The 72,089-nt window shown below is 33.1% G+C and overlaps 1 protein-coding gene across 1 annotated transcript; it reads right to left on the reverse strand.

Annotated features, from left to right (window-relative positions):
* Positions 1–12,414: 12,414 nt before the first annotated feature.
* Positions 12,415–54,373, reverse strand: GV1. Its single transcript, XM_076114667.1, has 5 exons — positions 54,208–54,373; positions 18,983–19,052; positions 15,996–16,177; positions 14,282–14,639; positions 12,415–14,017 (listed from the first exon to the last, which is right to left on the reverse strand). Exons 2-5 carry the CDS (start codon positions 19,004–19,006, stop codon positions 13,949–13,951), a joined length of 633 nt encoding a protein of 210 aa, XP_075970782.1. The 5' UTR covers positions 19,007–19,052; positions 54,208–54,373; the 3' UTR covers positions 12,415–13,948.
* Between the last annotated feature and the right edge of the window lie 17,716 nt (positions 54,374–72,089).

Below are 72,089 nucleotides of genomic sequence, written 5' to 3' on the forward strand. Positions count from 1 at the left end.
TAAAAAGATTGTTACAAAATGTTGAAAAAGTCACAATCCTTGGCCCCAGAAGATGGATTAAATATTAAATAATGTTTTGTAATCAGTCAGTATTGATCAACTAAATTTATTCTCTGATTAAATCATTTTTGTGATCATTCAATCACAAATGAGTATTGTTCTTTCGTTAACAATGTTCGCTTAAAATTTCCCGTGATGCTTGAATTTTTGTATATCCACTTTTTGAAAACGATCTGTCAGAAAACTAGTACTACTTCCATTGCACTATACTCATTCCACTAGAAATCACTAGAAACCAGGTTTTATTTCATAGATTTTTCAACCCTTCTGAAAGAATGCACACAGGGTATATTTAAACTATTGGTTGCAATAATATTATCACAATTAGTTACAGTAATATATTCTGTTATCAATATGGTTTATCTGATATTACTGCATGTAACATTACAAATAAATATCCATACACTGCAAGTGATATATAATTATTATGTACTAGTTTTATAATTGCAATCAGCTTGATTATTGTCGTTAAATTAAATTATAAATTGTCAATAGTAGCCAATTATACTTGCCATTATAATTATATTGCGACAAATCTAGTCTATAATATTTTATGAGTTTCTAATTATAATATATTGTGTTCTTGTCCTAGTGATGTAAAGTGCAATGGCTGGTCATGACTTGTGACGTTTTTATAATACTATCTAGGTTAAACGAATAGTTTAATTGTTCTTGAGAATGTATGTCTTCAGCTGGTTTGAATTCTATAAAGTAGAATCAAGCATTTTTAAGTAGAATTAAACGCAGGTTTATTATTTTACAACCATATCTACGTAAATAAAATTAATTTATTACTCTGTTTCCTTAGCCTGGTTGAGATCTCTACTGGAGCCTACCACTCTCCTCCTCCAAATTACTCTATCGGCGTAAGCAATAATATTATAGCTATAATATTTTCTCTTTCAAATATGAAAAGAAAAACAGCTTTAATAAATCAGTTACTTTTTTATGTCAGAAAATTGTCAATGAATTATAACGTAAATTTTGCCACTTGTCATTTATTACACGAACTTAATCACAACAAAGCAACAATTTGTAACAATTAAATATAGTTACTTGCACATTCAACAAAACAAACAACGCCGAGCATCGTATTGTTAGTCCGTCTCGAAGCGTGCCATCAATAGTTGCCAAACAATGTTGCAAGGCGTATCACTACACGAACGCATTAAGAAATTTCTTGTACCCCCGAGGTATACTCGTATATACATTACATAGGGATGTTAGAACACCTACAATTATGTACTAACAATTTGTTTCACTGGATATCTCTATTGTGACCATAATGATAATGTTTTGTTTCGCACTCAAATAATTATCTTAATAAAATATGCTTACAAAATGACTTATCTTTGCTCCGTGGCATTTAGAGTGGGTTAATATTATTTAAGTTGCCAAAGAGCAAATAGAATACGTAAACTATTTGGTGACTTCATATCATGAAATTTGATAGCATCGCTTATTCTAGGACTGCACCCAAAACGCTCCCTCCCTAAAGGGCATTAACATAGTTTTAGAGTATTTTTAAGACTACTATTATAACAGCATGCGTGGTTTTTCATTGAATTAAGAACAAAGAAATATATATTTTTATACCTACTTACACTTCAATCAGACTGTCTCTTATTCAAATTTTGATATTGTGTTTGTAAAATGATGATACTAGTATATATCAATTAACTTCGTAATATTCTACATAATATATCATCAATACAAAAAAACAAGGCACTCTACATACAGTGATAGCAAAACCCAAATATTTTGACTTTTGAACGTCAACACACCAATTTAAAGTAGCGTCACGCCCATACCAATAATAGCGTATAATCTCAATACTTGATCAAGATAATTGGTACCGATAGCGTCAATTACACTGGCAAGTAGTAACTGTGGCGATAGGTCATGCCCTGTGGAGCAAGTGGCGCTCCTTGTTAATTGAGTACTTATTATCACGCCCTGAAAGTACTGCCTCGTTTGTCAAGACCTTTTGATAATCATGGTACTTTTTTAAACGTGCATTCTTCTTCGGCTTGGTAGTTAAAAAATATTTTACACAAGCATACGTACTTGGCTATCGTATAATTTTTCGGTTGCAAACACGATAGGGCTTTTAGGTTGATCATTTTTATTCCATAATAATTGCAGTAATATCTCATCGTAATTAGCAGGTTACCTTCCGTCTTGCTCATCCGTTCGACTAACTATGCGAAAGTGTATTTTCTCCATAAAATAAATTGCAGTAAATAAACGTTTTAAGTCCCCAACCCGCACTTGACTGGGTGATGGACTCAAAACCTAATATTTCCATCGTTCGGGAGGAGACACTTGCCAAGCAGTGGGACAGTTACAGGTTAAAAATAAACGGTTTCGCAGTAAACCAATTCAAAAACTAATAAATTAAGCAACCGTCACCTTGCGATCATTATCTATTCAAAAATAATGTATGACCATTAAAAGTGAATAAACTCGGACATAAACCATTATCGTAAAAGCTTTGCAGCGGTTATAAATAAAATAGCAGTGTGGTTATACCGGTCCGGTGATGCATCTTGTGCATCGTGCTAGCGGGTGACCAACATTAATTGTCGAGAAGTGGGACAAAGACTGTAGGATAAATGTATGCAGTTGAGTAACGTGATGGACAGTATTATTGATTGATGTTTATTGCAGTTTTATTGTTTTATTAATTTTTAATCGATGGAGAATGATTTGCGTGGTTAGTTATAAGATTAAGAAATGACATGAAAATATCAATGCAAATTGTAGTTATAGCTTGTTCATTAAAGGCAGAGGGAAAGAAAGAACGTAAACTTAAAATGACATAAATAACATAAGTAATAACATAAATAAGTCGATGATAAAGGATGATTGCACGTTCAATTAGGATAAAAGAAAGTAGTACTTAAAAATACATTAAACATTTCACTTTCTTGTGCAACAAAACCCTTTTTTTGGAGTTGGCCCTAATACAATATCTCTACCGCAAGAACTTTCGACAGTGGACAATTACAACAATGTCCATTGTTCCCGAGAGACATGGTGACCCTCAACCTAGAACATTACCGCTGCCCATCAGCATGCCTTTTATGATGTTGTCGCGTTATGCAACAAGTCGCTACATCTAAGCCTTGGACTATATTCTATTAGAATACTTATCAACTGCACAAAAACTAACCGCTAAAGTTCACTTAAATTATAAACTTGTAGCAGCAAGTATTACTCTTATAGCCTCCTTTAAGGTGTTTTACTTTTTATCTCAACATTGTTCTGCAGCTGATTTATGGCTGAATCGTCGGGATAGAAATATGTAAATGACACCAAACCCATTGTGAACACGATACCGTTGATATATTCAATTGTCCACTGAGCGAGTTCAGAAGAGTAGCATACTGTGTCACGTGTAATTTTAATACATGATGTAGCTGTATTGTGATTGTAAGTTGTACGTATGTTAAGTTTAGTAATGTTTAAGTATATTGTTACGTCTATCGAATTAAATGTGTTTGTAATAGTGGATGTAACTGTGAGTGTAATAAATAAAGTAATGTTTTTTTTTAAGAAAATTAAACTAGAACCTGTCTAGAGGACTCTCAGTTCACTGTTCTACCGATAGAACAATCGAAGCAATTATTAAAGGTGTTCAATCTATACAAAAACAAAATTAATTTTCAATTGTATAGTTTTCAAGATCTTTAGCTGTATCCGAATTGGTCTAATAGTCCATGTTTGCAGTCTACAATGTACAAATTTAAATAGTCAAGTTAAATAGTCACGTTGCGTGCCTATTAAATGATGAACGTTTGTTAATTCCACTTAGAGATCTATGGGTATATTGTTTTTATAATCATTGTCTTGTCGTGTGAATGTTTAAAATATCGTTATCTCCATAATTTATTGTTTTGTGTGGTCTCGTAAATCATAGAAGCGTGGTACATTGGATACAATGTTTACTTGTGGATCTAATTATACTGTTCATTATTTATATGTAGGTACTAGGTATGTTATTTTTGGGTTTATGTGATAAGGAAAGAAGTGTTATTATTTTAGATGGCAAGGGTCCGAGTCATATCTATATAATATAATCTTCTGTATATATAAAACTTACAGGTGACTGACTGACATAGTGGTCTATCAACGCACAGCCCAAACCACTGGACGAATCGGACTAAAATTAGACATACAGGTAGATGCTATGACGGAGGCATCCGCTAAGAAAGGATTTTGGTAAATTCTACCCCTAAGGGGATAAAATAGGGGACGAAAGTTTGTATGAAAATTATGTGTGTCTCAAACCACGTGGACGAAGTCGCGGGCAAAAGCTAGTTACCATATAAAATGAATTAAAAGAAGCTTAGGCAGTTACCCTTTTCATAGAAATACTGCGGATAGTAAAGCAATCAGGAATGGCAATACTAATTAGTTCTTACAAATAATGCTAAGACCGTTAATCAACATAAATAATTAATATGATTTTTGCAATAAACATACATCAAATAAATACATAAACTAGTCTAATTTATCGCCAAAAATAAATCAACCAAAATTCCTATTTAAAAATAACCCTCGGGCATAAAATAATGTTAAAGAAGCAGAGTTCATGAATGTCATTTTACTAGGTCAAGGATAGCATTGCATAATGATGAGCCGAGGACCAAAACCTGTTTATTTCACGTATTAACGTAAATTATATTGAAGACGATTCTATTTATCAAAGCGCATATGGAAATTGGTTATTAAGTTATGTGGGTGCTTTATAGCAACGCATTTATTTCACGGTCCGGTTCAGTCTGGAGTTAAAAGACAGGGTCTCTGGAAGAAATAAGTTAATAAAAAAATACAACAACAAAAAATTACACGCATTTGTTTGATAAGTGTGTTCAATCCCACTTTGTTTCATAATTGATATAATATATGTTTTCAATAATAACTGATAAAATAAAAAAATAATGTTTAATTATTCACCTTAATAGACGCTACATTTGCTTGCGACTACAAGTACGTAATACGTTCACTTTTCATTGCTATGTGAAATTGACGTAGTTGCCAAAACGTCAGACAAAGAGAGTGCAAAATTTGGTGCAGGTGAAAGTTCACTCTTACTCTCATTGAGTGACGTCCGCGAAAGTGTTGACGATCGCGTCACAATATTGAGGCAGGTCATGTTCACTCGCACTTTCAACGAAAGTGAATGTTTGAAAGTGAATCTAACGCGAGAATTTCGGCGGCTGGTTATGACGCGTTTGACGTCAGAAGTGAGAATGAATGACGTTTCTGACGTTTGTTGATAGCGAGAGTATTTGTGACGTGGGTTTGTGTTGTGTTCGAGTTTACTGTCGCTTTTATTTGTTTATTGCATGACGCATTGTGACGTTAGCCGATTGCTACTCAATTATCGTCCTATATTATAATGTATGCAGACTAAATTGTTATTAAAACTTGTCATTACTCATATTTGCAGTTTTACACATTTTTAATTTCAAACATCAATCTTAGTAATCATTTGCCACTCACAAATGACAAACGAGCGCAACACACACTGAGTTATAATGACAAATTCTCACGTAACTTACGCGCCTGAGATATGGGATAGCCACTGATTACTGCAAAATGTAGGCCAATTAAGCATTTGACCGCATGACTTTAATGAGACGTAATAATATAAAATAAGCTGAATGTAATGTAGCAGTCATTCTGAGAAGCTAATAAATCGTGAATTCCGTAAAGCTAGGTTTAAGGACAAGACATGGCACTAATGGTTGCGATGTAACGACAGCTGTGTAAACGTGTCGAGTAGACGATTGATGATCGTCTATTCATTTAGGACTGACCCCGAATACAAATAAAGGTGTGTTCTGTATTCGATAGATATATTTTTTGGTTTGGTATTTCTAGTCGAACATATTTCCCATGGTACTGTTTAGGCAAACATATTTAGATACAACGCTATCATACGTTCCATCTCGACATAAACATGGAAGAACGAAATTTTCAGACGCTAAATGAATTTTTCGTAAATTCCATCACATTCATAGCTTGACTAACATTGAAACGCTACGCATTTGTCAGAGCACTGTAGGTTAGATCATTTTGAGCTTTTTAATATAGCAGGTTTATAAGTATGGAGCATCTGATTAACGGCAAACAAGCGCTGAATATATTGAGTAACCTTTTATTTTACAAAGATTTGGCCTGAAGCGATAATAAAACAACTAAAGTTCATACATTACCAGTCGTATGTGCCTTAAAGCCATATCGTCACTCAACGCTACGAATGAAGCAGTTATAATAACCAATACCAGTGCACCAATTAGAACGTTTTACCTCACATTTGGTCAGCAATCATTGTTGCCGTACTTGCAGCAAATTCGCTACGTTTGGAAACAAGAAATGCTTATAGAGCCACACAATTATAGGTCATTTCTAATTGCAAAGTAAAATGTTATAACGACCGTGCAAGCGATTTTCTGGGTTCTTGTAATACTTTAGTTAATTGCTTCTCGTAAAGGTGTACGCTGAAAAATAGCTTGGATAGGATCTACGAGTAACATGATATCTTGCGCAATCTGCAATTTCAATATGCCTCTGTGGCCCCGTCAGTTTTGTATCCAAAGCTGATTATGATGTCTCGGGTTATATTTATGTATTATTAGTATTTTTATCTACATAATATATATTATCAAGAATATTCCTCAACAGTAGCCCGAAGTTCGGTTACGTATATGGTAATAAACTCGCTCCCTATTACATGGGACTTATACCATCTATTACATGGGTGTATGTCATACAGTTCTGCCGACATCTTTGAGTATAACTTACAGACATGATATTGTGTATGAAGGTATGTATTTAAAATCAATATCTATCTGTAGCCGTCAAATAAAAACAATAATATTTACATAATACTACAATTTAGATGGTATTTTTTTGTTCTCATGTCCTCAGTTGAACTTACTTGCACCTACCGCTCCCACCTTGACCTGGTCAACAGTTTATGATCCTCATAAAACGAAATATTGAGTTTAAGTATTATAATCAATTCTTTGCAGGCGGGCTCAGACTCTTGAATTACCTTTAAGGGCGTATTGAAATTGATATCACCAATTATTCGCGAAGGATGTTAACATGAACAGTTATTATCAGAATTACAAATAAACACAGGAAGATAATAAGTTTCATTGTAAATATCAACTGCAATACTCGATTACCGTTTTTGTTGATGTGAAATGTTAACCTTATAAATGAATAAGGAACAAATTGATGCCTTTTATAATATGTGACGGGCTGACGTTGCAAGGTTGATGGCTCGACAGTTCTTTGCAGTTCAGGGGCGCACTCCAACGTATTGAAGTATTTTAAGTTTTACCGGTAGAAAGGGACAGCACTATAGGTACTATATAGCGCTGTCCCCTTCTAACCGAACCGTTTTTGCAAGTCAGAGTACAGCCCCAAAGGTTTTTGATTCTTTTTTGTTATTTTATATTTCAGATACATGTAATTTAACTGTAAACACGTCGCCGTGATTGGAGTGATTACTGTCGTCCGTTTTTGATGGCATTTAGAGTGCAGTAAAAATATTATGACAAAAAGATGAGGATGGTGAAATGCATCAAATTATTCCGATGGCAGAATAATCACCCCAATCAAGAGGACATTTTTGTACAGTTAAATTATACATATCAGATTTTATTTTAGTATAATTAAATACATATACAGTACGGGATAAAACCGTTATTAATTTTAACCTGACATTTAAGGCCCACGGATGATTTAAAAATATATTTTTTGGGTTATTTATAATTTGTTTAGGGTTTTATTAACAGAATTGTTTTATTTCATTACTCGTTTCAATCACCGCTCCTTTTAAGGTCCTTAGAAATCCATTTATATTGTTTTATATAGTCTCTGTAGAACGTAGTGACATACAAGGATTTAATTTTTTTTTAAACTATGTAAATACTTACTTCTGACTAGTAATGTCTAAATATTCTCTCTATAAACAATAACTTATAAGACTTCACCGCTAATATATAGAAATAATTTCTCAACTGACCATTCAAAATGTACAAAGATATATTCAAGGCATTGACGAATCAACGGCCAGTACAGACTTATGGTGTACTTAATGCACTCACGCTCATGTCGAAACACCTAAACGTATTAGCCATGGAGTTAACATTGTAAGAACTATAGACTAACAACTTTGTAGAGCACCCATAGCCAGTTGTGCTTATTGGTCGGTAAACGATCTGTGGATAAAGCAAACCTTCCTTAGATAGGTGATAAAGGACTTTGGTGGTGGCTTGAACAACTTTGACACATAAGAAAAAGTAGAGAGCCTCATATGCAAGCTTTGCGGCTGATGAAGGAGTACAAAAATCATAATTTAGAACATCAGCGACTTGTAACCTTATTCAGATGATGGTGGCCTGTTTGATACAATAGTTCATTTAGGAAATATATATAGAATAACTAATAATAATCTCGATAAATTGTTATAACTCAGGTAAATTGTTATGCTGGGTTGTGTCGGTAAAATAATGGTATTGGTATTGAGCAATATTGAGCATCCGATGAGACTAGAAGCGACTTCAACATAGTTAGAAGAAAAGCTAGGCTGATATTTTTATGATCTACATAAATTGTGCATGCCAAGGCTCTCCATTAAGTTGTCGCGTATAACACCTAAACAGGACAGTTATCAGTGAAAATAATAGGTATTAGAGCAATAACGAGTAATTGGTAAGGTTTACCTAATCATAAAGGTTACTGCGTACTGTTTGTAAACAGCCTTAATAAGTCTGTTAGTACAATGTAGTTATTTGGTAGTTCATTTGAGTTAATAGCCTTATTATACCTGTTATACTTCAATTTTGTTGCACTATAATGATATGCTCTAAGTAGGGTGGCGGGGTATGTTCGCACCTGTGGCGTGCGGATAGGGTACAGACGTCGATATTTACCTTGATGCTCTACAGTAGTGGGTATATCAGCCGGAGAGTCTAACAAAATCCTGGACTTCGACCAGGGTACAGGGCATGTACCTGTACTACAGCTATATGCTTAATGCTATATAGCCATGGAAAAAAGGGTATATTAGTATGTGATAGATAGTCAAAACGTTTTATACTTTGTTAAATGTAGATTTAAGACAATGTTTTAAGAGTCAAGTAACTACATTTTATGCGTGTTACTGTAACATATTATATTAGGGCCTATTTCTCAGTTTAATATTAAGTGTCAGATATCAGATGCTGAATAAAGTGACAGTATGCTAAGAATGTATGAAAATAATATTTAAAACTATATTAGATAAGTTATCTCATATGATATTAAGAAGATTTTTATTTCGCATGCATATTTTAAGTTTACGGAGTATTTACCTAAATGTTACACATCCCATGTTTGTACGTGATATTTGTTAAGCGGTTAACCAAACTGTCAGTTCTAAAGTTTCCCAAGAAACCTTGGATTAAGTTATCGCCTATTGTCTAAACACTGATGGACTCAAATCAATGTAGCGGAAAACACACCAGTTTGCATATTAAGTGGTCAATTATCCAGAACCAGAAACTAACAGCATAATATATTATGACTTTATTTAACTTTGTTCTCCTGTCACTCTCAAATACATTATTATTGTATTAAAAACAATTTGTGAAAAACAATGAGATTGTATAGCCCATCCCGATATTAATTATTAAAAAAAATGAGATGAGAAAATTATTTTTCAATTTTTATGATATAACTGAAATCACATTTTTATGGGTAAAATTTTGTGCTCAACCTATAATAAGTTCACGTAACGCTTACGAACTCTATGATTGTAGAAGTCAGTATTTTTCTTGTCCACAACGTTTAAAATTCACCTATGTAACATCGTTCTATTTTGTTACGATGCACATTATTATAATTTGCTATATTTGCAAAGAAAGTGAGTACAGCGATTATTTCATAACTGAAACGAATATGATGGATAGATCGTGAGTCAGAGAGTGACCTCTGCATTGTCATAGTAAACTATATCTGATGCAACTAGCTTAACGTACATTTAACTAACACATTGGAGCAGTATAGTGCGTGTATGATTGGTTAAAAATATGTTTTTCTTTTTTATGGTCAAAAGTTGAAATACAGCTAAAAACTTATTTTTACCTAAGACAGAACTAAACTAGTGTTTTTAGGGAGAAGCGAATAATAAAAAAAAAATTAAAAACACAATCACAGACTTTTAAGACAAAATTGTAGGATAAAAAATAATCGCGATTACTTTTGGAAAATTTCCCCATCTAAGTCGTTTACTTTGGAATAAGTTTCAACATGCCTGTAATAGACCAATATCAATCAGTTAATTTCACACATCACATGATTTCCTATCGATAACTATAAAAACCGCCTACAAAGTACAGGAAACCTTTATTAAATAACCATTCGATAACATTATCCGACTTTCCTCTATTAAAGTAACAGCAGAGGTGATATGATCATGAAATACATTAGCATAAGTCTTTGCTTACAGATTGTACGTGTGAAAAGGTCACAATATAAATATGCGATGATGATAAGTGCCTTGTGGTTTATAACCAAAATAATGTGTTCTTAGAATCAATAACTGTCTATCTATATGTTGCGTAAATGATGTGTTTCAAAATTGACGTGATAATAATGTCGTGATGTCTTTTTACAAGTCCGAGTAAAAGCTTCTATTGGTTTCCTATATTAATAGATCACATTTAAATTTACCTTGTCAGAGTTTTATATCATAATTAAAAATTGTAAATTAAATTTTACACTGTTGACCGAATATAAGGAAATCAATTGTTTGCAGTAACCGAAAATAAAACAAGAACTGCTTGTACGTGAGTTGTACTAAATTTATTTTAGAGATATCAAATCTCTATCAAACTGAATAATATAATTATTTTAACTAACAAAGAAAACGGTTATTCCGAAAACAATATATTTGATAACAATCAAACAAAACGTACAGCAAAATAAAAGTAAGGCAATAAGGAAAATTCGTCAACAGTGCATTGTTCACGTAACTACCATCAGATAATAACATCGCTCAAACTTTACAAAGTGGTAAATAATCTTTCATCTGACTAATGCACTATCTTATCCTTAATTCGGATCATCAAGTAACCAGGAAGTTTTCTGCAACAATCATCACGAAACACGACTTGGTTTCAATCTTCACGAATTTTGAGTTCCTTACGTGTCATGCAGTCACGAAGACGAATGACTCTTCAATAAGTAAATGTTCTTAGAAAGTTTCGGAACTATAGGTTTTAGCAATTTGATAATGCATTATTTATGAAATATGTCGTGAATAGTCATAATATAATATAATAATATGCAGTAATTTATTAAAAGGTTTTTTGAAAATTATATATTATTATGGCGAAGCCTTCATAAATGCTTAGATACTCAATTTTTTTTGTGGTAATGAAGAAATCATTTTCATGAATGCATCTAAAAGTTAAAGCCACTGCACGCTAATGAGAATCAGAATTTAATAAGATAACAATCAGTCACATCAATACAAGTGACATTTGCAAAACAATGCTCTTCAGTTTGATGGTCACCTAGTTTTTCGTAATCATTATCGTATACAATTGTATGAATGAGAGAAACGATTGCTGTCTACCAGACTTTACTCAAATAATTAAAAATTCTTAGTAATTTCAGAAACATAGACTACAAAGTGATAATGTTAGAAGTAACAATCGTATCTAAAATGTGCAATACTTCGATGCAAAATATTGATAACGGTGTGAAAAAACTGTGTCACTGAATAAATGCGATTGTAGTAATATTTTTATTTACCTATCTTGACGGGACTATGTATTTGTGGAACATTTCGTAATGCATCTTTCAAGAGCTCATTGTGAGTGTGCACTCAAATAGTATCCACAGATAATTATCTGAGTTGATTGACAGCATTGCTATTCTTTACTTTGACGTAAGCTTCAAGTTGAGTAATAATGTCATTTTAATTGCTTATCTTCAACCTTTCTCTCACGAAATTTAGCAACTCTAGGGACGACATAACCAAATCATCATTATTATTTTTGACAATTTGATTTATAGTCTAGTTCTTTTTCAATTTATTAGGATATTTCGCAGCATGTTATACGTTACACGAAATTCTGATTAATTGAATCGCAGGTAGTGATGATGATGTGCGATCTGTTTCGTAGCTGCTTGAGAGTATCCTAACATTTTAAAACGATTTTGTCAATGCCGATACAAAATTATATACATGTGGTTTTCGTCATTTTGATGCTTAGAACAGAACCTTTCAAAGGTAGCTGGAAGTAAATCATTAAGTTAAAAATTAATAAAACCATAAAATAATTTTTATAATTTCTTTATTTTACATATTTACAAGCATAATTACAGCTAATAGATACATATTCAAAAACTAGTAACTTAATTGTTAAAAGGAAATAACAAAACTAATAAAATCATTTTATTAAAAATACATTTAAGTGTATAACAATAATATAGAGAGTCATCAAAAACGGTCAAATTGTATTTGAAAGTTAGAACTAAATTGAACAATTACATGTCTTGAGAGCAATAGAGATTTAATACCAAGAACAAAGGATTTTCGTCACACTCTCTGGATGTAAAACACGATTTTACGACAATTTAATGGTATTTATTTTCCGGTTCTGGTCGTGAAAAGACAAAATTATCTTACAGTGAAGGAAAAGGTGTATAACTCAATATAAGTTACAAAATGGCATTCTTGGACAAATTTTCTCTTAAAAGTATTTTTACCACCTGAAAATGCAAATGGCTGGCAAGTCTTTTTTGAATGTTTTTTGCCGATTTATGCACTGTCAGATTAAATACTTATGTAACATTGGTTACAAACGGTCATTAAATTTGATATCGGATATGTCAATCAAACGTACTGTAATTTGACAGTTTACACAATACAAAAAGCAATGCAGTTACCCTTAGAGAACTGCCTCACTAGAACGCCATGGCGGCGTCACTAGCTACGTATCCAAGCAGGTAATATTCATATGTCATGTTGTCACACCGTCGCCACGTGAGATAGGTGACATACATTTCAACATTAACTGCTTGGATACGGAGCCAGCGACGCCGCCATGGCGTCCTAGTGAGGCAGGGCTCTTAACCTGCTATTTGAAAAGTCAGTGACCAAAATACAATTGAATCGAATAAGCTTTGAACCCAAATTAGAACTAATCATATTAAATTTTTGTTCAAAATTCAATTGACCTCAAATAAAACATAGACTTTTTCAATTTACAGGAACTAAGTATTTTTATGAATTGTTTCTATGGCGTGGCAATGCATGAAGGGCAAAACGATGCTTAGAATTTTAATTCGTTCTGTATCACTTAAAATATTCATAAAAAGAACATTATTACATTATATTCATTGTTATAAACAGCCAGTGTTCAACATTGAATAGCTTATAATAATGACGTAATCATACCTTCTCGTCTATTTTGTACAAAAAAGGATTTATATATAGAACAATAACAATATTATCTCACAAAAGTAAGGTCATCAAATAGAATCAGGAAAAATGGACATACGTATGTTATTTTGTTACCCATTATAATATACATACATACGAATTTGAATACACCGTAAAAAATAACACGGTAGTTCACCCAAGCGTCCTAGATTAGAATTTACATACAATAAATATGGAACCCAGACTTATATTTCGTTATAGCGGTCTGTTACCGAATAGTGGCGACCGGCGGTCACTAAAAGATTTTATTTAAACATATTTCATCTGGCACTTTTGTCTTACACTAGTGGCCTAACTAAAGTCATCACAGTTACTTGGTGTGTTCGTCTGTCAACATGCGAGGCATGTCGCAAAGAACTTGGTAACTTAGTGATGTTGAGGAGGGACGTACACAGGCCATTGGTATGTTGGGTATGATCGTACTCCAGCTGTGGTCTGAAAACAAAAAACATGAATTAATAAAAAAGGACTTAGTTTCAAAAAAACATCTATCAGGCAAAAAAAAATAAAGCTACACGTAATCAAATTAAGTTAATGGCACGCGAACATGACAGTGCACTAAACTAAATCGTTTTTACTAAACAACGTGACCTCAAAGCTTCTGCTTTTTAACACGCTTTTTATTTTGTAAGTACTCAAGACAATCAAACATTACGTCTGTTTGCTTAATAGAAAATTTACATAATTGAATTTACTTACTTCCTGATTGTTTCTAACGTTGCGTCTCGTGGATTCTTTCTCGTACTGCCATTGGAAATCGCTGGAGGCCTCTGTTGCCGATGTGAAATCAGCTTCTAGTTGGTTAAGTTTGGCATCTTCTTGTCTCACGTTTCTCTGTTGGTCACTTGAGTAGGCGGGGAAGAAGTATCGTAGACCGATGCCTGGCAAGGACTGGGAGCCGAGAATATTGTTGCCAGGGTTCAATTGTTTGACAGGATTGGCCGGGATGTAGGCGCTGACGAAACGTTGCGCGTTGTTCAGCGGCGCTGGAGTAGGTATTGATGGTGGGTTGTAGATCACTTTAGTGTATCTCTGGGGTACGAAGAATGGAGGCCGCCTGTGGAAGACAAGTTACAGTGTTAAGTTCATTATATCAGGGATAAAGAATCAGCAAACGGTCCGTAAGTGAAAGAAAGTAACTTCAGATAACATGCACAGTGTCAGTTTTTATCAAATTGTAAAGCTAATTCGTAGAAGTGCTTGTGTAAAAAAAGTGTCAAATCTATTAAAAGTAGAGTCGATATGAAAGATAAATATTGTTTGGTGTTAGAGGTTAGGAAGTACTACAATAGAGAAGGAAAATGAATACGCACATATTTTCTTCAAAATGTATTTTATTTAATGATCCTAAACATATTTTTACAATTGATTCAAAAGGAACCAGAAACAAACTTAGATATTTTAAGGTATAAGTATTATAAACATCTTAAATTAAAAGTTTATAAACCTAATTTATCAATTAAAATAATATTCTAACACAATAATCACAGCACATTTACAATTACAATTTAAATCACAAAACGTGGAAATATACACAGAATACAATTAATTACGTAATTACCAACAACGTTTTTACCGAGGATCGAAAAATTGCTTATTATTAAAATGATTAATCTTTATTTATTTATATTAAATCTAAACACTGATAGTATTTTCGCAAGTCTCTTAATTAGCACGATATCATTCACACGTAATACGGCCACCGAAACTGGAGATAGACATATCCTTCCATGACGTTCCTATTTATTCACAAAACATTGAATTAGTGTCTTCAATAAAGAATTCACAGCATTGGGTCACTTCCATTTGCTCACAAAAATATTTCACAAATCACTTCCACCAGCATAGTCCCTGTATTACAAGGGTTTTTCCTAAAACACTTATCACCAAAACTAAGTAAATCTAAAACTGTTTTTAAAACTTTGGTTCAAGCAAAGTATTTTCACATTGGCGAAATTTCTGTAAACGCGATGGATGTAAAAGCATTAAACTGAACGCGTGAACGATTGTTTTACACTTTTCAGTGAGCTTGCGAAGCTAAATTCACTATGATGAATCTTTTCTCGAAATGTCTCATCGTGCTATCGAGAACTCATAGTTTTAGCTTAAAACCGAGGGTGTTAACAAAGTGTTGCGTCAAATAATGTTAGATTACAGATTTCACAAAATCCATAAAAACCACAAACTTTTAAGATATTGATAAGGATTGATAAGGTTAGTAACTTCACCACCACATTTGCGACATGATTGCAGTAATATCAAGCAAAGTCTGTTTGGAAGTATCACAGATTTTTATTACGCAACTTATTTACCATTTCAAGAAAGCAAAACCTTTATAAATTCCCGTAGCTTACATATTGCTATTCAAAATTCAGTCAGTGATAAAAAAGCGATAAATAAAAATGTGTATTACCATTGAGCATTAGGATCAGGTGTGTCGTTAGCACGTTCCTCCCAGACGGGCGCGGGGTCGCGGTACGGCTGCGGCGACGGCGACGGCTCCGGCGTGGGCGGCTCAATGGGTCCGTCCTTCGTGCCGAACTTCACCATGATTGCGTGTGCGCTTGACGCGTACAGCACCAGGCAAGTCAGCAACTGTGCACAAAAAAAAGGATACTTCAGAACTTTTGCAGTCATGAATTGGCCCAATAAGATAAAACAAGTAAAAAATGCTTGTATTTAAAAAGAACTTAATAGGAATTTCGCATTTAGGGATACTCAGTAAATTAGTTAATCTACAATAAAATTATAACTTAAGCCTTAAGTTTAGGGTTTATTAAGAGAAACAAAAGTTACGTTTAATTTCAACAACGTAGCCTTGAACTTAAGAACTCTCAAAAAATAGGAAATATCCGATAACAGGTAAAGTAGTCCAAGGTCTTAGTTCATGTTAACTTAGTAATCGTAATACACTAATTCGAATATGATTGATTAGTACCTACTATTAACACTGCCTACCCAAGAATCGATTGTTTACAATAATATATCCTGCGCTACTAGGTATATCGTACCCTTCCAGTGAATGAAATAGATTGATAAAATAATTTAACCAACTGTCCCAATTTCAATTCATTATTTGTGGAACAGAAGTAGGTTCTCCAATGGGAATAACCCTCCTCCTCGAATGAAGGAATAGCCTAAAAGTAGAACTATCAACAATTGTTAACATGATACAAATTATAGAAGAAAAATGTGTAAATGCAAATTACACAGTAATAAAACACATATTCATTATTCCAAAATTGTCGCAAAGGTTTGCATAAAATGTTGTCCTTCACTTTATCATAATGTCATCAAATGAACGCGACTGCCCATTGTCCAGCTGATACTATCATTTTGTCACCGCTGTGACACTTTAAAAACAGAGTATGTACTTTAAAGAAAATAAAATGTTTCTTTAACAAAACCTTGCATTTCATTAAGACTGTAATATGTTCTGCAGTCTTAATTATTATTAGTACGTAATTATTTACTTACGATACCTCAATTACAAAATAAATTAATATGACTGGATAAACCACACACGGTCACCTGATTAAAAACTAAGCAGAGGTTGTTCTACAAATATTCGTCCCTGGTAGAATTTGAACCCACCACATGTGGTGCTATTGTAATTGCGGCGAAATTACCACGTTAACTGCAGAAATATTTCAACAAATTATGCCTGGTATTCATAGAAAAGTATCAGCATCGACATCGCAACAAACCCGAAAAAAAAGTTTAATTTAGTAAGTTCGAGATATAAACATCCTAAGTATAAAATCTGAATCTGCATTGAAACTAAAAATCACGAACATTATATCAAGCACATAGTAACAAATATTATAAAACATTATTATGTCATTATAATATCATATAATCATTACACACATTGAGTTCAAACGCATTAAACTCATTAGAAGACGGTCGTAAGTGCCCATCTTATTTCAATGACATTCCTATACTAATTACAACTCAACTTGAGCTCTTAATGACATGTTATTTACCAGTGACATTGAACGGTGGGCTTAAAGACTTAACCAGTTTTGATCCATCAGCGATTACTGTACTTATCCGTACTTAATAATAAACGAGGAAGCAATTTTGTCTGTCAGTAACACTTTATAATGCTGTCATCACCATACATTTCGACTTGATTATTATTAGAGACTACTTAAGCACATGCCAAAGGGACGAGTAGCTGTAGAAGAACCTTGTATAAATAGGTTATCAGTGCCCATAGCGTATTTTAAACAAACTATTATTTTCAAATAAGATTGAACTGACTAACTATTGCTAGGAAAGCAATGCAAAAGTATCGAGTATAGAAATTCGCGGTACTGATAATCATAACAGGTTTGCATAGAAATTCTACAAAGGTGTAATAAAAGAACTAGTCAACTTTAATAATGAATATAAATTGTCTTGGTGAACAAATATAATATATAAAACAAAAATAAGTTCCTACAGTACCTAGTTGCGATGCTACGGTCAAAGCTTATGCATTAATACCTATTCGCACAACGGGTCATAATGATATGGATCTAGACTAGGCTGAACTTGAATTTGATGAGTTGCATAACTTACTCCTTATTTATAGTTATAATAATGTAGATGAGCTATTAAAATCCATATTGATGCATTAACTATACCTTATAATGTTTATAAATCATATACATATGTACATTGTACATCTAATATAAATGCTTACAATGATAATTTGTATTTTTCTTCTATATTTATTCATATTAATTTGTAACGTCAGCTTTTCTAAATAAAAATGAAAGCAAAAAATTATGAATACAAATATCGCGCAAGTAATCATAGAAACTACAGCCATAAAAAATATAGAACCCGATTCAGATGCTTTCCGATCACTGCTTACGAAACCTTTAAAGCACTTTAGATAAATCATTAGATAAATCAATCTGATGAAAGATTCATTCCCATAATCACGCATCCGCTTTCTGTAGTTCCTTTATTTTAATTAAAGCAGCTTCATTCAATCAGTCTTATACATCTTCATCTCACAGCCTTGACGCACTTAGTTCAAAGCTTATCTTTCTCACGAGAACATCCTTTACTTAGCATTACATTGCATATAAGCTAGTTTTTTCAAGAATTTTTATCTATTAAATGTTCTGTAAATTGCGCACTTTTTATGTTAGCGGTCGCCATTGTCTATGTAAAGTTGGCACACAAACTGTTGCAACCTTCTTGAATTTCCAAACTTACAATTATAAATTTTGAGTGCGCCTTATCAAGCATCTTGACGATTTTTTTAAGTTAGGCATCTGAATTAGTAGATTGGTCTAAATTAATATTTGTTGTAAAACAAAATTGGTTCACACCTCTCAGGGCCGGTTGATTCTGATTGAGATTAGATAGTATCAAATATGTATCAAGTTTATTCGTACATACCTGTAACCTCGCTGAGAATCTCATGTTTGTTTGTCTGTGTGTCGTCTACCTTGACATTCGTCACTTCTCCCTGTAACAATGGTAATGTAAATTAGTATCATTTTTCAGTCGACACAAAAACGTTGATAATATCATAATAAACTGCCTACTTGGAATCGAGAACGCGCGTGTAATCGTAATAACATGAGTCAAAATAATTGTACATCATCATGCCTTGTCCATATTACTTATATCAACATACAAAAAATATTTGTTAAGAATATGTTCATTTACATAATAAGAAGTAGGCGAATTGCTGTAATTATTATGAGAATAATTACTGTTTCAGAAGGCTGCTTTTTAGCTATTTTAAGATCTAGCTTAAGATTCACAATTTTATAATACACGTATCTAGATTATATGAAATAAAACTACATTACATATACACGATGCCACAATGACTGCTAAAGGTCTTGGCAACAAAATATAGACATGATAATCTACCAAATAAAATAGCTAGCTGCATTGCCACATGTCCACATCAAAACATCATTCCCAATGATTACAATAGAAGCTTCCACTATGATTCGTCGCGCCTAATCCTTTTAAACGGGTTTGAAGTACCACACGGATTATGTATAAGTAGTTATGAAATACAGAAGGAAGAAAGGTGAACAAGTTGGCTGTATCTCGCACGCATCACAATGCTACTAGTAAATAGAGCTTGGCATTTATTGCAGCTACTGATGGTAACAGCCTGTTTAGTGGACCATGTTGTAATGTTACATTATAATTTAGCGATGACACGGTTAACGAGTGATGAGACTGATAGTGCTAAGGAATCTTGTAAGGTATGTACGAGTATGTAAAGTTGTTGAACAGTTTGTGGTTTTAGTAGTTTTTGAAGGAGATAATAATGTTGTTATCTTAATTGATGTTTCCAACTTTATCATGTAATCTTGACGCGCTCACAGCTGACAACTTAATAATACCAATAGTACACGAAACAACGGCGTGAACTTCAAAGTTCACAGCAATTTAAAAAACGATTAACAAATATGCTGTATTCTTTGACGGTGTCTCCAAAACTGTAAGCGGCTACGTAATGTCGAACACCCACATTGACAGATGACGCTGCATATAAATCAATGACTGACAATTTGTACGCAAACAATCAATACGCGTTCAGAGTTATTAAGAGCACCCGAATAACTCAAGAACCCGAATACATCAATAAGTCGAAGTGACGAACGAATATTGACACAGTTTCTGATGCGGTAACTTGGCATAATTTGTTAGCATTAGCGTACATTGCACCGAAATGGATAAAATATTGAGTGCCAATGTCCGTATTTCGGCACCCAGCGTGGCACAAATTCGTGCCAAGAATAAACAGAACGTTTTGAATTTATAATACGCATTCGGTGATTGCAGCAATCTGTTTTTAGCAACCGCATACGCATTTTATAAAAGGCGTACGTCGAATAAAATATCTTTTATACATTACGACTGGGCGTATTGAACTTAATAAGGAGAATCGGGGAGCATAAATTTTACCATCGCGAAAGGTTAACCGATTCCATGTCAATGTAGTTGAAATATTGAGGCAATTACACATCACTACGAATCTGACTTACGATTATTTTAATGTTTTTAATCAAAGTAATTGTCGGTGATATGTTTATAAAGAAATATTTCACCTCAAAATGGCACGCGTTTTTACATAAGTAAGGTCAAAAGCAAATGCGCTGGATAATAAAATTTCATAGGTAGTCATTAATTTGCATTGTATTGTTTAATAGTATGATTTATATCTACTTTACAAAGAGAAGTAGTGCTATTATCACGTTCATGTTTATTGAATTTAATGCTACTTACAGTTTTGAATCACGCTCTAGGTGCGTATAATTTTTTGCTATCAGTTTTATTACCTAATTGTTTTTTATTCACGTTTTGAAAGTAAAACTAGAGGTTATAGTTACAAAGAACCTAAAACTTAGCTCATGTTTATTGATCGTATCATTAGCTAATCGATTAATATGAATAAACGCTGCGCAATTCCAATTTTCAGCATCTACATTTATGTAATTACTAATTAAAAAAGAAAGTCAAACTAATTTTCTAAAGATTTACGCTTAATCAAACACATCACATTTAGTAAACTGAACATCGAGTATTAGATAGTTACTTTCATTAAATCTAGTTTTACATAAATCTTTGAATAATTTATGCATGTATACCCCTAAACGAACTAATGAGTTCCAAGATGCATATAATCAACAATTTCACTGCCTTTTCGGAAGATGTAATGTGCTCATATCTGTAAAAAGATTGTATCACAAAAGTAATGAATATTTATTACTTGAATTCACTTTGAGTTATTGCTTTCACAAGCCATATTATATCACGACGCATTTGTGTACCGTGCATTTTTATAATAAAAAATAACAACTTTAAACGTTTGACAAGTACAAAACCAATAAAAAATCATATCAGGTGATTGGAGAAAGTCTAGAAAATTATATTCCGAAATAGAATTGAAATCGTCTCATATTTTGTTTGATTGGCAATAACGAGACTACGCCTATTGTCACGTATAAGGCAATATTAATAAGACTGGTCATTATGTAGGTAAACGAACAATTATATGATGCAACGTCTAAGTAACTTGTGCGTAAAGATAAAGCAGTAAATATAGTCAACTTCTACTTAATTATCAGCTTATGATAGCATCTTTATGCTCTTTTTACGTTACGGGCTGATCGACTACCAGATCATAAGATAATAACGGTGTATACCTTTGAATGATTATACACGCACACTTTACGTATTTATTAAGTATCAAGTAATTTTTATACAGCGGAAGGCTTAAATCTTGCGAGCAACATTCCTTTTGTTAAAGCTATCAAATTGCTCGAAGTGGGTGGGCAATGCTGTCTGAAGGACCTTATCCATATTCTCATATGTGTTGGTCAAAACTGTTGAATAAATATATCGCCTATGAATTATTTTTTTGCTTTTGATTAATGTGCCAGCCGACAGCTAGTGACATGGCACGTTTCCCACATTCAAAGCTTCCATTTGCGGGATGACAAACAGCTGTAACACATTTTCACCGACCACCATGTACTTGTAACAAACGAAAATGGCTGTTAATTTGTTAAATTATCCAGTTTGTCCATTCAAGGCGAATATTAATACATTTATATTCACAACGCCTAATCGCAAGAATTTAGCGAGAAGAAATAAGTATCATTATCGATTACAGTTAACGCGTTAGTTACCGATTCGATGTCAAACGTCGATCAAGCGGCGAGATGTGATAAATTAAATTATTTATTGGTCGCGTTAAGTTTCCATTCTAAGTAATGTATTTCCGTACATGTTTAGAAGAATTTGTTGTAAACGTTGCTAACATATTATGCTCACGATTAAGTCGAGTGTTACACAAAAGTAAGACCCAGAAAAAACACATCTCTAAGGCTATCAAAGGCCATGAGAAGCGCGATTCTCTACACTCGGTTCTATCGAGTATCGACATTTAAAATGTGCTGCACAAATAGTTCCTATGGCGCCCAGTAGAGGCGCTGATCATATTTTCATATAAAATTTCTCGATAGCTAGCCGACCAAGTCGATCTATTTGTTTTAAAGGTATTTTTTTTAAATTGGCATGATAATAACATACGTAATAACTTAAGACAGAAGGTCCTTTAAGTAGAGACTAAAAAGATTAATCGACTTGGTATTATACAGATCTCACAACTTTTTACGGCGAGACTTGAGGTTTTTACAGAATGTTTTTGATGGCATCTCACTTCTTTTTGTAGAGCGAACATAAGTCCAATTTGTATGGAAAGACGTTATATTTTTTCATAATTCAACATATTTTCCTATGGGAATGTTGTTCAGTTTCATGGGCTAAACACCCTTACCCACCCTATACCCCCTCCCGTTATGCCTCATATAGTATGTACCTATTTACACCTATTTATTTTATTTTCTACAGTAATAATAATTCATTAACTGCAAATGTAACCTTGTAATCTTATGAATTTATATGGGATTACAAAGTTATTGTTGCAGTTGGTGTATTTAGAAAACTGGACCGAAATTAGAAAATATTGAATTTTTCCCATGATTAAGACACTAAACCCTATTTGTATTCTAAATTTTAAGCTTCTAAGTCTGCTAGAAGTACCTTAGACTTTTGATGATCGGTGAGTCAGTGAGTCAGTGAATCAGTGAATCAGTGAGTGACAAAATTCAAAATTTTAACAAGTTGTCATTCTTAAACTACTGGTTCAAATTGACTGAAATTTTAAACATACCGTATTTATACAATGACTGATTAGTTGCTGAAAATCCAGGCTTCTTGTTTTATCCACAACGAAATTATAGGGGTGTCAAAAATAGCCCGAATTGCTTCGAGAAAAGGATGTTACGGCCGTGCCGCTTTTTTTTTGCTCGACTTGCGGGGGCACTTCCGTGCCCCCAGATAATGTGTTGAAAATGCAAGCACATTTAACAAACCGAATTCACAGCTATCTTCAATTACGTATATTATGTTTATTTGACCCAAAGGTTGTATGCAACGCGTCGTTCAATAATTTATTAGGGCCACTCCATTCCTTGTACGTGCATTATTGAGAAGTTGTTTTTGCTGCCAAGTTGGTGGTTCTACAATTGGTTATATTAATCTGATACTCGACCCGTGCTATTTAAGTGATGATGAAACTTTTTAGCGGGATTCGTTGATTTAATTTGTTTGTACAATGACAAAATTACATTAATAGATGTATGCCAGTGAAGCTAACGGATTTCAATAGTCGATAATGGTGGAGAATCGAGCTACTTTACCGCGATTCTCTACCATTATTGACTACCGACAACCGGCTAGCTATTGAAATTTTTTGCACGACGACTTAGTCCAGCGCCTCTAGCGGGCGTCTGTAAAACTATTTGGGCAGTACAATTAAAATGTCAAACTCTCGATACTCGATGGTGCTTATACTAATGTGTAAGTAATGATAGCAAAAACATTTTACCTCGTTTAAAATTATATTATTTTATATGCTGCAATAACCGTATTTTTATCACTGTTCACAGCTATTTTTCCTTCAACTTGGTAAAACGTTAATTTGTTTTAAGTACGAACAGTAATCTGTCACTTTATAAAAGGGATATACAAGACAAGTGTTATTTTTTATCGTTTAATCTTTAAAGGGCATTTGCTGACAGCCTGAAAATGTCAAATATCGAACCTTCTTTATCTTGGCGTTTTAACAGTATGCCAGTCCCAATCAGTTATAATGTAAATTACATGTTTAATAAAGTGGGTACTTAATTACACGTCAATTATATATTGCTAGTGACATTTAATTAAAACAATTATATTTATTCAAAACTATGCAGAGTGATTCGATTGTTTTCTCTACAGCATTCCTTTAATACATTGTATAAAATATTGTATCACTGACAATGAAAATTCAACCTTATGTCAGTTAGATTATAGTAGATATTTCTGCGGAAGTTTGTTCTGGTTCTTTATGTGTAGCCATTATTTAAGTGCAGGGCCATATTATCGCAGTGATATTGATCATTATGGTCTTGGCAACACGATCATAATTAGTCACTTAGTATCGCTAATGTCTTTAGTGTGAATGAAACTTTGAACTATTTTATACTTTAACCGTATTTCTATGTATTGCGATTAAATTTACTCTACAAGAAAAGCTGAGGTCTCGTCATTCTTTTCCTTAATTTGCTTTACTTGCTTGCACATGATGTAAAAAAATATCTCACATAGATGGTTTAGTAACATATAAATCATTTAATAATCTGATTTTAATTATATAAAAGATTAGTTGTTGGAAATGCAGACTTAAAAAAACCGTGCTTAAAATAAAATTTACTACTGCGACTTTAATAATACTTTCAAAATGTTAAAAGCGTTACAAAACCTTTTTACCCATGACTGACACACACAATAATGTACATTCCCATACTTTTGCAATTTTTTGCACCCCATGCAGTAGCAAAAGGCTCAATTTAATAAATTATGTCTTTCAGACACAAATAGTTTTTTAACAGCATCAAATGAAAATTGGCATTGAGATGACTTCTCTTTTATACGAAATGATCACTACTACCTTAACTACTGTGTGTACTGACCTTACTGTATGTATGCTTACTAATTATACCGTACATTATTTGTAATCGGAACTTACAATGGGCAAGCCCAAAGCACAATAAATGCATTTTCTAAATAAACTCTGATATTAAACCGATATCGATACATCTAACTGCGCAGCAATTCGCTTGACAAAACCGTTTATTATGCTAATTTTCTAATATGTCTGAAAAGGTATTTAAGGTGAGGTATAATTAATTGAGTTGTAGCTGATGTACGGAACGCAGTAGTAACAATTGATATAAAGTCATGAGTTCAATAAGTTGTTAGTATACTGACGCTATTCGGCATTTGTTCGCGATTAGATCCCCAAATAATTGTAAAGCAATTTTCTACCCCTATCCACTACCAACAACCGGCTAGTAATCGTCAAATTCTGTAGCCCTACCATGAGTTGGCGTAGTTAAAAACTAGAGTAGTTAACGTGAGAACGCAACTACAACAGTGGGCTCAAATAGGGAAAGAATGAACGACAAAGCCAATCTACATTCACTGTTGTTTAATTTAACTACACGTTATTAAATATGGCGACCCATGGTAGCAATTTTGGTACCTTAACTATCCGCTAGAGGTGCTGTTCGAGTTTTACGAGAACTACAGTGTCTCCGGGAGACTATAGTTACCAACTCATGGTAGCGCTACTGTATGGAAATCTGACCAGTGCCTCTAGCGGGAGCTGTAGGAATTATATTTAAGTTATAAATGTCAAACTCTCGTTATTCGATAGTACCGACTGTAGAGAATCGCGCTACTGTTCTATACACAAAATTAAAATATTATTTTTTTGTAAAAGTTCCTACGACACAAAATCAGTTCCTAATACTTAAATTATCTTCAATCAGAAATGTTAAATTTCTGGAGTTTGGCAATCGGGTGAACATCGCAAAATCTAGCAAACATAAAAATCTCTAATATATCAAAGGTCATATATATCCTACTCATCTAACACATCCCTGATATAAACAGTACTATCTCGTCAATCTCTAGTAAGTATTACAATATAATTGGCCGGTTTCCTTGGCTCAGTGCCTTGACAGTGCAAACAACAAAGAGACCACATTAGTCAGGACAGGTAATGTAAATTCGTTCCACCCACTCGTTCGTACTGCTTACTCAATCGACAATACGACTTATTTGCGAAGACACTCTTTATCTTCCTATATTCTCTATCTTATACTCAGATAATTTACAAAGCTGTTTTTTCTTATATCTGATTTCCAAAAGTCAGGTGCAAATATGAGAATTAAAAAAATATTTTCCGAAACTAAACCACATCGGCCAATCCTTCAGCGCCGAACGTTTCATTTAATACGTCCGCTAGGTTATTTGAGTCAACGGAAATTAGGCTGCTTAAATTGTAGCGTCGAAATTTCAGCACTTGTGTCCTTATACGTAGATTTGTGGCCCTGCATCTTATCGTAGTTTTTGTATTCATAAAGTTAACCATTTTTTTGTGTAACTATAAGACTTTGTCTATACAAAAAAGAACTAAATAACTAACCAATAAAGATAACAAAATATCAAAATCTGTCACAGTATTGAGTATCAAGTATTCACAACAAAACACAACGCAGATTTATACAAAGGTTAACAGTACGATCATAATCTAACTTCTCTCTAAACCAGTCGCGTATCACTTTACAAGTGCAATTGTCGTCTGCTAACTAGTTTTACACCGCAACGAATTAATGAGCTGTTCTATCAATCATACCAGTATAACAGCTGTATTTGTAAAGCGTCATTACCGTAGTCATCTTACATCGTATCACTTTTTTCTAACAAGCTATATAATGCAGTAATAACATTTTCAGTTACGCAAATAGTTGCAACTCAATAAGCTTGCTCGTAATCTCACACCAGATATTTGTAATAAGGCTTTTATGTATAGCAAAATCATCGTGACATCATTTTGTGTAACGTATCGAGATTTTCTCACAGGTTATTGCATGGTATTACCACTGCATGGTTATTTGTAATATAATTGAGAATGTTTTTCACTGTAATGTAGAGATTAATGTATTTTTGTAATGTGATTCATCGATTTTATAATCAAACTCGGTTCTTTTCAGTAATGCTCTTGAATAAAAGTTGTCTTGAGTTTAAACAATAATAAGAAAATAGCCTATAAAATTGAAATAGACTGGAGCTGCGGATTTATTTTTAAAATTGTTATAATACACAGGCAAACACATGCAATTAAAATACATTTCATGGCCCAAAAATATAGAATTCCGTTCCAAAATATAAATAAGATATGTGAAGTTTTTTGTTAGCTGGTTTGTGTAGACCTTTCACCTATTTCTAAATTTCCATTTCTTGTTACTACCACTTCGGAATCAATAAATCTTTCTCGTCGAAATATATAAATCTTTCATCGCATAACCGAGTTGAAATTACTTGAATTATTTTAACAGCGAATGTCGGAAACTCGTTAATATTAATTTATTGTTCGACAGTTCTACTCTAAATAAAGTCTATATTTACAAGGTAGAAAAGGAAATAATTCAAAATTACTTAAATTTAATGTAAGCAGTCTAATAAATTTTAAATCGAATAGAATTAACTGTATTACAAGTAACAATGTGTTTTCTTGCCTAGAACTTACATTTCGATCCACAAACAGTAAGCAATATAATTAACACCTAAACAAAATATCACACAGTATGAATACACAAAAACTCGCAAAATATAAGAAATACAATAGATGGCACTTTTCAATATATCGAATATATTTACGAACAATTCAGAACGATTTACTGAGTTATAACAAGCTCGAGTCGAACTACACTTCACAGCTTGCTTCAATCGCGTACATATAATAGAATACATTTCATTCATACCTTGATTCAAAGTCAAGCGATTTTCTTTCACATCCATATAGTCTAGACTTTACAAGTCATTCAGTAACGTGTTAGCAATACAGGTAACATGGTACATGAGTAACATAACGTAACTAACAGGTTGGTACAAGGAAGGGTATGATACTACACACGCCCTTTCTCTGTTCTCATTTCGTATTTATTCTAGCGTGATGGAACTCATGCGTTGTATTAAAAGTGCGTTGCAACTTCCTGCATCTATCGACTTAATAGATACATTATGTTTTATTATTTCTTTGTTTGCGATATTTATTGCTATTGAAAAACATATGCGGTTATTATGAGACAGAATAAATTACACACACTATAGGTGATCATCAGTGCTACCAGCAGATACCAAAATATTTTTGATTGACAACACAATCGTCAAATTTTCAAAACAAGCGATAAATGCATATTAAACGTAATATTTCCCTAATCTCATAAAAAATAATTTAATTGGTTATTCTATTTTCGAAATTAACATTTAACACGGGCATTAAATTAGCACTACAAGTCAATTTTAATCTAATCCTTAGCAATCTAAATCTACATCATGTTCAGCAACTGATTAAGTTGTGTATAAATGTAGCGTGAACCAATTCGATATCACAAATTACATCTCCAAAAAAGCTGTACTCGTATAAACTGAGACGTAAACGGAGCGTAATTACCGAATGTTAACGACCTCCCACACCCAGCTTTTATTTAAAATCGAACAGATTAGTATGTGCATTTATGTTCACTTCGCACTAATGAATGTAAATAGTCCGTCAATTTGTCAAATGACATCATTCTCAGGACAAGGTTAGCTCGTCAATTCTACGCGTTTGTATGCCACAGGTTTATTTCACTTTGCACTGAAAAGGCCTCTATACAAACAAGCGTTAAATGCACATTAAAACTTAAATGCACGCGCTCATTAAAGCCCCTACACACAATTAATTATGTTTACCTTACAACTCGCATTATGAAATCTTCAAGTTGAAGATTGTTTTCATAAATCAAAATGCTTATGTTTGTAATTGAACTTTGATCCGGGAGCTGTTTATTAATACAAGCCTTCGTCGAATTGTAAAATATGACGGCAATATGATTTGTTAAGATGGTAATTCTATCCCTGAGACATCTGTCGACACCCAGCCAGTAGAGTAATCGTGTCGTACTACTGTTTGAAAGTAAAATGGCGATGTGAGTAGGGGCTCTAATGTGCGCGTGCGTCGTTTACCGACAATAGAAAATGTGCGTGGCATATGCGTGACTAATGAGATTCTTGACGCTTAGGTTACGCTTCAATGAAACCTAAATTCGCTGTAATGTATCGTCATTTTTTTATTTGCAATGTGTTAACTGTTTTAGAGTGACATTAATGAACTTATGAATAACAAATTCGAGTTTTGTGCATTGCGTAGCGTTTATAAATCATGTTGTTTCGTCTTTCAATTAGTTTGAACTTTTTAATCGTTCTACTGGTAGTCAGAGTGTAAGTGATTACGTAACATTATGTTCCAAGTAAAAGGTTTATTGAGTAAACATAGTTTAATTGAGTGTGTCATCGATGCGAACGTCTGGTATTCGTTGAATCCATATTACACCATTAGTTTATGCAAAACCTGTTGGATAAAGATATGGTTTGAAATCGATTTAGATGCTTCTCTCAGCAAACAAAATACTTTCGAAAAAAACGTCCAGTACATATGTATTTAGATTCCCCTTCACCAATTTGCTCTTCAAATATTTTTTTCGCGTCTTGTGGTGATTGTGGTAAAAAACGAAATAAACTTATTTCTTTCTAACTAATAGAACGTGTGTTCTAAAAGTAAGTCTTAACAATAATGGCTTTATTAATGACCATACTGCCTTATCTTTATCACAAGGTTGCTCTTAGGATGAGTGTTCACTTACGACTCTTTTGATTTCGGAATTGTTTAGCAACAATATTTTGAAATAAACCAATTTTACTTTATAAAAACTACAGCTTCCTTAAAAAATATTTCAGTTAAAAATGAATTTATCCAGCCTTTTCATACATTCATGGTTTTAAATGTTGAATGCAGCATTATTAAACGCTAACTATGGGTAATTAAACCTAGGTGAATTTCTGTAGGTATATACAATGCTAAATAAACTGAATTTTAATTCCAATTTCCTTCAGTTTTAATGTCAACACTTCCACGACATAATATGCCAATAGGCAATATTACTTAACAAGCTAACACTTATCTCCTACGGTCACTGAACACTCGACTTTACGATTACATTGTAGTAATCGGCACAGTGTTCGCATAAATATTTAACATCTCCTTTAATATATGTAAAATCGTAGATTTTATCGTTTCCAGCCTGTCGCCTCGATAGGTAAGGGTTGTTAATGTCTTAGTAATATTATTTATACGTATAAAGACAGGTAATTGATTAAATCTTGTATATTAAGGTTTTAAGTTCTCCATATGCGGTAGGTATCAGCTGTGTATTTTGAAATTATTTTATCGTATGGAGAAACCTAATTTGTTTATTGACGTTTTCGTATGGACGTACTCGTACACTTCGCAGTTCGAATGAAACACACCGTATAAAAATATAGTAGATTCATGCAAAAATATATTATTTCCAAAATATTTGTCATTTTTTCGAGCTAATGCATGAATATACAATTTAATACGATAACTAACTCATATTCTGTTAAATAACATTGCGACTAATCTTAGGTAGGAACACTTAGAAAAGTGAAGGTAAAAACCCATGTTCAAGTTAATTTCAAGAAATGATAAAACCGTAATTATATTGTTCAAAGCATAAAATTGCTTCATAATGACATAATTCTATTGAAATAACACAAACATATCGTAAAGAAACGTTAATCATTTGATAAACACGTAAGAATACAAATACATGTCATTATTCAGTACTTGTTATTGTTTTAACTAGCTATTGTTTTAACGCAACTGTGGAAAGAACGTCTAGAGTATACTAATGGGTAGAAAAAACTAGGAAGTTGTTATTCTCATTTATGTGTATGTTATTATAACCTTAGCTTTGACTTGTTCTCGCATCCGTCCGTTGCTTAGATTGCGTGAAATATATTTTTGAACGGGAATTATCTCAGTTACTTCTTGGTATTTTAGTCGTCGACATTGATTCTAGACGTTTCTTAAAAGTTTCGCCAAAGAAACTGGAAAGGTTTGGGAGGTTTATAGGTAACTGGCAAATAACCAATCTGCTTGATATATTGACAATAGATGTATGAAAACAACAATCAATATAACATCTTTTAAGCTAACTCATTTCTTCGTATACAGAGGTGGTAAAGCCCGGCCTCAATTTTTTGACGAAAATTGGTTTAAAGATGCCTAAACAAAATATATGCGCTACTATTAAAAAACAAAAACCGTATATAACACCTTCTTACCTATATCAATAGACGTTAACATTCAAAGGAAAATGTAAGAAATTCCAAGTATTTTATATTGTGGTGTAAAGAATTCGTAACATCTACAGTCACACATAACGATAGAATAATGCATTGTAATTAGAAGGAAAACCACTGCAGTCAACAACAATGTATCTAGAACGGCAATAATGATCGTATTAATCATAGCCTTCTCTTCTATTTAGGGTTGATTTTAATCTAACCGTTTTAGCTAATTACTAGCACTTAGACGCACGGCTACTTGAACGCGAAAATGATCTTGAACTGGGTTTTGTCGAAACGATTTTTTATAGCAGCGTAATAAGTAGGATCAAATAAAAAAAATGCCCTCGATTGTAAGTTCTCAGATTGTACCTATTACATAAATTATGCTGTTATAATACGCCCTAACATATGTATTTTATGGCGTGTTTAGATTTTTTGGCACCACCAACGAAAATACGATAAACGGAGCGCCCGTAGCATTTTCGACAAGAGTTGTCTTTCAAGTAATTTTTATTTCGTGCGCTCGCTACTCGATAGTACCGAGCGTAGGAAATAGTGTTGCAGTTCTTATTTGAAATTTGAACTTGATACTTCATATTATTATACTCGTAGCAAATATACAAGTAACTTAGTCTGTTTGTTACGCTTTCACAGTTATGATACTGATGAGATGATTAAATACGATAGCTTGTATCCTAGGGCTAAGGAAGGCTCGGTCCACCGTGCAGACTAGATGTAGTCGGCCAGGAAACTTGTCGAGCAATAATTAACACTATCTGCTGTTAAGCAAAGCGCTAGTCGATTTTTAAACACCAAGGTTTTTTTTTAAATATGGAAGGATATAGATTTGATAACTGGTTTTCAGAGACAAATAGAATATATCTTTAAACACAATTATTATCTGTAACGTTAGGAAAGATCAAAATTTTATATTTACTTCTAGGGAATGAAAAAAAGGTGATTGTTGTGGATTCTTTTGGAGTGTCGGTTACATTTTTTGGCCAAGTCATTTTTTCGAACATTTCTATCTTGATCTAGCAGCTGGCTAAAGTTACTTCATTGGTGACCCATTATAAAACATTTAATGCGTTATAGAGTACCTCTAATAAATTCCATAATTTTATTACAGGAAGATGGTTATTACGATATCATAAAGTAACGGTGTTATGTTATAATATTTATTGGCAGTTAGCCTTGTTATTTATGAGAATGTCAATCAAACTTAAACTGATAATGCAAGCAAATCTTTCACAGGAAATATAAGTAATAAAAGTTACGAGTTTTAAATGTTAGTAGACTTTTTAACAAGCTGTTACTTTTTTATAGCCGTGAAATTGTTAGTGATTTTAGGTCAAAAAAATGGTGCTACATTTAAGAAAGACGTCTAGAGTTAGATTTGCGCCGATTATTCAAGGAATATACGGTTTGAGAAATACTTTGATGCGATCAAATAAAAATTCTTATGTGATACTTGAGTATCGTTAAGAAATAAGAAATACAGTTGATATGGAGAAAAGAATAAGTAAAATGTTGAAAACGCTAAAATCATGAGCGTTAAAGTCCATGCTGAAAGACAGTAAAAAAAAGAGAAACAATCCTATTTATTCACCTTTACAAATCACTGGATCTTCGATTTACGTAAAATTATCTGCGATTCATGCATCTTAATGTGGGTATAAATTACGATTAATCTACGTGTATGCAAAAACATTCAAATATATGCGTTGAAGATGAGTCTATTCCTGTGTGCAAGTGAGTATATTGTATATGATTGTAAAAACATTAATTTTATATACTTCAGCACAAGCAGTCTTTGAATACAATAGCAGGAAGGTGCCAATTAGACAAGTACACATTATTAGGCCGCGAACACACGCCGCGCTGGAGTTCACGGCCAACCCGCTCTTGCGTTACAACCCGATGCAGTAGAAAACAAATAAAATCGATAAAATCTCAGTCCACCATAAATCTTTGGAAGGCTACCATTTTGCAAGTACTTGTGAATTTTACTTATAAATCTAGTGGGAACTATTTCAAGATAACGTAATCGTAAAATGTGTAAATAAAAAAAGAGAACTCTAAAATTGCCGTGTGAATTTCGGAGCTTTAATTAGCTAATTTTATGAGACTTAATCTAATTTCGCTTTTTTCACAAACTTCTTGAATAATGAAGCTGACAAAATACAAAACATTTTATCTTAACATAAACCTATTAGCAAACTGAGCTTATTCACATTATTTTAGCGCAGCATAAAATATAAAGTGGCGAATTTAGCTCGTTACGGCTGCATCGTAAACTTTCAGCGTGCTAAATTAGTATTAAGCATCGTAGTCGATTAACTCCTTTGATTACATAGGAGAGATACGCATCGGTGTTATGTAACGTGTTGCGAGTATATAGGTTGGCCGTGCCGTTGACATGGGAACTTCATCGTTATATCGATTACGCAACATTCGGCGATGGAGGTCAAAGAGTGTCGTTACGTGTGCTGTATGCGGCGCCTCGCGAATGTTTGTTATTTAACCGTGGGATTAGGGCCGCGAAATCGTCATTTTTATTGCAAAGTTCAAGACCTGATAAATCAGATCAGTTGAATAATATTTCGACACTTGAGCCGTGATTATGGACCCTCAATGTTATTTTACTGAATGTAACAAGCATTGGACTGAAATTACTTTAAATATTCATATTCCTATATTTGAAAAATCAATTTTGTCTATTGACTTTTAAGCAACCAATTTTTCAAAATAATCAAAGAGTATAGTAATGCAATAGTCTACGGAGGTTCAAAATGGTATCTCTGGTCCGAAATGTTTCTTTTTCATACCTAGCTGAATTCGAAACTACGCCTTCTTTCCCAATTAACGAGGACGTTGCTGATTTTTATTCACATAAATCAATCACCGGTCACGTATAACTAGACGTGTCTTCCTGGAATTTTACACGAGACTCAATTTTGAACAATTGTACGAAGTTTCTTATCATTAAGGACGAGCTCATGGCCATCAAGAGTCACAAATTAATTAGATATTAATAACTTAAACGCCTATAAGAAAACAAGAAAACTATTTATATGAAATAAAGGATGAGTTTTACAGCCTGGTCTTTATATAATCAATGGTGTCTTTGATTATTTCGGTACTGAATATCATCATATACCTACGTTTTAGTGGTATTGGTCATGAAAGAATTCTAGTTCAGAAGTATTCACTTTAAAGTGTTCTTGCCAGGAACACTACATTCTTAAACTACTATCATGTCGGAAATCAGATTAATGATACACTTCGTATATTCCCATTAAATATTATTATCCTACGTTATGATGAGAAAAAGTTGAATATAATCTAGGTCGTGCATCAATACTTCCTAAGATAACTTTCTGATACAGTTCAACGAGTCTAGTGAGAAGGGGAATACATTCTAAAAGATTGAATACGTGAGTTTATACATCGTAAAAGGGTTTCAAGTCTGTTTTTCTAAATCCAAAAATTAACTAGATGTACAACTGCAGTAAATCAGTCGTACATCGAGAGTTTGACATTGAAAATGTTCTGCAAAAAATATTCATACAGTACCCGCTCAAGGTGCTATTCGGACTCTCTTGCAACATTATTTTGTTGATAAGTAGGAGAAAATCTCCCCTATGGTTTATTATTTTTAGATGATGTCCAGATCGATCTACGTAGAAAAATCTCAATTGCACTACCATAAGCACGTTATCATTGTATGGTATTCAATCACTGGTAAACGGTTGAACGCAATTCATTAAAATTATAAAATACATATATTTTAATCTTTCCACGCACAAAAACTGCGGGAAAAGGCTAGTAGACCCATAGATTTTTTCAACTACGCTTTATTTTGTACAATCCTTCGAACTAATAATGTACACAAGCCTTAGTATCAAAATGTGGAGCAGCTTTATATGACATGCATTTGTTTCTATGTTAACGATTCGCATAAAACGGCTAATCGGATTATAACCTTGCTGTCATCAACCCAAAAAGGATTTATATTCTATAATAGTATGGCATAAGTTAATTAGATTTTAAGCATTCAGATTAAATATTATAACACGGTATAATTTGATTATTTGGTTTAATATGGTCGGAATCAGATCAATATAATATGTAATAGCTACTTGATTTAGTTGTTGCCAAAAAGCCATGTGCTTTATCAATTTGAGTAAAAGACACATAGGTTTTTAATATTATATTGAATAAGATTTAACTATTTTTTTAGTTCAGGGTATGTCTTACAAATTGGAGTCACACAATCATGTATGTCTGTTGTCTGTTAAAAGAGCCTGTTACACAAAATGTTTAATTCAAGAATTTTTAAATAAATCAGTAAAATTTGACCTAAAACACTCATCCGAAACATTAACAAGTCGATTTAAATAAAGCCTTGCAACTTGAAGACTGAATAAATAATTCTCAAATACAAAATTTGGGATAATTACGTATAATAAAACAAGTAGAACGATTTGTATTTTAATTAATTGGATTGCGTATTAGCTCATCAAATAGACCCAGTACTGCACCGAGTTGGTTTCAAATGTTACAAGTGTCGAACTTTCACCTCCAGTCAGAGTAAATTTATGTGAATGCCCACTCGCCTTACAAGCAAGCCTTAATAAATAACGTAATGATAATCCTGCTACCGTAACAAATGACCTACTGCATTGAGGAAATAGATACTTTTTACCTATTATTAGAACTTTATCCTAACATCAATGAATCGTGAAATGTGCTAGGTGCGAAACGCGACAACGACTCAATAAATTTGATTAATTATATTATTGACATATTTTCTTTCGAGCACGTGGAGCGTTTTCAAGTAGAGAAATATAAAAAAATAGCGCAGAATATAGATAAAATTTCACTAGTGACCGACGCGGGTCAATTAGTATAAGTATCACTACAAAATATTTTAGTAGTAATTAAGTAATCAATGCAGTAAGACTTCGTTAGTTCTAATGTAGTAATACTAAAACCTAAAAGGTCAGTTTAGGTTCTTGAGACAAGTGTAGTCTTCAAGGACTAGGTTAATAACAAGGTAAAAACTAAGGAAATGGATAAAGAAAATATTTTAAAGTTATTTTTTCCTTTATTGCGAACTAAATATGAAAAACAATACTGTGTTTATTTTCATCGCGTTTGTGATCCTCAATCCGCACTTGGCCACCGTGGTGGAGTTATGGTCTAATCCTTCCCTCATTCTAGGAGGAGACTTTAGCCTAGCAGTAGAAGTAAAGTTTAATTATTTATTTATAATTGCTACCTACCCCATGGGATTAAGGCGTGATTTTATATTTGTATGTATTAGGTCGTGGAAAAAGTCTTTTCGCACTATAGTATGTATGAACTTTTAATAAAATCTCTTTGGCTTCAAGAATCACAAATGAGTACACGGCTCATTAGGTTTCTTTTAGTAAGCTCGTGAGGTACCCAAACATCGAGCTTTTTTGTGAAGAGAAAATATTTTATTATAAGTTCATACATACTATAATGCGAAAAGATTTTTTCCCCGACCGATTTGTGTTATTTATTTATTAATATAATTATGTTTGTATGTATGTATGCTGTATAAGTTACGGTAAAAGAAATCGCGTCACGAGTGCAATACGCCGAATGCATCGCACATCCCTCATTTGATTGTTTACATAACCATTAAACATTGCAATCGCTATGTTTTGACTAAGACCATTCAACTCAACGATGGTAACACGCACCATTGACGCAAGAACATCGGTACACGCAAAAGGCATGCTCTATTATGTAAAGCTGAAGTAACATTTGTTTTAATACTTCAGATACGTCAAAATTGCTTTGAACTTCTGTTATTAACGCAATATTATTACGTTTGTCTGTTTGTATTTCTGTCTATGGAAATAACCTCAAAATGTACTATACGAATTTTCATGCAGTTTTCACTGATTCATAGAGTTTGCGGGTTTTAGACTACAATTTGTTAAAGTTATCTTAGTGTAGCCAGAGCGGGCCGCTAGTATTTTACAAATTGCCTACGTTCTTATGTAAAACTATACACAGTTTTGGTCTAGATAGCAAAGTAAACATAGTGCAGTTATTATGATTTAGGACGCTGATTACAATTCCTTTCTTTTTAATTGTGCTGTGCAGTCACATTTTTTTAAATTAGAACAGTTTATTAACTTCCAAGTAATTTCACAACAACGACGTATTTAGTGATGACCCATAGCAGTAATTATATTGATATCTTATCTTTGTCTAGAGTAGCAAGGAGGGGGTGACACTAAGGATCAGGAAATGTCGAAGTGTTAGCCAGGCATTAACTGGCACCCCCACCCCTAAGATAAGATAAGATATCTTTTCATACAAAAACACTGTGAATGAATATTTTTGCTCGTTGCTGCAAAATACTTTTTAAAAAATACTTCAAAATAGGTACCAATGTTGATGTTACTCCATCGTAGATTTACAACCTACTTATGGATTCAAAAAATACTTTCTGTCTACATTATTTCGTGTGTCGATGTCAATTAGCATATAATGGGCATACGAGGCTGTGCGCAATGACTGAATTAAAACAAACTGTTACATTACTACGGTTAAGTAATCCAGTGTTACACACTATTCCTTAACAATGTCATAATTTTAAGAATATATTGCTGAAGATACGGCACTATCATTGCATGTGAATAATGTATTAAAATTGTTGTGTTGATAAATGAAGAAGTTTTAGCAATGCTTAATGCAAGTTTAAGGGGATTACTATTTCCAATCATAAATCTATTCGTGTCTTAAAACTCTACCCTACCCTAGTTACCCTAGTTTGTATGTTTGTAAACATGCAAACCGTTTCTCCACCTAGGCAAACCAAAAACCTAAATGTCTAAAATTCTAGATTTTTGGCCCGCGTAGGTCCTACTTTCGATCTATGACCCTTATGGCCCCATTCTTGCTAATAGAGAAAATATATGTCATTTTCCTTTTTACTCGGTATCTTTTTAGCGGTCGTACTACTTGGCCTTCATCACCAGAGGGAGAGAGATGCATTATAGGAAGGAGAATTTTAACAAAGCACGTAATTACAACGGCATTGTATTCACCAGCATGACACCTTCGCAGATGCTAACGAGTGTCCTCCTCAACATCATTAAGTCGGATAAAGACCAAACTATTAGCGAAGGTAATTGGCCAAATAATTGTATCCTAAAAAAACATTCAGAATCGCACGAATGAAACTATGATTTTCGAGTTTTGAAGTTTAAACTCCGGTCACGAATGTTCCGAACCGTTGGTATGTACTTACGAAATAAGTATAAGAGTACAATAAATAAAATGTGATAGACTTCATGTAACTTTCGAATACAAAGGAAGGCTTCATTACGCATTATCAACACGCACACGATATTATCGGCAGTGGTTATATGTCAATTAGGTCATTTAGATGCGAATTCGGTTATTAACCATCGATAATGATGTATGTTCGCAATTAGTAGGTTTTAATGTTCATTAAATTTCGAGCACCTGTAATTAGGAAGACGGTCGTGTATCAGTTTGATAGAAATTAAATAACTTTAATTTGAAACGTGTATGATTTCGAAACAGATTATGAATACGCACTATGCAAATTAACTGACTGCTTCGTGCAATCTAAGTTAAGATTGTAGATACTGATTTGAAAATATATTCATACTAATTACATACCTGCTGTATTTGCACATCTTGGTAGGTGTTTGATCGTGAGCTCATGAATTTAATAACAGAGTTGGTTAATTTGTTGTAACAAACCATAGGGTTTCTCTACATCGTATGGGATAAAAACTGCAAGTGTACATAGTACTGGTATGACATTTCCATGACTGCTCCCTTTTGTAACTTTTGCTTGAAGAAGGTGAACTTACTAACTTTTATCCTTCACCTTACAACAAATGGCAACAATGAAAAACAAAACAATTCTATACCTTTGCGTATAAACTTTGCGAAACTGTTTACAAAACCGCAAAGCCCTTATAAACAATAGTCTCAAACTTGAAACTCGAATAGGGTCAATGGCAATACCACAAGTAACCGTGAAATTGAAATTATTGAATTACGATCGCAGTTACAATATCGGCGTTTATGTAACCGCTACTGACGGATTCATTCATTGATTGACGCAAGGCGCACGTTGCTTAAGAAAGTTACGAGACAAAGAAAATTAGCGAGTAACGAAGCGGGGGTGTAACATTTTGTTTGTTTTTAATATCAAGTGGAATGTCAACTTTTAACGTCAAACTTTTACTTTGATAGAGTTATAATGATATTGCTTATAAAAAAGTAACGGAAAGAGTGTCATATTGGTCTGAATTAAAATGAATCCGAAATGGGTAACTTGAGGAATAATCTAATTTAAAATTGTGGCCAAAATATTTTTGTTCGAACTTAGATATAAATAATATTTTGTACGATAGAATCAGTCTATGACATCTTGAATCTTTGTCACTCTCGGAAAAACTAGATTTTCCGATGTTCACACTATCTAGCAGTCAATATTTTCTTTAGGTACGATAGAAATTCTTGCAAAGTATTTTAGTATGCAAGAACTTTATTCCATGGCTGTAATATTTATAACCATTTAAAGTAGGTTTAAAATAAGGTCTAATAATATTATTAGTGACTACTTTGATGCCAAACAAATTACTTGATAAAGCAATAAATACAGCCATTTTCGACCGCAAAGGACACGAAATTGATTAATAATAATTAATATTTAATGTCCTTTGGATTGCATTCAATGTGCAGTTATACATTATAATTATCGTTTGCGTAGGTTCATAGGTCACACTGAATAATCATTCGTGGAAAGTTATTCATAATAACAAACCAAAACAACCATTCAGATTTCGGCAAATAATCATCGAGATAATCACTTCATAGTAGAAGACATACATAAAATTAAGTAAACAAGGGAAAACCCATTTCTAGCGTTGGACATATCTCTAGTCTAGAACGAGAGAGCGCCTAAGCCCTGATTCCACCAAAATGACCAGTGCAGATTGAAAACTGCTAACTTAGTGCTGTTCAAAGTATTTTAGCTGTACAATGATTTCTCGACATTTATTAGTTTTCTTTTACCGTAATGATTATTTAAAATTCATACATAACTTTGGCACGTTATTGCTGTGGTGCCTTAGTGTTGAACCTACGTGCATAGGAGACAAATACTGTGTCATACCAAATTGGAAACAAGCAGGAACGAAACCAACTGATAAATTAGTTTTAATGCGGGTTTATATATAATTATTGAATAATGTAGAGCAATATCAGTTCCGAACCTAATATTACAGGCATAAGACTAATATTAGCTGTCCAATATTAAGATCAAATTCCCCGTACTAAGTGCGCGGAAGTCGAACATAAACAACATATCATAAATCAAACAGCTTAGCACCAACACTATCATTAATGTGGATAAGAAAATTAATTCGTAAACATGTAATCACGGACGTATTATTTTATAAATCGCCTACCGATTTGAAGTTCAACATGTTATATAATCTAAGAAGTATACCGATTGATATTGTAATTTAATTACTCTTGCTATTTTATTGCGAATATACGAAACTCATATCCATTTAATTTTATGCTGATATGTCGTAATTAATAGCCATAGAAGCAAATCATAATTAGAACAGAGCAAAATTTTTATGGGCCATATTTTTTTAGTTCATGCTTCCGTATGATGTCTTAGAAGTCTAAATTATAATATTATACTCTATTATATCATTTCCTTACACAATTTAATAGTATTATGCTTTTTTGTGTCTGTATTTAACTAAATGTATGTGTTTACTTTCAATGCCAAACATAATTCTGAATCAAGACCACCGCGTTATTGAAGATGATAAAAAGTTCATACAAGTGTACCTACTCTTTTTTGTGCATCTAATTATGACCAAAATAGAACATTGCAATATAAAAACTATGAATAGAATATAACGAAGTATTAAGATTCAGATGCATACAATTACATCAGTCACTATGCAGACGAAGTATCAAATTTTGAAATAAAGAATGTACGAAGGTCAATGTGTGCATTGAGCCAATATCCGATGACAGAGATTAAGATAATACCAACATAAGTAATTGTATCAAATAATATATTGTGAAATCTAAAAGACATTTTGTTCGCATGGGAAGCGTCTGTGATGAAACCGAATTGGGTGTAAGAGCTCGGTCCGTAGTAATGTTAGAATTAGATGAGGCAACAAGTGCGGCCAAAGAGCATGATTAAAGTGCGTTCCTCATTTTATGCGGGCCGCGTCTAATAGGACAGCGAACTAAATGCCGCTTCAAATTTAGCTGTCAACAGTACTATTGAATTTCTTAACATACAATTTCGTTTTAATGGAAGCAGTTGCAATTGTAGAGTAGACTGTATTATATTGAATCTTAAGTATACGTGCATTTAAAGTAATTTCTATCATTCGTTTTCTACATATTTCGAAAGAATTACTACTTGAATTATTTTCTTCCTCATCAGGGTCGTTAAAGCCATTTATTATGATATTTTTTAATGATTCACTCAGGGTCTCGGAAACCTCGTGAATAACTGGAAACATATCCATATTCATCACATTCTAAATACCTGGCGGTTCTTGCATTTTACAAATATAGTAGGCTGTTTAATCATTTTGTTTTACATTTAATTACACAATCAATATTCTCATCAAACGGCTGACGATAATTAAAGGCTTCATGTTATTTATTTCTTTTTAGCACTTTTAATGAGTTTATAGATCATTTTTAATTTTTATGAAATGTAGGCTGAGCCGGTCTTATTTATGTCTTGATTAACAAGAGTAGGACTTTAAAATTTATGTTAGATTCTTGACTACTAAGAGATAAAAGCTCGACACGGCACTAAAACATGACGTAAGCAAGGAGTGCTGGCACGGAGACGTTACAACGGGATAGTGTCCTTCTGTTCTGTCATCGGTACTCCTCTTTTTCTCTCTCTTTCACAACGGTTACTGTATTCAGAGACACAAAGTTATTTGAAACTTGTCGCACTTCTGTGTGCAGTGGTTTTTATTGTAAAAGCCCTATAAAACCTTAAACGATATAGAATTACGGACTATTATTACGACACCTCTTAATAGTTGCGCCTCAGATTTCTACCGTTAATTTAATAGGCGTAAACGGTCAAGTTACATTGGCCAAAAGGCTAATTTTAATATCTTTCTTGTATTTCATATTTGGAGCACGGCATTGTAGTAACTATTACCGAGAACTTCTTACCAAATTTTGTTGGAATTAGGAAAAAAAATATTTTCCTCTTAGTTATTATTTTTATCTTTTAATCTATGTTTAAGTAGGTATAATAAAATATACATAAAATGTACATAGTTTGGACGGAAGGCTAGGCTGATGATGAATAACATATACATTCGCATATAAGTAGTTTGTAAACTTTTGTAGTTTTGTAATTAGTCCAGCAATTTTGTGTGATTTTATTTTGGGGAATAAAGTGGACACATGGTCACTTTGAAACTACAAATTTAATATAAGCTAGGAATATTCTTAAAAAATGTAAGAAAGTCAGAACCTTGAGCGCTTGGACATATTATATATGCTACCGCTTGGACTAAAGACCATTTTATTCGGTCACAAAATATATAGTTAAATAGTTATTCAGCTAGTTTTATATCCAAACGTGTACGATGCAGTCTACTTAAATTCATACACTGGAACAATCTTGAGAAACACTAACATTTCAACACTTTTATTAGTATTAATAGCTGCTAAATGGTACAAAAGATAGATAGATTAGATCGCAATATAAAACGCTATAGTTATAAGTAATGTTGAGAACAACTGACAGGTTGTTAGGTACTTTAATGTTTTGACCGATATCGCATTATAGAATTTTATGAAGAAGTGCAAGGTAAAGAAGGATCTACTAAACCTATTTATTGTATTTAAAGTCTTAAGATTATTATTTATTGAAATATTGCTTATTGTGGAAATTATGAAAGTTATTAAATATTGTTTATGTTCACAGAACTTTGTCTCAATTCCACAGGATTCACCCATTTAAAAAGTAGAATAATAATATTGTTGAGTAAAATTGTTAAAGTTCTATTTCAGGGTCAAGACTAACAAAATTACTAGCGAAGCGTTCAGCGATATAACCGTGAAAGCAGTACGGAGTTACTTCCGCGTTTATAATACGTATAAAATTTCGCGATGCGTAGTGAATTTTAACAAAATTACAATTCCTTTCGTTTCGAATTATATTCTTACCGATTAAGGTTCGAGTTTTATATTATTCTTTCGAGAAACATGAGTAGGCTTTCTGTTTATGATTCAATGCTTTACACCGTTGTACGGTAAGTGGTTATCTCTTACAAAACGCGCGGGAAGTGATGGGTGGTCTGAACGTCGCCGATAATGAGAATTTTGTTTAGCAATCTAATATTGTACTTTGTCTGAACCAACAACTTAGATAAACACATTGCATTAAATAAAATTTTCTTTAATATTATTTAAACCCATTACATTTCCACTGCTGGACAAGGGTTTCCTACCAAACGATCGAGGGGTTGGAGTTTGAGTAACCCAAATTTACTAATGAATTTTGAAACTTTTATACAGAGTTATTTATAGTCAAAGATAAAAAGGTCCTACTCTCGGCGTTCCAGCAAAAACCACATCAGGAATGCGAAAACGCTATCTTAATTTTTTTTTTTTTTTTTGTTTCTGTATAAGGAGAATCAGCTTCAAACTAACGAGCAAAGGTTATTAAAGATGTACATTGTACGTTGTACCCATTAGAAGTCGTGTTCGCACACCTTATCGATTGTAAGCTTGTAAGGAGTTCCCACGAACTCACAATACGCTACTGAATCATCATTACCTATAAATCGAGGCAACTACACATGTCTGTACCGAAAGGAAAGTCTTATTTGACTAACAAGCAAGTCCTAACACATGAAGTGAAAAGCTACAACCGTAAACAGTCAAAGGAAGTAAGTGGAGTACGGTTCTAGATGTCAGATATGAAATACGGGGACAAAGGGCTTTTGCCATATTTGTAAGACTTCGTACATTTCTATGGAGGTTGCCTTTGAAAATGAAAATGTATTTCTTAGCGATGTTGTTACATGTAATTTTATATACTGCGTAATCGGGCAGGAGGCAACAAATATAATATTTTGATTGTTTAGGGATAAGCATTTACTTACATATATCTACTAGGTACTAGTGTATCATCCTGTCGAAAAATCGTTTTAGTGGCCATTCATGACAACTCCATAATATCTTATTAAATAATGTCATAAATACACAAGTATTATTTATAATTATAACGTTTAAAGTTAATTTAACCCCATCATTTATACTTTTTTGGGATTGGAATCTATTGAATTATGTGTGATCGGTGTGATTTAAAAAAGTAGGAAAAATAATTACGCTTATTTATTGCAAATGCTTGAGACGTTGGTATTTATGTATGTAACCAATTCTACCCATAAAAGAGTTAAATGCGAAAATTGTGGATAATTGATATCTACCGGAAAGGAATTGTTTTATAAGGGAAGAAATAATGTTAATGATTACGATTTCCTGCCTTCATTGGCTTCCCATCATTATGGTACAAGTATATAAATAAAAAAATTTCAACCCGATATAAAAGTAAGTAACTAAATAGCGTATGGTTTGAAAAATAAAATTTTCGTGGTTCAGTCAAACTAATCGATAGTAAATCTATATAATATGTTTTATGTTAAAAATTTAATCATTTAAGTATTTATTGAGACTTCAATACATATTATTAACTACCTATATCTAACTAACCGAAAACAAAAAGGAAAAAAATACAATTACACAATAATAAAATATATTAAGAGGGCGTCTTAAAATTCGTCCGCATAAAATAAATCTTTTGCAAAAACCAATATAAAAAGAACATTATGTAAGATAAAAGCTATAATAGAGCTGTCGACTTGCGTACATTATGATTAAAGACCTTGAATTCAGTTCGGCTAGCAACAGAAGAACATCTAGGTCATTCATACTAACTGGTTGGCAAACCATTATCTAGATTATGTTATACGCTTGTTAGGTCTCTGCTTATATATAACCTGTCACACGCATTGTTAAGCAAGGCTTTAACACTAATATTTGTATACAAAATTGTCCTATCATTTATTAAGTTACTATTTGTATAGATTTAATAAAATTATTTATGACTAGCTGACCCGCGCAATTTCGCTTGCGTCACATAAGAGAGTATGGGTTGCTACTCCGCTCCTTATGACCGTAGCGTGACGTTAATAGCCTATAGCCTTCCTCGATAAATGAGCTATCTAACACTGAAAGAATTTTTCAAATCGGACCAGTAGTTCCTGAGATTAGCGCGTTCAAACAAACAAACAAACAAACAAACAAACTCTTCAGCTTTATTATATTAGTATAGATAATGAATTTAGTATTGATATTAAGAGTGGATCTTTACGATTTCTTACTGCTATCGACATCGACAGCCGGCTAGCTATCAAGAAATTTTGTAAAAAATTCTACAGCACCCGCTAGAGACGTTGACCACGCCTTTAGTGGGTGCCGTAGGAACTATTTTGCAGTACATTTTAATGTCAATCTCTTGATACTCAGTCCTCTGAATGTAATAAGCTATTTAGCATTAGATTAGGTTTAACCACATAATAATGTAATGTTTATAGAATTAAGATTACGTCAAATTGGCAAGACGACACCTGACAATTTCAGATCTGCGTCTATTTCATGCAAATTCAATTATTTACATAAATATACGTTTCCTTGTTAGATTGGAGTTAAACTAAAAGTCATTTTCTTAATACGTAAGAATATAAATACGACATTCTTGAAATCTTTAATTCTATATCTTATCTTTAAATATCATCAAAGATATAAAAATAATATTTCAAAATGTTAACTGTCTGGGTTAAAGATACACGTTTTTGAGAAATACTGATATTGTGAATATATCAAATAAAGTATTTCACTATACTATGTTTAAAGGTTTTCCACCTTTAAACAGATCTTCCACCTGTACGTAGGCTAACCTTGTAGTAGTTTATAACAGTGACTCAATAAATGTGCAATTAATTGCACGTTTATTAAACATATTGCATGCAGTAATAAATACACTTAGGTACCATGTCGTGACAACAGAACGAATCAATATTTTTAACAAAAAATAATGGATAGAATAATTTAAAATAAATATTGATTTGCATTATTACACGGAACAAAAAACGTAGCGGAAAAACAGTCATTTAAAATTCAATAACTACTATATCCTTAAATTAATGTAAAACAAAATTACTTCCATAGCTAAAATACTTCAATTCGTATACATTTTAAAAATCAGTCACAGTTTTTTTACTGCATATTTATGATGAGGGCCAAAAACGTCTACGAGTATTTAAACTTATCTTAGTATGGACTATGTAAATAATTAACTTTCTACTTATGATCCTTACAAGGTGCGTTTGGAGCGACAGGCTCATTAGGAATATGTAATGACGACGATTACACATCGATGGATAGAAATGGATCAGCTGTGTACCAACTAATGGCTACTAGCGGAACTAATTTATTGATTTAAGGTTTTTTGGACTTGGTTGAGCGTTCGTAGAATGTGATTTTTTCCGGGATGAAAAATACCAGTTGCAACCTTCTAATTAATTGGTAAAGCAAATACGAACGAGATTAATGTGTGAACATTTTCATGATAATTTTTGTTGCATGGAACTTACTTTTTTATTAATAAGATGTTTGAGATTAAACCAATGCCTTATTACTAAGTTTCTTTACTTTAAGCCTTTAAGAGAATACTTTGTCGAGTACTAAGTTAGGATTTCTTAAATAAAAAGTGCTACTATTATTTCTTGATACTTTGGCTATCATGTCTCTGAGAGACAATTATTACGACTGACCCTCGAAAAAGCTATCGGTTCGTTCTACCGGCTAAAGTTCGGTACTATTGCTTATTCCCCATAAAAAATGGATAAACACACTTTGCGTATTTCAAAAGAACAAATAGTTAAAGTAATTCTGAATGTCATACACTCATTCACAGCCAACGCAAAACTTCGTAATAGCACTTTAACAAATTAAGGTTAGTTCCGTAACATTTAGCTAAAACAATTGAAGTGTTTGTTGATTCAGCGCTGAGTGTGGCAAATGTCTAAAGATTTTTTGTGGAATAATGAATTAAACAACCAACTAGAGCGGTGCAAGCATTACGCTCAACTACCAAACAGCTCAATAACTCAGCATTTGTGTAAATTGGAAAGAGTTCCGTAGCAATTAATTTATTATTTAAAGCAATAAGCCGTTAATTATGAAGTTGTCACCATTCTGGACATTGTGAGGATTTATACTGATGAGTTATGGACATATTATACACCCATGCTACGATATAATTACTAAAATTATAAATGCGTAAGTCTGTCAGTTACGCTTTCACGGCTAATCCACGGAAATTATAACATAGCCGAGCAGTGAGACATTAAAGTGTTAAGAAAATAATTAAAGTTCAAGTTCATAATTGTAAAGGAAAAATTCGGAATCAATCGAATATAAAACAAGATTTTTGATACTCATTGTAGTAATAATTTCTCAAGTAAATACGCTTACCTATGGAACTCTAAAAACCAAAAAAAAACCTAAACCGTGCATACTAAGCAGTAATTTGATGATATCATGACTGTCCGCCGGCGCCACGCGTCGTTGCTCACGTGCCTGTCTTTATTACCAATGGGTATTTCATTAATTGCATTAACCACCTTTTTGCTCATTTATTCGCTATGGAATATGCCTGTTAAAAGTAATTTGTCTGATGTGATATAGTGTTGCACTTTGATGCAATGCAATTTGTCCGATAGCTCTTTAACACACTTTTATTATATACAAAATATATTTGCTTCTATCCCATGGTTCATTCTTTCTTCCTTATTGTTCCATCGTGCAAAGGTGGACCTTTTCCAAACAATATAGATTGAAGCAAACTCCTCTATTGGTCTCTATCCCGGATCATTTCCTGCCAATCATTCAGATAGGTGACCAAATCATCACGCCAACATTTTCTCGGCTTACCTAGGCATCCATAGTTTGACGGCAGTTGCCCACCCATCTGGATACATCCGAACAACTTGAAGGCTGTATTATTTATCGTTATTATCAACGTAAGCATCAACGATTACTACCCGATACGTCTCGTAAACTATTCGTGATTGCCCCCTGATCGTCTTCGTTATTACTTAGTATGTGTAGAGCTTGGCATGATTGGTAATGAGACTCATTTTACGCATTAACTGCACTCGATTCTTGCATGTTTAGCTTTAGAGCGTGTAAATGCGAAAATCGCGTGAGTTATTCGCTCTAAGTGTTGCTATATTAACGTAACGACTTTAAAAGGATCCCTAGGTGATACTTTTAGGACGAGTAGATGAGTCGTTGAGCACAAATTTCAAGCTTTGAAGTGGTTACAATGTAGATTTTTTTGACATATTACACACTATAATATTCGTATGTCACCGAATGTATTCAATAACTATATACTGTGACTTTCAAAAATAATCATGTAATATTTTTTCCACATCAGGCTTTCTTAAAATGTTAATATTATCACATGTGTAAATTTAAAGGTTAGGTTTTTAGTTTCAGAATACAGCCTTGCTTTTTAAAAATATTTATAAGATTCGTTTTTAAAAATGCGTTTAAGATAAAATTTATGAAAGAGTGCTTTGCTAATAACGATCAGTTTTTTAATAATATAAGAAGCAGTGGTGAAGAAATGTAAAAATCCTTTTAATTATAACATAAACTTGTGATGCAAGTACAAATCAAAATTATCGAACGTTATTATTGATTTCGTTTCAATTAGGCAGATATATTTTCATAGTCTTAATCTTAGTGACACGTTTTCAATGATCTAACAATTATACGTTTTCTATTAACAATCATATTCGTACATCAAATTCAGTTGACACTTCACATAATCACACCTCTGTCACTACCGTAGTTGTTTTGTATTCACCGAAATATAAAAAAAAAAACTGAACTTCCGACTAGTACAGAAAAAAACTACGTAATAAAAGTGGGTCGTCGACCATAAAACGGTAAGTATAAACACCTATATCGATCAGTAAACAAGCATTCATTTCGATTGTTGAAGTTACAATAAAAGAAGATATATGTTTGACGTAAAACAATTAAGCATTGTGACCAATTAAAAAGATTTAAAAAGAAATGAGGAAACAAGAATGAGCCGTGTTGCTGATAAGCGGGGTAAACAAACTGTAGGTGTATTTTATAAAAACGTATTGAAAAACAGGAAGTTATTCGGCGATTGTGAGGGCTGCATGTACTAATATGGTGTGCCTTATTTTAGTTTTTAGAAAGTAAATGTATATAAGGACTAAAACATTAATTATCAACTCTAGGTAATTCGTGTTATTTAAAATCTTTTAGTATATTATTAATGATTTCGTACATTCATAAAATAATATTAAATAAAAATACTCTTTAGTATGCAACTATGCATACTTAATGTACCCATAAACTAACAAACAGTTACCTCATAGGCCTCCACCCCTTTCGGCGTAAGCCTCTCCTAAACCTCTCCACATTTTCCTGTTCCTCGCTTCAGGTACCCATAGTAGGTTATAGTAACCACGTTAATTCAAACTGAGATTTAAATGGTGGCAAAAATAGATTATTTCTATACCTACTAAGAAACAAATCTAAGAAACAACATTTTTTATTTGAGTTTTAATTTCATAAATAATTAAAATAAGCCTTTTTTATAATTATTGCCTAAAAACATGGGACTAAAAAATACTCAGATACAAAGGGGCCCTTATAAAATGAATTACCTAGTAATCGTAGCCACGGTAGCTACTAGAGATTTTCGCTAAAGTTACGTGACTATCTGACACAAATAGGTTACTGTGTCGTCTCTTAACAATGGCTAATGAGAGAATCACTTTGTATTTGTTCGAGAATCACATTAAAACGTCTCATTACCACGCACAAAACTCTAGAAATACGTATAAATAATTTATTGTATACTAAACATGAATGAAGATGTTTTTATTTAGAAACACTGTGAGAAAGATCTATATCTGTTTATATTGGTACTAAACACGACACAATGATGAAATAAAAAGCCTTCAGATTGACATCAGATTCTAGCATAATTTAGCTTATTTAAATGAGAAGATGATCAACGCAGTATTCTATCGAAGCATAAATAACTCTAGCGGAATTTCATGCAGCCAGTACTAGCAATAATTGAGAGTTTGATATTAAAAAGTACGCAAACATTGGTTCCTATAGCAGATCAATGCACAATAACAAAAGAGTACTGCGGTTAAGAGTCGCAGCGTGATTTTCTACAGTCGGTATTTTCAAGTGGCGTGAGTTTGACATCAAAAATCCACTTAAAAATTGTTTCATACCAAATTTAATTTTGTCAATAGCTAGTCGGTTGACGATAATGAATAGTAGTACTTAGTCGCTCTAAAATACAGTCAGAAAGATTAAATATTCAGTCATGTTTAAATAAGGCAGGCTTAGTTATTCTTGACAACCCTAATCTCTAGAATACAAGTTTCAACAACAATGTATCGATCTCATTACGTAACAAAAACTTCAACATTGACATTCAAAGATTCTAATTATTTATTCAATAAGTCAAATTCCTTTGTCAATTATTCATTAATTAAATGTTAAAATATTTATATGAATCAGATTTATTTGTTTGTCGCTATTACAAATAATATATTTGCATTAAATACTAGTACTTAGAACAAAAAACTTAAGTTGTTTACACGTTTTAATACAGTTTTTAATCTATATAAACGGAAAGTAATCTCGCAAGTAAGTATGTATGTCGACAATATTAATATCTTTTTATACTTTCCCAGTAGAAAATATTGATTAGTTTTGTGAACAATAGCTAATCGCGTGTTGCATTAATTTCTTGCTCTCTAAATATAACAAAACGCATGCGGAACTTATTTTTACATATTTTGTAGTAAAAGCAGAAATTTTCCACTTCGCTTCTTTACGGTTCTTTCCACTGAAAACGAACAACACTTATTTATGTTACACTTAAGATTTAATTGACTTTAGGAATATTTGGGACAAATTCGATTACAGAAAAAATGTGAACCAGTCGCATATAAAACTAGCTCCTTAGTTAAATGAACAGTATTTTGTGCACAACTTTATTGACTCTTGTTTTCACAAGTCATTCTGCGAACATATTTAGTAAAACATACTACTAACAATAACAATATTGTATGTAAAAACATGAGAATTGTCTGCACTTTCCAGCTGTATACGAACTGCAAGAAAGTGGGGTCACTAGTCTAACGTTATTGTTGTCAAAACATTATTTATGCATCTCTCCATATGTAGTTCAGAGAGATGTTAAGTCCGCTTTTCGAGTAACCATTTATCAGTTAACTCATTCATCTTGATAAATGATCGCCATATGTCACTGTCATAGATATATTAGGCTTATAACTTTCCAACTTACACTTTAATGTAACAGTCATTTTAGAACGCCCTTAGGAGTCCCACTTCCTTACCGTTTGCATTATAAATGTGAGTGTTTGACAACAAAATTGCGTGAAATTGGCCTTTATATTACTTTACGAAAAATTTAAACACTTATTACCTTCAGAAAGAAAAATATACTTTTAACATAAGTACATACATCGTTATTTTAAAAGATCGTGGAGCTTCATTTTAGGTATAGTGCGTTCCATTTCTTATGTGCGTATTAAGAATAGATTTCTAACTTCAGGATTTAACACAATATTTCCATAATAAAACAATAATTATAACTGAACTAAAGCCTCATTAACCATTAAATATAATTTTACACCATCCGATGAGTAAAAGATTACTCATACAGCGATCTATTATTGCATTACTGACATAATCCTTAGGTCATTCATAGTCCAGACCTCACGATTCACATAAACGGCATATCTCTCGAGCCTTTGTGATGGCTAGGAAAACAGATGGCAATGACTGCTTTACGTCACGTCCGATGAATAGAGGAAAGCTTACGTCATATTCGGAAAGTAATTGTGTAAATCATGCGATGTACTTACGTTCTATTGGCATTCACAGACATAGATTTTCGACTTTATTCATTTGAAAAGCAAACTGTCTGTCTGACAAATTGTTCTCAAAATAGTCATTGCCGTCCTCATAATAACACTATTAATGCAACGATTTAACAAGCAAATACTTAAAACTATAAAAAATACGACATATTGATTAGGCATTCATTAAATTTATCAATAATCCACAAATCAACATTCATCACAAATAATATATAAGCCGTTCCATTATTTTCTACTAACAAAAATTGTGTCTAACCACATGTATATCCAAAACATAGGTAGTAAACGCTGACCACTGACATAAATTTAAACAGGTCATCGCAGGCCTTCATGCTCCCTGCATTTACCTTGATATGAGGGACACTACACAAAGGGGGAAACTAATGCGAGACTGATTTATAATCTCTATTTAAAATACACGTGAAGATGACCGTCACATTAGTTTTAGATAACTCAATTGACCATGAGACAGAGCTTCCTTTTAGATTTACATGACGATAATTCAATCAATTGTTGATTAATCTTTGTATTCCATTCAACGAAGAATCAAGATCTTACACTTACGAAATTAAGGTTTTTATAAACCTTTATTGAGCAAGGAACTTCTCCCGAAATTGGGGGTGTGCCATGTTCGAAAAGTTCGTGTTGGGGACTTTTAGGCAGTTAAAAGCGAATAACAATAAGTTTTTTTTTTCACGCAGATATGAGATGGTTAAGTGAAGTTTTTATTCGTTTCATAGTATCTGAAAATCATTACACTGTATGCTGTCAAAAGACAATAGTTTATCCGATCTTAATAAACATGTTATTTGTATTCAATTATCGTAATAATACGGAAATCAATATTTAACTTTTTGTCCCTTACCTATGATTTAAATAATGATCTCGTCATTATAATCATATATTCTTATACCCTAATTAATGGTAATTTTTTCCCTTCAGATAAGTGTCGAAAGTAAAAAATATAAATTATTTAACAAGAAGGCGCTAAGTAGTAATTTGGGCTTTAAATATTTATGAGTTACTTAAGTTAATTTCTTTATACACCGTGTATCTATGAATATTGTGAGTACTTTATGTACGTGCGTATTACATTGTCCGATTCCACGCTAATAGCTTTACCACATAATATGTATATGTAGATATAACATTTGTGGTGTCTCGCATAAATATTCGTCACGGGCTACGATTTTGCATTCGTTTTTATGTCCATATACTTATGCAGAGAAAGCTTATTATACCTTCTCGTAATGTTACTTGCGTAATTTTGAACGATATTTTAGAAAATTGTCTGCATTCAAATAAAATTACCTCTCATTTACATTGAAACACAAAATAAATAAGAGTTTGTAACAATTTTGTTTTATAAAAACGTGAGCAGAAATATATTTTTTTTGTATTCAGAAGTCCATTACTCATCTTCCAAAAATAAATAATATAATGCACATTGCGCCCGTATGGTTCAACACTCACTATAAATGGTAATGCACGCAAATGTTCGTGCGATCATTTAAAAAAATAGTCACGCATGCAAAGTACAATCTAACATAATAATACATACTGCAAGGATATCATAAAAAATGTATACCACCGTTAACAAAAATAACAAAACACACGCACCCTTTAATTCAAATCACCGGCTTTCACGAAAATAAGTTTATCAAAACACTTGTTGTAATCGATCACAAGTCACAGGCCGACGCTAGACGGCTAGCGGATGTGTCTTCCTCTCGACGCGCGAACATCAACTGTTCGTCTGCGCGCGCGCACCGAGCCTCGCCTGATAACCGATAGCTACCATGGATAAACTCGGTATATGTACGACAAAAAAATACCGGTAAATATGCAGTCACCGGTTTACATAATATATTTTTTGTTTACAGTTTTTCGAAACAATCGTAATTATTATCCATAGTTCATCCCTGTTCGCGTGAATGCTATAAAATTTTTCATGCATACGAAGGTTTCGCTATCGCCTTGATATCCGTGTAGTTAATAAACGTTTCAGTGATGAAATTTAATTTTGCAAGGTTTTCGATTTACTATTTTTGCATCTATAAAATTCAATTTATTACATAGAGAAGAAATTGTAATTTTGCAACGTACAGCAAGCAAATAAACCACCTACAACGTTATACGCTAAAATTAAGCATTTAATAATCATGAATTTGAGATATACCAAAACACAAAATTATATAAGATCATATTAATTAAATAATATACATTAATTTATTTATTTATTTACCCACTTCGGTCTCACTGCTGGGCAGGGATCTTCTCCGGTAAAGAGCGTCCACCACGCTAGCAAATTGCGGTTGGGGGTCAAATCACACAGAGGACATAAACTTGCTAATTTGTATGTACATTGTATATTCAAACACGTAATGACTTTATCTCATGAATTACTGCAGCTAATATAGTTAATAATAAGTTATGGAATGTCATGACATTAATTTGCATTAATTACCTTCAAATAACAGGCTTATCCATGACAAACGACTGTGTTGGTGTTTTTGCAACTAGATAATTATGTGAATTTTGCTAAATAGTGTATAATTTTAAAGTGTACTTAATATTGATGAATAGATATTGAAGAAATACATGCAAGGTTTGAACTAATTCTGCGTAGTTCATTCATTTCGTAGGTTCACGGTGGAAAGAGTTAATAAGGAGTTAACTTATTGGAGTATAGAAGGTTAAAGGGAAAGCCTTTGCTCTGCAGTGGGACACAGCGGGAACTTACATTCGTCGATTTAATGCCTTACGTTTTACTTTACTTACTTATATTTCGTCAGTTAATTTTTTCCTGTGAAAATTCTTTTCACTCAAAGTCTCATCATGATTTGACTGTTATCAAGTTTTGACATCACTGTTTGTCTGCTTTGCTTGCAGCTTTAAGTTACTGATCGGTTCAATAATTTACTTTTAGTCAGCGATAACAACCAGAGTTTAAGGTTTTACACATAACATTTTAATGTAACGGGTCTTCAACGCGATTAAAAATTAAAGATAACTCTTTACCCATTTACTCAATCAATGCTAACATTATTTGTCTTAGATCTGTACTTTTAACTATTTATTGCAAACATCCGTACTAACAGCCAAGGGAAAAGTCTCAAGACAACTTGATCTATTCTAACTAAACTAACCTTACATGAAGAAAAAATCTTAGATTCAAAATAGTAAATATTTCAATAACACTCTTTTTACTTAATATCTTTTGACACACTTGGTGTCGTAATTGTTGACTTGAACGCGGAATAGTGATGTTACCTTTCACAACTTTTGCCCTATACAGACCTTTTGACCCGAAACGTCATAACTTCATTTAACGTCATGCAATTAGACGCCTTTTATAATGAATGATTATAAGTATTACATTTCATCGTAAATGTACTTCATTAGTAATAAAAGGTTGAGTTTCCATTCTCCTTTTACATAACTCTAGAGAACAGTAGGAACATACATCAGTTAATAACTACAACGGAAAAGGAATTTTAACAGTCTAATTAATTGAAGAAATATGCTGCGTATTCTTAGGTCAAAAGAATATTAAATTCCCTATCAGAGCAAGGTGAAAATGATCTCATTTTAATTGTATCTTCAGCCTTTGTTCAACTGAAGTTCGAATACTAAGGTTTTGCTGCTACTTAACGTTCATTCTCTATTACAAAAAGAAAAGTATTGCAGGGACTTTATAAAATAAAATTTTATAACATGTGGATGACAACAGTTTCAGATTCTGACTATCGCAGTAGCTATTGAGCCATGTAAAATCAAAATATCACTTATTTATATAAGTATATATTAGCGAGCTTCTTTAAAAATGCACATCTCATTCAGTAAGCAGCTGTATTGCACTATATAAGCCAATTGTGTGAATTCTTAGATCACTGCAGAGATATATATTTTATTTGTTTGTTTATTATATTTAAACAGAACAACATCTATTCAGGTGATGTGAATGCCCCCATTGTCCTATTGTCGCAGCGAAAACTATGAAATCATAATACAAGATCGTATAGTTACGCCGAGGCAAAACTACGCGATAACTATTTTATATTATTGATTAAATAAATAAATATAAACTATCTGTTATGCATATTTACATGAATATCTGCCAAATATGAAAACCTTGCTAAATTCAAACTCGATCAATGAAACACACATCAAAGTAAATGACGAGTCGTACAAAGTAGATACAGGACGAGAATTATGTATGACTTAAGATTTAAAGTCCTTGAAGGGTTCCGTCGTATGTATATCTCATCTAAAATACAAACAAATCAACTTATGTCAAAAGTAATAACCAAACCTACGAATTAAGTTGCATAAATTGCATGCAATAAAATTTCGCTCGTTAAGTTAACCTATGCGAATCTAAAAAGGTACTATAATCACAATTTAAGTAGGTACTTACCGACGACATTGAAGAGAACGTCTAAACAGTAATTAACATAACTTAACTGTAAAAAGGAAATGACAACTTTAATGCAAATTTTTAGCTTATAGCTTAAATCAGACCTCTACAAGTCAATGGCCGCCCTTGAAAAAGGTATCGAATACGTCGTACATTCATTTTTTTATTTATTGATATAACCTGTTATGCAGGGCTTGATAACAGACCAATTTTCATACTTTAATAATTCATCTTTTTTTATTCGAACGTTGTTTACGGAAACCACGGCCTACTGTCTTTTTTTCGTAAAACAAGAAGTTTTAATTGGCGTTTTTTCATCGTTGCATGGTATTATGTTCTAGGATAATGGGAAATATGTAAATTGGTTAATTAGCGGCTTGTAGCGTTGATTGTAGAGTCATCAGAGGTCAAAGTTCAGCTTGTAATGAGTAGTAGTTACAGTCAGTGCCTGTGTCTGTCAATTCATCAAGGCAAAGAAGCTTCGTAATAATATGCTATAATGAGACTCGTATATGTAAATAGTAAATCCGAGATGGTGATTTTGATAACCTTAAAGGGCAAGGCAGAAGTATTGGCGATGTTCCTGCATTTTTTTAGAGGTGTTGGCATGTTTCATCTGTTACGAGGTAATATTTCTGATAATCTCTCTTAATATTACCACTCTGACGGACTGTAAAGTATTAGGGCATGGAATTTTTGCGTAATCTGCGATCAAATCAATTTCGCGGTTCTAATTGTAGTTCGTGCTCGCAATTTGTGTGTTTGTTGATTTCGCACTTAATAGTTTTGTAGTCCTATTAACTTCTGGAAGTACCAGAGTAATTTTGAATAAATAAATATAAAATAAATTTAACCCATTACTGTCCCACTGCTGGGCAAGGGTCTCCTCCCGTAATGAGGAAGGGGTTAGGCCTTGAGTCCACCACGCTGGCCAAGTGCAGGTTGGGGACTTTTGAATAAAATATTTATTTCGTTTATACTACTACTATTACAAATGCGAAAGTTTATAAGAAGGTATGGACGTTTGTTACTCTTTCACGACAAAACTACTAGACGGATTTAAATGAAAATTAGTACACTGATCGCTTATAGCCTGGATTGACATAAATCATATCGCGAGGACGAAGTTACTGGTAGAAGCTTGTAATTTATATTTCAGGCCCAATTTGAAACTTCGGAAGCACATTCAGCAATAAAATGAATAGTACTAGACCTGAATCCAAACGGTCCAGAACCAGTCATAACTATTAAACCAATGAACCAACTAAATGAAATATTACATAACACCACATAGTCTATTAAACGTTGTGGAGCACAGTAGCCCTACCATGAGTTGGCGTAGTTAAAAACTAGAGTAGTTAACGTGAGAACGCAACTACAACAGTGGGCTCTAATAGGGAAAGAATGAACGACAAAGCCAATCTACATTCACTGTTGTTTAATTTAACTACACGTTATTAAATATGGCGACCCATGGTAGCAATTTTGGTACCTTAACTATCCGCTAGAGGCGCTGTTCGAGTTTTACGAGAACTACAGTGTCTCCGGGAGACTATAGTTACCAACTCATGGTAGCGCTACAGAAAGCGCAACTGACGTAAGAAACACGTAACTAATTATATCAGGAGTTAGAGGGTTTAATATAACGCTTAATTTAACACTTAACACCCTGGTTAGATGAGGATTTCCTGATAGATTACATTTGTAGAAAAATACCCGGACTAAATTTTCCATGAATCATAAAAGTGGTTACTACTGATGCAATTTCTGCAGTTAGTCAGAAGGGATTGCAGTGACGTTACATATAACTATGAAACACGGGACTGTTTTGTTACATAATTTATATTTATAGTGAAATAGGGGACGACGAAAGCTTTCAATAGATTTATATTTATTGTGAAATAGTAATACACTGGACAACCAAAGCTCTCAATAGGTTACACACAGTATAAGGCTTCCCGTCCTGCTACACTGATTCCTTCGCGAACGACGGTCGCGCACACCGTCGATTGTGTATCTAAATATTTATAACTATCAACGCATAGCTCAAACCACTGGACGGATCGGGCTGAAATGTAGCTTGCAGATAGATGCTGTGACGTAGTCATCAACTTTTTCAAGAAAGGATTTTAATCTATTCTTCCCCAAGAAGAAAAAATAAGAGATGAAAGTTTGTATGAAAACTCTGTCCTAAGTCGTGAACCACGCTGTCGCAGTCGTGGGCAAAAGCTAGTTACGTGTATGTCGCGCGTCGCATCAGTGTCCCGTAGAACAACGTGTATATTCGGACTCTCGACCGACGTCAGTTTCGCAGAAAGGGCAACCTTAGCTCTGTATGCATCTGCTGACTAAGTACTTAAAATGTTATAAATATAATATTTAATTGCACTAAATACTTAGTGAATAATGGCAAACTTAAATGTGATAATAGCTTAAATGTGATAATGGCATATAATTTTTTTAAGGTCAACGACTGCTCAGAATATAAAACATTTTCGTTTGTTGCGTGAAGGAATCAATAAAAAGTTGCACGGAAAAGCAAAACACTTAAATGCTTTTGTCGAATAAATCAAATTATCTGATTTGTATTTTCATTCACTAGTTATAGCATCAATAATTACAAGCAAATAAAAAATAGTTGTGTACTCCTGAGTGAACGTCTGTAATCGTTTTACGTTCAATATAATTACTGCGTGTAACCGCAACCTTACCGCAAACAACTAGTTTACGCACCCTGTATGTTGTTATGTAAATATCTAAACTAATATAATATGAAAAGCCTGTTTGTTGGTAAGCAACCATCTCCAAAATTGTAGTAGTTTTCATTTATTAACAATCGTTTTAGAATAGAATAAGATAATTCTTTGCAAATTATGAATGCTGACCAATAGTGTATATTTTGTCTCACACTCATCTGAAGATCTCCAAATGTGTAACCGAAAATCCGAATGGAAATAAATCGTTAAATAAATTTGTTTGGTGGATCAGAGCCCAGCAAAGCATAGGTATTTTCATGAGTAAATTGGTCGCAAAAAATGAATGTCGGCAAAGAGTGACGTTGCGTGTAAAAGTTAGTAGGTAATAATTATTAATAGATAAATCTACACATGTCAGGTACGTGCATTGCATGCGTTACGCATTCAGTGGGCTGCGCTTTCCTGTATCATTTTCAATTATACACACATTACATAATATTTCGAAATTTCCTTGTACCTACTTGTTATATTCTTGAGATGAATAAGAGGCCAACTTACCCCCGGTTTCTGAGGTACATTTAGCGGCAGTTTGTCTATGCAAACTGTTATTTTTATATGAGCTTAAATGCTACTGAATAGAAAAACAACCGCTGAATGTAGGCACCTCAGAAACTGAGGGCTACTCTTACTACCTATATGTGTGTGAACATAAACCACTGACCTTCTCTTGACATGGCCATACCATCACAACCTCATCCTCAACTCTCCTGTATTTCGTCGGCGATAACACGTATACTCTGGCATCCTTGTAATGTTTATTCACTTCAAACTATAATAAAATAATTTATATAAGATTAAATAACATGATTTTTCTCGAAGCTTTGAAATTTCGCTTCAGATTTTTATGAGCTTTACAAACATATGAAAATGTTATTCTATCAAGGATCATGCATGAATCAAATAAAATTAAATCTGCTCATTCACTATGTATAAAATTTAAACAAGATCTCTTTGATGCTGTTACCCTTCACAAACACGTTTCCGTGGAATCATTTTCATCTCACAAACCGATACCGGTGCTCTACCAGTATAAGAAAACATTTAATTGAATAATGATATCAATTACAGCACTCGTTAGGAACCGTGTCTGATCAAAGTGTAGAGCAATAATTGGAAATCCGAACAGCCGTAAGCTTTCTTGAATATGTTATTTGAGAAATTAAATGAGTACATTTTCTAATACATGCAGGGCTTTGCGGAAATTGATTTCACGTTTCGAAAATTGTAGCGTGATTTTCTACAAACGATGCTATCTCATAACGGGAGTTTGACATGTAAAAAGTATTGATAAATTAGTTCCCACGGAAACCGTTACGGGCGCTGATTGGTTTTTCTCGCAAAATCAGTCTATAGTTAACTGGTTCCCGACAGTCGATAGTGGTAGAAAATAGCAACTGGGTTAGTTCTATAAGTCATTGCGGCAATATTACAGGATATTAATATAGGATAGATATTTGAATTTATTTTCATAACGTTGATAAGTATTGATGAACCAATATTTTTTCCTCCTGCTTTTAACCTCGTAAGTACCTAAGCTAAGTGAAAGTAAATTAAATTACCTAAGGCATTAAGAGCAATAAAAAAAATCGATCAAAATTAATTACTACGATGATGAACTTAATTTAAATACTGAGAGGTCATGACAAACAGTCAATGAATGTTGATAGAAAGATCGTGGGTTTGATGCTTGGTTGATGTAACCTCTGTCGGCTGTTTGACAGGCTATTTTAACATAATACTATAATTACAACGTCATCATGACAGGCAAATACCAACCTTCACTCACCAACTTCAGTTAAATGGATTCCTGGAAAGCAACCCAATAAGTAATTTAAAGATGGGTTGTACTTTAAATAATAGTTTAATATATAAATGTCGACGAGATTTAGTTTAATATTATATATCTTCAGTTATGAGCATCGGCTTATATGGCATACCAGACCGAAACAACTATTTTTGGCTCGCACAAATAATTATCCCGTGTGGGAATCGTACCGACCTCCCGACGCAATGGTAGTGGCGTGGTGACCACTGTTACCACTGCGCCACGGAAGCCGTCGCTATATAACCGTTGTTATATTGATAAAACAAATAAATTAAATACAAATCACAATATGAAAAATGCAATCAATCTACAATTATAGTGTCCTGTACAAGTAAGGCGAAGGTTCAATTACAAGTGCATTCTTCCGGAACAAAAATAAACTGCCAGTCCTACACGTAACTAAAACATCGCAAATATGGAGCTCTTATCAACCATTAAATTACTTCCACATTACATAAAATTCCTTTCCGTTAAGTCGGTTATAGATCTGAAATTTCAATGTTTTGTCGTAAGAATGTAACATTGTACAAAATACTTGCAGTAGCGCAAATCGTATCAAATTCCGCAAAAAGTTAACAGGTATCAGTTTAAGGTAGTTAAACATCACACCCTAAAATTCTGTTATACAGAACCCATAATTAAGATCCCATTTAATAAGGTTTTTTTATCTGTCGTAACATCTTAATTATATACAAGCTTCTATATTATAATCTTTTAAAAGATTTTTTTCCTAGGGTAAAGATTATCATTCCACAATGCCGCGTACTCACTTCGGTTAGACGCGATACTTTAGTCAAACATGAGGAAAAATTATGTGTATACTGAAATACTCACAACTCGAATTCGCTCATTGGAAAAAAATCCTACATCGAGCGAATCACATAGAGTCAAACTGTGTGTGAGTATGAAGCTTTATGATGGTAAGAAATGCAACTTCAACAAGAGATTGAAGGGCTTATTAGTTCATGTCGTGTGTCTCGATTTGTGTCGACATGTTCCAATGAAAGCATCTGTCTTTTGTCTCGGTCGTGACCCGAAACATAGCCCTTTGATACACATACCATAACATATCACGCCCGTGATCGTTATGTATAATAAGGGCAAGGAAAAAATGTTATAAGGCCCTCATATGCTGATCCATTTTCTTTGTAAGTGCGTATATTTGGTGTGCACATACTAATAACAACCAACTTGAATGTAATTTACGAATACTTCTTTTTTTTGTATAAAAAACTCCAAATCAAGAAGTGCTCTTGTGTCGCGGATACTTACAAACATACGAACATCGGACACAAAATACAACCAGACTCGAAACAATTATTTGTGGTTCGCACAAATAATTGTCCCGTGTGGGAATTGAACCCACGACTTCCCGACGCAATAGATGCGGCGTGACCACCTAAACGTATACTGAAACTTCTGAGCTATCGACTGCGCTACTGCCGTTTGCTATTATTAGATTTATATAATTCTTACTTGATTGGTATATTATCGAACTATGTCACATTGACCATTGACGAGGCCCATAGTTGACATTGAAATGATATAGCATTAGCCTTACATTTTACAACTAGTATCCATAATTTGTTATATTTATGATTTAAATTAACTTGAAATAAAGTAAATACTTGTGTTTTATTGCTGTTATCAAGGCTTACCTTCCGTTTTTCAAAAATGTAGTTAAAATTTAAATTCAGTTTTACCATCGCTCTGAAATATTAAATGCAAATATGTGAATGCACTCACTAACCCAAGGCAGGATCTCTTCTGTTTTTTGTCGTTTAAAACCTTGATTAAATTATTAGTGCGTTGGTGGTAAGCCCGGACGTCGGGAAAGTCCGGATGACAACAATTATTACGAAACGTTCCAATATCCTTGTACTAAGATCATTTTCTTTGATAAACTAACTTAATAATCCCTTCTAAAATACTCTCACTATCCAGATTTCCTGTCACTCGGACTTACTCAGTATATAAACACTCATTAAGGTCAAATTGAATAACATCTGTAGGAATAAAATTGAAAATAGGAAAAATCGAGGACCTTATACTTCGCTTATTAGCGCTTATTCGCTTATTAACTTCATGTCATTGTAATATGATATTATTTCACGTATAAAAATAATAACTCGATTAGAACATAGTTAGGGGTAATTGCAATATCAATTTAAACAATTTTATTTATGTTCAAAGGTGCCGTGACAAAATGGAACAGAACAATCCTAGACTTATTAGGTTTCTAACATAAATATACTTAAAACACAATTCCTATAGAAAACTAAAGAGTTTCACTTGAAACATTGCTTTGGTAAGAGGTTAGGAGATAAAGAAACGCTATTAGCAATAAACCTTTCTTTTGACATGTAATAGCTCGAAGGGCATATAGGTACTAAACAAATTGAGAATATTTCTCGTGTAATGCTTTCACACTTGGCTGTAAATTATTGTACACAATTGTTTTCACATTACATTAACTTAACCTCACAAAAGATAAAGTCAAATGAAATGATTTTACTAAATTACATAGAGAACATGTTTCTAGTTTCTATCGAAATCAGACATCTTACACTCTAATATCTATAAAGAAAAATAGGAATAACAGTCGTTTTAAAAGCCCAAGTTCAAATTAAAATAATGACTTGGTTATAGAAGGTCAAAATTACAATGACAAAGTTGACCGTCTCGCCGTTTCGATTTATGATATACACGTATTACGTTACATATTATGTGCAATCAAAGTACTTTCCTTAATAAGACCTATATGGAACCAGGAAGACACGCCAACTGCAAACTATGCACATAAATAATATCTTTCGTAAAGTATTATTGTAAAACACACAACAACTGTTAATTTCGGAAGTGACCGCGGAAACTACCAAAAAATCTGATACCAAAATATCGGAAATAAATAAAACAGCTATTAAAAGCGTTAAATAACATACACACTTATGTTACGTTACATAAACAACACGTTACGTACGACACTGCCGCTAATATTTTTTTAGATTCTAACCATAATTTTATATGATTGGTTTCTTACATCTATTAAAATTACAATCGAAACGAATAACCGCCTACATACGCGTAATCAAAATTAATAAAGCATACATGTCTAATAAACAGGCAGTACTCATCGCTTGAATTTTTATAAATTTTGATTTGGGGATTTCTATCGTATATCGTGTAATGCGTGGAGATATTGTTCGAAAACATTACAACGTATTGTTAGAATGATACTTCGAATAATATTATCGACCTAAGTGCAAAGCGACGCTTTAAGAAAGGAACACAGTAATCAACAAACGCTATCGGTATTGTAGGCAATACTAAAACCTAAAAGGCAATATATACCATTTTTACATCTATACTAATCTATACTAATATTATAAAGTTGAAGAGTTTGTTTGTTTGTTTGATTGATTGATTGTTTGTTTGTTTGTTTGTTTGAACGCGCTAATCTCAGGAACTACTGGTCCGATTTGAAAAAATATTTCAGTGTTAGATAGCCCATTTGTTAAGGAAGGCTATGGGCTATATATCATCACGCTACGACCAATAGGAGCAGAGTACCAGTAAAAAATGTTACAAAAACGGGGAAAAATTCACCCATTCTCTCTTATGTGACGCAAGCGAAGTTGCGCGGGTCAGCTAGTCAAATATAACGGCCATATGCCTGTGAAACGTAAAGAAAATAACAACCAGTTATCAATATCATACAGAAAGTGATTCATCATGCCACGTATTAGAATTATAGTGAATGATATATTGCTTTATTGAGCCTAATAATTTAAAACAAACAATATTTGGTTACCACAGTACGCAATGTGATTTGTGACCGGAGCATGTCCAATTTTATTCGATAGTCACGATTGTAGCGTACCATCTTAAAGATTCATTGCAACTATTAACCGACATAGTGCAATTTGAAGAAGTGATTTGTTTGAATAAACAGATACGTCAGTTTTTTTATAGATTACTTCCGATTTTAACACAGTTATATGATTATTATGTTTCTATCCGTGACTACCGGTAGCATTTTAGCCTACTTGACTCTTTGATACGATCGATTAAACAATAATGTAAATACTAGTGTTATAGTACCAGAACTAGGATTTATACTCATTTACTGGATTGAACAACGTCAACAATTTTCAACATTTTCTGTACAAATATTATACTTTGCCATGGATGCGTAGAAACATAAGGATCGTTGATAAAAAAATTGTGTATTTTGTTTAAGTATGTAGTATTTGTACCTTTTTATTTAAACGGCATTCGCTATTAAACGCTTTTAAGTCTTATTAAAAATAAATCTTAATCTTATTACTACTATTAAACTGTAGGTACAGACACGTGAAGTGTCGTGAAGTGCGTGATTCGTATTTATTCTTTTTCATTCTAAATGTCAAGTTCAATCGCCGATAGTACTAAGTACGTCCTAATAGCCGGCAGGTTTCATACATTTTTTACTTGATTATTTAACAAGTGGTAAGAAAATGTCACAGTGCTTAACATTTATGTTCGATATATCTTAAACCAGTTCGTGTTAAATGCGAGCTCACTTCCTCGTTTATCTTTTACTATTCGTACATGTATTTATGTGTTGTCGTGTCCACCATGAACGGAGCGAAATAGGTCGCGTGCACACACTTTTGCATTTTATTCTTACAAATTTTCTAATCAGAAAATTGGTTTTGTTTCTGCTTAAAATAGCATTACCTATTTCCTGCCTTTCCCTCTTTTTCAAGGTATATCAAAAAAGAAATATTTTTTAGGAAACCAAGAAACATTAAAAAAATGATGCGATATTTTAAAAATATTCACAAGTAACAGACTTTTTAAAAAACCGTCAATTAAAACTTTTATAAATGATGGCCAAAGTATTCGAAACCTTTAAATAAGTAATTAATTATCATACCCTCTAATTAAAAAAGTAATAAAACTCTCAACGTTATAATTATTTTCATCTAATAGGTATCTAAATCTGATCTAAATTTATGTCACGAATCAAAGGGCGTTTAAAATAATTATCAATTAACTAAAGTACACATAATCGGTTTGAACTAATCAAGTTTCAGTGTAACTGACATGGTTAATTATCTCGATCTTTATATACTCGGTACTAAATTTAAGTTAACGATTTGATTACTTAATGTCTAACTGAAAGAGTGTAATTAAATGTTCACTAATTGAATTAGAAAAAGTTAAACTTTATTAAAAAGCTTGGTGAAAATAATGTTTATTTCTTTCTATTGTTTATCGTTGCAAATAGCTTGTTTTCTGACTGTACAAAATTAATCTTTTATCAAGTGAGACGAAACAGGAATACAAAATAAAGCGAGGCGAAACAGGAATTTTGTGGAATGTGAGACGAAAATCTGAGACGAAACATGAACGAATATTTTTTAACATGCTTTGAATAACTATCGCTGTTCGAATTTTATAATATATTCTTCGCGCATAACTCTACAAGCGTAACAAAAAAAAAGATATTCATATAAAACAAAACTTAACTTTACCCGTTCTCTTAATTAAATTTTATTATTATTATTCGCGAGGACTGTGGACAGCGTGACGGATTAAACGTCACTCAGTACCCAATCATCACTCGTTTCTGCAACGGCCCTTAGGCTGCCTGTATACGACGCCGGAACCGCACCGGTGCCGGACCGCAAGTTTATGTATACGAATGAAAATTGCTCATGAGCCGCACCGCCACCGCACCGCGGCCGCGTAGGCGCCGGGCCGCCGCCGCGCCGCCATTTTGTAGACATTGCACGACGCTCAGTGACAGGTCGCCCGCGTAGATGTTCACACTTGTGTCATTATTTTAGACATCTTTTTTACATGGAAGAGTCGATTATGAGTTACTGATTAATTTAGTGCAAGAGAGGGAGGTATTATGGGATAAGACAAGTGAATCTTATAAAGATAAAAGGAAAAATATAAAAGCATGGCAAGAGATTTGTGTAATTTTAAATGATAAATTTCAAACTCTGTCCGACAGAGAAAAAAACGAATATGTTAAGTTGCATTTATTTTATTTAAATTGTTGTTCATAACAGCATAGATGCCTACATAGTTCTCATTATGAATATATATTTTGCCATGACACTCGACCTTGTTCGGACATAAAGTTTTTTTGCTTAATGTTAACATTACAAATAGATACGAATAAAACTAAAAACAGTAAGGTCTGTATAGTTACACCGACAGTGCTATACTGAACTGTGATCACTGCTTTAATATTTAGCGCGGAGAAAATGCGGTATTTACGCGGCGACGGTGCGGCTGCGACGCGGCTACAGCATGGTGGCGATGCGATTTTTATGTGAATACACAGTATTGCGATGCGGCACCGGTGCGGTTCCGGCGTCATGTACAGGAAGCCTTAGTTTCAAACAAACCAGTTTATGTCGTACATCGATACACTGAAATCAAGCAAGAAGAACGTGCTTAATTCAAGGTGAATGTTAAATAATAAGCACTAAGCATGCTTAGACCATCAGTACTAATTCATATAAAATAAACTTTAGCTGTTCACAACACAAACAACATATTTTCTTTTATTGCTTAACGTTAGAGAAATTGCATTCATTTTCTTAAGTCAACAAACTCGACAGTCTTCACTTGATTCTGCAACGGCCCTTAGTTTCAAACAAACCGGTTTACGTCGTATATCGATACACTGAAATCAAGCAAGAAGAACGTGCTTAATTCAAGGTGAATGTTAAATAATAAGCACTAAGCATGCTAAGACCTGATGGTCTTCTGATCAGTCCTAATTCATATAAAATAAACCTCAGCGGTTCACAACACAAAATACATATTATCTTTTTCTTGCTTAACGTTAGAGTAATTATATTCATTTTCTCAAGTCAACAAACTCGACAGTCTTTATTTAATTCTGCAACGGCCCTTAGTTTCATACAAACCAGTTTATGTCGTACATCGATACACTGAAATCAAGCAAGAAGAACGTGCTTAATTCAAGGTGAATGTTAAATAATAAGCACTAAGCATGCTTAGAACATCAGTCCTAATTCATCTATACTAATACTAATATACTAATACTAATTACTAATTATACTAATTAATATTATAAAGCTGAAGAGTTTGTTTGATTGTTTGTTTGTTTGTTTGAACGCGCTAATCTCGCGAACTACTGGTCCGATTTGATAAATTCTTTCAGTCTTAGATAGCCTATTTATCGAGGAAGGCTATAGGCTATATATCATCACGCTACGACCAATAGGAGCCGAGTACCAGTGAAAAATGTTACAAAAACAGGGAAAATTATGATTCTCTTATGTGACGCAAGCGAAGTTGCACAAGACAAACAACATATTTTGTTTTTCTTGCTAAACATTAGAGAATTTTTATTCATTTTCTTAAGTCAACAAACTCGACAGTCTTCACTTAATTCTGCAACGGCCCTTAGTTTCAAACAAACCAGTTTATGTCGTACATCGATACACTGAAATCAAGCAAGAAGAACGTGCTTAATTCAAGGTGAATGTTAAATAATAAGCACTAAGCATGCTTAGACCATCAGTCCTAATTCATATAAAATAAACCTTAGCTGACCACAACACAAACAACATATTTTCTTATTCTTGCTGAACGTTAGAGAAATTGCATTAATTTTCTTAAGTCAACAAACTCGACAGTCTTCACTTAATTCTGCAACGGCCCTTAGTTTCAAACAAACCGGTTTATGTCGTACATCGATACACTAAAATCAAGCAAGAACGTGCTTAATTCAAGGTGAATGTTAAATAATAAGCACTAAGCATGCTTAGTACATCAGTACTAATTTCCTTGTTTACATGGTCGTATATTGTCGATTAGTAAAGGAACAAGTGAATGAAAGTAATTTGCTCGCCCCTCCTGTGTCGAAAGGGTTAATGACCGTGGCTTTTCCTTGTTCTTCTGATGTCATCAGTGTTAAGTAAATGACATGCGTGCCGTATTGAAGTATAAGTTATTTCAAGTAGTGTTCATTTTTATTAAGAAAAGTAGAAGTATCCTAAAGAAGTACATACACATGTAAATTCATGCCTTTGTCCTATAAGGGTAGACTGACACCAAGGCAGCCCACTTGCTATGGTCCTTGACCACACAAACTTCCCATGCTTCATTTACATACATGTGCAGGACCGCCAGTGACGAGTAATACGCGCCTGAGCTATGGCAAGATATCACACACTGTGTGATTTTATTATCCTTAACAATTATAATAATCAATGAGCACTCATAATATCGTAAGTGTACTGATTTTAACTTAAAATTCAGGTGTTAATGCGTATACCATTTAGATAATAATTTAATAGCAAAATATTCATAGAGGTTGACAAGCGCATTATTGCACATATTCGAATGAAATACATTCATATCAACATTATAATAAGCATATTTATCATCCAAATTATACGAATTGATATTCAAATCGAATACTTATATTAGTTTCAAACTGAAACACTAAATATGAATTAATTACATTACAAAATACAAAGAACAAAATCATTCCCACAATAGTCAAAGAAAATAATCATCTAATACGCGTTGAACCGTATTCTGCTTTTGGCGCCCTCCCACTAAGCAATCATTCTTTGACACCTACCGAATCCAACAGTGACCAGAATATCTTGACCTATGCTTTAAAAACTCTTTTAGTTGGAAACTGTACCGCGATTCTCTACAACTATCGAATATCGACTACCGACTCGCTATCGAAAAATTTTGTATGAAAAATTGATCAGCGCCCCTAGCGGATTTTCGCAACAACTATGTTCTTCAATGGCGCCATTTTCCACCAATCATTAAAATAAAATAAAATTAATTAAATTATTTTTTTTACTGCAGCGCACTTAGCGGCAAATCGAAATTCGAATTTCGAAATAAAATATTCTTTCCATTTTTAATTTTAATAAATTATTTAAATATACTATTTTAGACAATATTAGGAAGACGAGGCCAACGTGGCTGAAAAGGTATTGTCTCCTTTGCCTGCTTCTACGTAGAAAAAAAGACGCTGATTCTTTTTTTGTGTTGATAATGTTTCGTTGAACAACATTAATTTTGATATTTTTATATTATTGATTTACTTTTACTAATACCGTTTAAAGTAGACTATAATTATTATCTATGAGAATATTACCTTTCATGATTATTTTTTATCCACTATATAATATATTTAAAATTAGTTTATACACAATTATTACAAATAAAATTTTATTTCAAGAACAAATTTTCAGAACGAATCTTTTTCTCACTTTAAATGTCAAGTTTTCGATACTCGATAGCTCGCGATTCTCTGCCGGATTGCTGCCGGTTTACTAACGAGTAGGTCGATAGCAATGTATGGTACTCGATAGCGTGACGTTAGTATCGAATGTACAGAATCGAGGTACTGTTCCAGTACATTGACTTCCTCTGTAGGTAGGTACCACGGTAGGTTGTAAATCCGGATGCTGACCATGAGGTGCCGGGTTCGATTCACAGGTGCTATGGGTCTGTTTTTAATTTAAATTAGATTGTTCTTAATACTAGTCCGGGTTTGGTAACGTGCCATGGCAATAAGCTCGCCCCCTTTTATGTGGTACTAACATTTTTATAGGCGAAACGCTGGTGGTGTATTTCATACACCTATATACATTTAGTCAAGCCTATACATACAGTAGCGCGATTTTGTACAGTCGGTACTATCGAGTATCAAAATTTTGACATTTAGAATGTACTGACAAAATATTTCCTACGACGCCCGTCAGAGGCGCTGATCAGATTTTCATACAACATTTTTCGATGACAGGTCGATAGTAGTAGAGAATCGAGTTATAGGTTTAACAGTCGTCATAATAATACCATGTACGTACCTATGTATGTACGTACTGTCTAAACAATATAAATAAAGTGCTAAGGGTCTTGTTAAATTGGTATTTACATACTGTTTCTATTAAACAGTAAGTATATTATAATTGACTGGCTCTTGACCTAAAGTTGACTGCATGATTGATTGTGCATTCGCACGAAAGAGGCCGTATTCGATATTTCAATCATAATGGATATTATGATATTTGATAAGTACATATTTAAAAGTAGTGGGATTTTATTTATGGCTCCAATAATAGGTAGGTGCAAGCCGAATTAGAGAAGAAAAATTGTATGTCTATAAATATGTATTTCTTAAATTAGCACTTGGCAGTTCATATTAATAATGAAATAAATTAGGAGCGTATAAAAAAGGTGGGTTGAAGATTAGAGAGCAAGAAAAAGTCTATGAACAATCGTTTTCAATTTTCTTTTTAGGGTCTTGTTTTGAATGTTTTGAAGAGCAAAGAACAAACCGTCGAGATATCACTTTTATTGAAAAAGCTCTGTTTTACATTAACCATAATTATTATATTTTTTTTTTAATTACCTGACAGCCGAAGAAATCATAACAGTTTTTTTTTACTTGAACCCTTTATAACAGCTTATTAACCTCCCACATATAAGGTTA

The sequence above is a fragment of the Anticarsia gemmatalis genome, chromosome 5, assembly GCF_050436995.1.
Source record: "Anticarsia gemmatalis isolate Benzon Research Colony breed Stoneville strain chromosome 5, ilAntGemm2 primary, whole genome shotgun sequence".
Lineage (NCBI taxonomy): Eukaryota > Metazoa > Arthropoda > Insecta > Lepidoptera > Erebidae > Anticarsia > Anticarsia gemmatalis.

Bases quoted from the DNA above. Each gene is read 5' to 3' on its own strand.
- GV1 (XM_076114667.1), bottom strand. From the start codon at position 19,006: ATGAGATTCTCAGCGAGGTTACAG. The intron at 16,178-18,982 runs GTATGTACGAAT...TTTTGTGCACAG, and splicing joins GATTCTCAGCGAGGTTACAG to TTGCTGACTTGCCTGGTGCT. The intron at 14,640-15,995 runs GTAATACACATT...TGTCTTCCACAG, and splicing joins CCTGATCCTAATGCTCAATG to GCGGCCTCCATTCTTCGTAC.